Source organism: Mustelus asterias, unplaced genomic scaffold, assembly GCF_964213995.1.
Source record: "Mustelus asterias unplaced genomic scaffold, sMusAst1.hap1.1 HAP1_SCAFFOLD_1808, whole genome shotgun sequence".
Taxonomy (NCBI): domain Eukaryota; kingdom Metazoa; phylum Chordata; class Chondrichthyes; order Carcharhiniformes; family Triakidae; genus Mustelus; species Mustelus asterias.
Window position 1 is genome coordinate 199 of NW_027591753.1, and position 70,833 is coordinate 71,031.

Genomic DNA, 70,833 nt, shown 5'->3' on the forward strand with positions numbered 1-70,833 from the left:
TTTCACACTCATTATCTTGGAAAACTCTCTCAATCTCAGTTGTGCCGTGTGTCTGGAGTCACGTGTAGGCCAGGCCGGGTGAGGGGGGCAGATTTCCTTCCCGAAAGCACATCAGTGAACCAGGTGGGTTTTTCCCGACAATCGTTTCACGGTCACCAATAGACTTAATTCCAGGTTTTTATTGAATTCGAATCTCACCTACTGCCGTGGTGGGATTCGAACCCGGGTCCCCAGAGAATTACCCTGGGTCTCTGGATTTTACGAGTCCAGTGACAATACCACTATGCCACTGCCTCCCCGATTTCTCTCTATCTGCCCAATCGAATCCTTTAACCATCTCAAACCCCCTCGATCTTCCACACTCGAGGGAACACACGCCCCGTTTGTGTGGCCTGTCCTCCGAATTTAACCCTTCCAGCTCCAGGATGGTTCTGGTGAATCAGCGCAGTCGCCACAAGGCCAACATCTCCCTCCTGAGGTGACGGCCTCAGAACCTCGCTCTGGCCGGCCGGGGGGGTGGGGGGTTTGTGATTTCAGCCGTACCCCATCCTGCTGATTTCCCTACGGTGACCTGCTGCCCCGGTTGCAGAGGAGAGTGGTGAAAGGGGTTCCGAAGGGGGTGCTGTCTAACTGAGGCTTACCCCACGGTTCCCCAGCCGTGTCAGAGTTGCTGCAGGAGGATAAGAAAGCAGCAGCCAAAGGGTAATTACCATCGCGGACGTCACGGAGCTTCTGGAACATGTACTTGAACCGTTTGGTGATGCAGTCCTCGGGAGCCAGCAGCAGTTGAACACTGGCAGTCCTGCCCCCCATGCCACGCCAGCTGGCTCCTTGCGCTGTGCCAAAGGAGGCAACAACTTCACCCCGGTTACCTCTGGAACTGTACTTCTGAGAGGGGGTAGCACTGAGGAGAGCAAGAGGGAAAAATAATAACTCACCCAACCACCAACAGCCACAAGGGCATTGATAAAAGCAGCATTAACATGCCAGGAGAATAAAGATCAAAGATTATTTATTAGTGTCACCAGTAGGCTTACATTAACACTGCAATGAAGTTACTGTGAAAATCCCCTAGTCGCCACACTCCAGCGCCTGTTCGGGTACACTGAGGGAGGATTTAGCACAGACAACGCACACTAACCTGCACGTCTTTCAGACTGTGGGAGGAAACCGGAGCACCCGGAGGAAACCCACGCAGACACGTGGAGAACATGCAGACTCCACACAGACAGTGACCCGAGCTGGGAATCGAATCTGGGTGCCTGGCGCTGTGAGGCAGCAGTGCGAACCCACTGTCTGTGCCACCACAGACAGTAAATCAGACAGAATATCACTCTGAGCCACGCAAGGTGATACTGGGGACAAGCGACCAAAAGCACCATCCAAGAGGCACCTGGAGGGGGCGGGAGGGGAAGAGGGATTGATTATGGGAACAAAATCCAGAGCTTCGGGCCCCCCAGGCAGCTGAAGGCACGGCCGCCAATGGCAGAGCGACGGGAATCGAGGGACATTGAAGAGGCTGGAATTGGAGGAGCGCAGGGATCTCGGAAGGTTGCCCTCGAGAAGGTGGAAGTGAGCTGCCTCGTTGAACCTGTGCAGCTGATGTAGAGCCGGTCGGTTCACTCACAGCGCTGCCAGAATGGGGAGAAATGAATCACTCCCACCGGGGGGGCCACTCCCACCGGGGGGGCCACTCCCACCGGGGGGGCCACTCCCACCGGGGGGGCCACTCCCACCGGGGGGGCCACTCCCACCGGGGGGGCCACTCCCACCGGGGGGGCCACTCCCACCGGGGGGGCCACTCCCACCGGGGGGGCCACTCCCACCGGGGGGGCCACTTACAGAAATAAAAAGCAGGGGGTGGGGAAAAAAAAAGAAAATTTGGATTTTATTTCCTGTCTGAGGCATAACAGCCACCATATCACATTGATACGGTCAAGATACACAGCAGAAAGATTCTAAAATAAACCTGAAAAGGTGAAAATAAAACATAGGAGCAGAATGAGGCCACTCGGCCCATCGAGTCTGCTCCACCATTCAATCATGGCTGATATTTTTCCCATCCCCATTCTCCTGCCTTTTCCCCATAACCCCTGATCCCCTTATTAATCCAGAACCTATCTATCTCTGTCTTAAAGACACTCAATGACCTGGCCTCCACAGCCTTCTGCGGCAAAGAGTTCCACACATTCACCACTCTCTGGCTGAAGAAATTCTTCCTCATCTCTGTTTTAAAGGATCGTCCCTTTGGCCTGAGGTTGTGCCCTCTGGTTCTAATCTCTCCGACTAATCAAAACATCCTCTCCACGTCCACTCTCTCCAGGCCTCGCAGTATCCTGTAAGTTTCAATAAGATCCCCCCCTAAACTCCAACGAGTACAGACCCAGAGTCCCTCAACCGTTCCTCATACGACAAGCTCTTCATTCCAGGGATCATTCTTGTGAACCTCCTCTGGACCCTTTCCAAGGCCGGCACATCCTTCCTTAGATACGGGGGCCCAAAACTTCTCACAATACTCCCAATGGGGTCTGACCAGAGCCTTATACAGCCTCAGAAGTACATCCTTGCTCTTGTATTCTAGCCCTCTCGGCATGAATGCTAACATTGCATTTGCCTTCCTGACTGCCAACTAAAACCTGCACGTTAACCTTCAGAGAATCCTGAACTGGGACTCCCAAGTCCCTTTGTGTTTCTGACTTCCCTCCCCATTTAGAAAATAGTCCGAGCCTGAATCCTTCTGACAAAGTGCAAAACCTCATGTTTTCCCACGTTGTATTCCAGCTGCCGCAGCAGGTCACTCAGCACGTGAGAATGGGAAAAATACAACTTAACATTCCCAAGATAATGCACGTCCTTACTTGGAGCAGTGCAACCCCTATAAACTGCAGGACAAAATGACGAGAGGTAGAAAAGCACAGGTACAGGGCGGGAGTATAACGATTAGCACACAGACAGTGGGTATAGGGGAGTATAACGGTTAGCACACAGACAGTGGGTATAGGGGAGTATAACGGTTAGCACACAGACAGTGGGTATAGGGGAGTATAACGGTTAGCACACAGACAGTGGGTATAGGGGAGTATAACGGTTAGCACACAGTCAGTCAGTGGGTTTAATAGCCTGTTGGACCGATGTCTCTCCAGACGCTGCTGTGCCTGTCCTGGATCTCCCCCTGGCCGTTACCTTGGAGAAAAGGAAGCTGGAGAGAAGAGGAGACGTGGGCTGTGGGAGAGAGACACCTTCTTCGACTGTGGCTGTTCCGGGGTGGTCAGCACTCGCTTCTGTGACCCCGCCTACGGAGCAAAAATAATCATTCAATTCAAAGTGTGAACTGGAAGCAAACACCCCAAAAATACACCCACAACCCCCCCCCCCCCCCAAAACACAGCCAGCCCTGCCCCCCAAATTACACCCAAACCACCCCCCCCCTCCACAAATATTACCAGACCCTCCCTGAAAAATGCAGCCAGCCCTCTCCCCACCCCCCCCCAAAAAGTACAGCCAGCCCCCGCCACAAAAATACAGCCAGCCCGCCCCCCCCAAAACCGTACCCAAAATACAATCTCCCCTCCCGACAGCGAGCTACGTGGTCGCCATGGTAAAGCACGGGGACAGAACTGGGACTTCACAGTGGAGAAATGTCACTAAACCCACAGCTCAGGGAGGAGAGAGGCAGGGAGTTGCATTTGGACCTTCCAGAGGATCCGGGTCCGTTGCGTCAGGTACCTTAGCTGGCGTGGCGTAGGAATCCAGTAGGTTCTCTTCCTCTGTCTCTGCTTGGACACTGCCTGGAGTTAAGGGAATGTACTGGCCACACAGTAAATCTTACTGCTGCTTCAATCCCTTTCCCAGCGATTCTTTACATCGAACTGACAGCACACATATCAGAATTAATACCGTGTGTATTAATCAGAATTAATACCGTGTGTATTAATACTGTGTATTAATCAGTATTAATACTGTGTATTAATCAGTATTAATAGTGTATTAATCAGTATTAATACTGTGTATTAATCAGTATTAATACTGTGTATTAATCAGTATTAATACTGTGTATTAATAGTATTAATACTGTGTATTAATAGTATTAATACTGTGTGTATTAATCAGTATTAATACTGTGCATTAATCAGTATTAATACTGTGCATTAATCAGTATTAATACTGTGCATTAATCAGTATTAATACTGTGCATTAATCAGTATTAATACTGTGTGTATTAATCAGTATTAATACGGTGTGTATTAATCAGTATTAATATTGTGTATTAATCAGTATTAATACTGTGTGTATTATTATACTGAGCCCTCACCCAGCCCCTGCAGCAGAGACCAGGGTCTTGCTCTACATTTTGTTCCACCTGCCCACGTCCTCAACGCGTTTCAATAACCGTCCTCGAATCAAACTGCCTCAATTCCCTGCTTGAAATCTGCGCCACCAAGTTATCTGGTCTCACCTCGGAGCTTCACATCCCACTCCAGGATTTGAGCCCAGAATCTGCCCGGGGCTTCAGGACTGCTGCAGAGTCAAAGGGGCGTCAATATTCAGGAGGGAACAAGATCCCACAGCTGTGTCTGGAGCGCTCTCCTGCTGTCGGAGCAGCATTAATCCCTCAGCAGCAGCACACAGAATAACCAGGCAGTTTGAGAGATGTGTAAACAGGCTGCCAGCATGTGAGAACACCACAGTTAATAAATACCAAACTGTGGTGCTCTTCAGGTCCACCGGAGGTGGTGAAAGAAGAATTGTTTTTATTGCTCAGAAGGCCATTCGGCCCATCGTAACCATCAATCACTGGCAACGAGTATGATTGTCCACCTAAGAAACTCCCATGTGAGTTTTAAGGGGCGTCTGGACAAATACATGAATAGGATGGGAATAGAGGGATATGGTCCCCGGAAGGGTAGGGGGCTTTAGTTCAGTCGGGCAGCATGGTCGGTGCAGGATTGGAGGGCCAAAGGGCCTGTTCCTGTGCTGGAATTTTCTTTGTTCTTTGAGGCCATTCAGCCCATCGAGTCTGCACCAACCACAATCCCACCCAGGCCCTATCCCCATAACCCCATGCATTTACCCTAGCTAGTCCCCCTGACACTAAGGGGCAATCTAGCACGGCCAATCCACCTAACCCGCACATCTCTGTAGTATGGTGGCACACTGGTTAGCACTGCTGCCTCACAGCGCCAGGGACCCGGGTTCGATTCCCGGCTTGGGTCACTGTCTGTGTGGAGTCTGCACGTTCTCCCCCGTGTCTGCGTGGGTTTCCTCCGGGGGCTCCGGTTTCCTCCCAGTCAAAAGGATGCGCTGGTTGAGTGCATTGGCCGTGCTAAATTCTCCCTCAGCGTCCAAAGATGTGTGGGTCAGGTGGATTGGCCATGCTAAATTCTCCCTCAGCGTCCAAAGGTGTGCTGGTTAGGTAAAGTTAAAAGGTTTATTTATTAGTGACAAGGCTTACATTAACACTGCAATGAAGTTACTGTGAAATTCCCCTAGTCGCCACACTCCGGCACCTATTCAGGTACACGGACAGTGACCCAAGCCGGGAACCGAACCCGGGTCCCTGCCGCTGAGAGGCAGCAGTGCTAACCCACTGTGCCGTCCCATGTCGCTGGTCATGGGTTCTGTGGGTCCTTGCGTGGCTGATGAACCCAATCCTGGAACCATATCTTCGACCGCACACTTGGCGGGTGTTTCCGGGACGTGGGTTCGATCCTTGGTGCCTCTAGATGGCCGGTATCCCTTTCTCAGGCTCCTTTTCCAGCCTCCTGTTGCCATCGGGTATCCTGGAAGAATTGTGTCCCTTCAATCAGGAGGCTGCCCCAAGTAGGTTTCTCCTGAGGAAAGCTCTCCCTGGCGTTGACGTCTATGTTGTATTTCATAAGGTCAGCCTTTCGGTGAGTGATAAAGTTCTTCCTCTTTTTACCAATTGCTTTAAATCTGCGCCCCCCCTCGTTCTCGATGTATCTGCCAATGGGAACAGTTCCTCCCTCTCTACTCCGTCCAGACCCCTCAGGATTTTGAAGACTTGTATCAAACCCCTCCTCGCCCTCAGCTGCCTTGTCTCTGAGGAAAACAGTGCTAACCTCTCCAAGCTATCTTCGTATCTGAAGTTCCTCATCCCAGGGACCATTCCCGTGAACCTTTCCTACACTCTCACTAAAGATTCCACATCCTTCCTAAAGCGTGGTGCCCAGAGCGGGGCGCAGCACCCCCGCTGCCGCTGAACTTGTGACTCATACAAGTTCAATGTAACCTCCTTGCCGTTGTACTCAGTGCTCCAATTAATAAAGTCCAGGAAAATGCCTGTTCTATTAACCACACTCTCAGCCTGCCCTGCCTCCTGCAATGACGGACGTACATCTACACTCCGCTCCCGCATTCCCTTTCGAGTTTAACCCCTCATTTTGTACTGTCCCGCCAAGTTCTTTCTGTCGAAGTGAATCACTTCACAATTCTCAGCCTTGAACTTCACCTGCCGCCTGTCCGCCCATCCCACCAACTTGTTCATGTCCAATAGAAGTTCTACACTGGCCCCCTCAGCTCACAACGCTTCCAAGGCCGATACTGTCCGCAGGCCTTGAAACTGTTCCCTGGGCACCAAGCTCCGGGTCATTAACATACATCTCAAATATCACGGGTTCCAACACTGACCTCTGGGGAACTCCGCCCTATCCCCAGCGCAAAGAAAATACCCCCTGACCGTTACTCCCCGTTTCCCGTCACTCAGCCAATAGGGCGGCACAGTGGGTTAGCGCCGCTGCCTCACAGCGCCAGGGACCCGGGTTCAATTCCCGGCCTCGGGTCACTGTCTGTGTGGAGTCTGCACATTCTCCCCGTGTGTCTGCGTGGGTTTCCTCCGGGTGCTCCGGTTTCCTCCCACAGTCCGAAAGCCATGCTGATAAGGTGCATTAGCCGTGCTAAATTCTCCCTCAGTGTAACCCGAACAGGCGCCGGAGTGTGGCTACTAGGGGATTTTCACAGTAACTTCATTGCAGTGTTAATGTAAACCTACTTGTGACACTAATAAATAAATTTTACTGCCCCTTTTATTCCACGAGTGATAATTTTGCTGACAAGTTTGTTGTGTGGCGCCGTACTGAACACCTTTTGGAAGTCCCTGTCCACCACATCAATATCCCCATCGACACTCACTGCTACCAATTCCAAAAAACTCCAGCAACTCAATTCGATGTGAATTTCCACGATGAAATCCTTGCCGGTTTTCCTCAATTATCCATGTGACTATGTACCGAATTGCAGCTTCTGGAAGCTTCCCCGCCACTGAAGTTAAGAAGGGTGTTTTTGGAAATTATTACAGTAACTGACCCTCCCAAAGCCGTCTCCCGAGAACACCACACGCATGTTGGACTTGTTTCAAAGGATACAGCTCTTCAAGTGTGTTCAGGTCCTGCATGGGCGCCCGGTTGTTCTGTCTGACTGTTGCCGGGCGGGTCTTATTGGTTCTTTTGCTAAGGATCTGCCAAAAAAAAACACATTTCTCGGGTAAGGTGGAGGCAGGGGTGAGAACGTTCAGTTGGCTGTCTTAATGGATGAAATTCTGAGCAGAATTACTTTGATTCACTACTCTTCATTCTGGGGATGGAGATCTGTGACCCCCTGTGTGCTACCTCCCTTCGTACATCAATTTGATAACATTTATAACAAAGAATAAAGAACAGTACAGCACAGGAACAGGCCCTTTGGCCCTCCAAGCCTGCCCCGATCACGTTTACCTATCTAGACCAACCGCTTATATCCCTCTATTCCCCGTCTGTTCTTAGGCCTATCAAGATAAGTCTTAAATGTGACTAACGTAACTGCCTCAACCACCTCCTCTGGCAGGGCGTTCCAGGCACCCACCACCCTCTGCGTGAAAAACTTTCCCCCTCTCACCTTGAACCTGTGCCCACCCCCCTCCCCCGTGTAATTGACACGTCCACCCTGGGGAAAAAGCCTCTGACTATCCACCCTGTCGATGCCTCTCATCATTTTGTAGACCAGGTCTCCCCTCAGCCTCTGTCTTTCCAGTGGAAACAATCCTAGTTTATCCAACCTCCCCTCATAGCCGACACCCTCGAGACCCGGCAACATCCTGGTGAACCTTCTCTGTACTCTCTCCAAAGCTTCCACATCCTTCTGATAGTGTGGCGACCAGAACTGCACACAATATTCCAAATGTGACCTAAATAAAGCTTTATACAGCTGTAATATAACTTGCCAACTTGTATACTCGATGGCCCGGCTGTATGCCTTCTCGACCACTTTATCTACCCGTGTTGCCAGTTTTAGGGAACTGTGGACCTGTACGCCCAGATCCCTCTGTATGTTGATGCTTCTAAGGGCTCAGCCATTTACTGTATAATTTGCACCTGAATGTGACCCTCCAAAAGGCATCACCTCGCATTTATCTGGATTAAACTCCATTATCAGTCACTATCTTATACTGACGGCCCTACGTCTGGTCTCTCTCTCTCTCTCTCTCTCCCCCTCCCTCCCCGCCCGCAAACGGTGGAAACACCTTCTCTCCATCCACCCTATCAAAACCCCCTTCATCATTTTAAAAACCTCGATCGGGGTCCCCCCCCCCCTCAGCCTTCTCTTTTAGAAATCATACAACCCCTACAGTGCAGGAGGAGGCCATTCGGCCCATCGAGTCTGCACCGACCACAATCCCACCCAGGCCCTATCCCCGTCACCCAACATATTTATCCTGCTAATCCCTCTGACCTACGCATCCCAGGTCACTAAGGGGCAATTTATCACGGCCAATCAACCTAACCTGCACATCTTTGGACTGTGGGAGATGTGCAGGAGGAAACGTGCAAACTCCACACAGACAGTGACCCAAGCCGGGAATCGAACCCGGGACCCTGGAGCTGTGAGGCAGCAGAGCTAACCCACTGGGCCACCCCATGCCCCTTTCTGGAGAAGAAATTTTTGCAGTTCTGGTAGACCTGTTTTGCCCTCTCTCCTGTGCTGCTATGACCTTTTTGTAAAGTGGTGCTCAGGGCTGCTCACAGCACTCGGAGCGCGCGAGACTTTCTGAATCCGTTACCTCATGTTCAAAGATTTCCACATTGTCCGTGTTGAGGGCAATGCCACGCCGTGTTGTGCTGAATGCAAACCATTCGTTCACAATGTCTTCCTCCTTCAAACGATACGTGATGCAGTGCTCCAACACTACAGAGGAAAGACAACAGGCTGTTTAAGTCCCTCTGACCCCCTTCACGCACGCACGTACACACACACACACACACAGAATCATAGAATCCTACAGTGCAGAAGGAGGCAAGTTTTTTTTACACAGAGGGTGGTGGGTGTCTGGAACTCGCTGCCGGGGGAGGTAGTGGAAGCGGATACGATAGTGAGTTTTAAGGGGCGTCTGGACAAATACATGAATAGGATGGGAATAGAGGGATATGGTCCCCGGAAGGGTAGGGGTTTTAGTTCAGTCGGGCAGCATGGTCGGTGCAGGCTTGGAGGGGCCGAAGGGCCTGTTCCTGTGCTGCAATTTTCTTTGAGGCCATTCAGCCCATCGAGTCTGCACCGACCACAATCCCACCTCAGGCCCTTTGCCCATAACCCCAGGCATTTACCCTAGCTAGTCCCCCTGGCACGAAGGGGCAATCTAGCACGGCCAATCCACCGAACCTGCACATCTCTGTAGTATGGTGGCACAGTGGGGTTAGCGCTGCTGCCTCACAGAGCGAGGGACCCGGGGTTCGATCCCTGGCTTGGGTCACTGTCTGTGTGGAGTCTGCACGTTCTCCCCGTGTCTGCGTGGGTTTCCTCCGGGTGCTCCGGTTTCCTCCCACAGTCCGAAAGACGTGCAGGTTAGGGTGCATTGGCTGTGCTAAATTCTCCCTCAGTGTACCCGAACAGGCGCCAGAGTGTGGCGACTAGGGGATTTTCACAGTAACTTCATTGCAGTGTTAATGTAAGCCTTACTTGTGACACTAATAAATAAACTTAAACTTACTTTGAAGTACGGGAGGATGGGAAAACTGCCCTTATTCAGAAAGAGAGGCAAAAAGCCAGTATAAGATGTTGAGAGGCATAGATCGGGTGGACTCTCAGAGGCTTTTTCCCAGGGTGGAAATGTCTGCTACAAGAGGACACAGGTTTAAGGTGCTGGGGGGTAGGTACAGGGGAAATGTTAGGGGGAAGTTTTTCACACAGAGGGTGGTGGGCGAGTGGAATCGGCTGCCGTCAGTGGTGGTGGAGGCAAACTCAATAGGGTCTTTTAAGAGACTCCTGGTTGAGTACATGGAGCGTAATAGGATGGAGGGTTATAGGTAGGTCTAGAAGGTAGGGATGTGTTCGGCACAACTTGTGGGGCCGAAGGGCCCGTTTGTGCTGTAGTTTTTCTGTTTCTAACTATCGGCCGATTAGCCTAACAGCTATCGTTGGAATCAATTACTAAAGAAGCAGCACATTTGGAAAATCAGAATCTATCGGGAGGATGTGATAGCACTGGAGGGGGTGCAGAGGAGATTCACCAGGGTGCTGCCTGGGACGGAGCGTTTCAGTTATGAAGAGAGGTTGGATAGGCTTGGGTTGTTTTCTCTGGAGCAGAGAAGACTGAGGGGGCGACCCGATCGAGGTGTTCAAGATTATGAGGGGCACGGACAGAGTGGATAGGGAGCAGCTCTTCCCCTTTGCTGAAGGGTCACTCACGAGGGGACACAAGTTAAAAGTGGGGGGGTGGGAGGTTTAGGGGGGGAATGTGCGGAAAAATATTTTTACCCAGAGGGTGGTGAGGGTCTGGAATGTGCTGCCTGGGAGGGTGGGGGAGGCGGGATGCCTCACATCCTTTACAAAGTACCTGGATGAGCACTTGGCACATCATAACATTCAGGGCTATGGGCCAAGTGCTGACAAGTGGTGATTAGGGGGGGAGTTCAGGTGTTTCTAACGTGTCAGTGCGGACTCGAAGGGCCTCTTCTGCACTGTGGGGATTCTATGATTCTACTCAAGCAGAGTCAGCATGGCTTCGTGAAAGGGAAATCGTGTCTGGCTAATTCATCAGAGTTTTTGAGCAAGTCTTAACCGGAGTGATTAGAGGGGAACCAGTAGATGTGCTGTATTTGGACTTCCAGAAGGTATTCGACAAGGTACCACACAAAAGGTTAAATCGTAAGATAAAAGCCCGTGGTGTTGGAGGTAGTGTATTGGCACGGATAAGGAATTGACTAATGGGCAGGAAACAGTGAGTGGGGATAAGGTTGGCGATCTGTAACCAGTGGGGTAAACACAGTAAGAGTTTTAACAACACCAAGTTTACCCCAGTCCAACGCCGACATCTCCACATCATGACCAGTGGGGTCCCACAGGGATCAGTGCTGGGACCGCAACTATTTACAATACATTTTAATGACTTGAAGGATGAAAGTGAATGTACTGTACCCAAATTTGCAGACAAGACAAAAATAGGTGGAAAGGAAAGTTAGCGCTGCTGCCTCACAGCGCCAGGGACCTGGGTTTGATTCCCGGCTCGGGTCACTGTCTGTGTGCAGTTTGCACGTTCTCCTCGTGTCTGCATGGGTTTCCTCCGGGTGCTCCGGTTTCCTCCCACACTCCAAACATGTATCCATTTAGGTGGATTGGCCAAGCTAGATTGCCCCTTAGTGTCAGGGAGACTAGCTAGGGTAAACACATGGGGTTATGGGGATAGGGCCTGGGTAGGATTGTGGTCGGTGCAGACTCGATGGGCCGAATGGTCTCCTACTGCACTGTAGGGTTCTGTGATCTGGGAGAGGGATACAAACAGTTTACAAAGAGATATTGATAGGTTAAGTAAGTCGACAAAAAGTTGGCAGAGTATAATGTGGAAAAATGTGGAGTTGTTCATTTTGGAAGGACGAACAGAGTATTATTTAAATGTAGAAAAAATGCAGAAAGCTGCAACACAAAGGGACTTGGGGGAACCTGTATGCAAAACACAGAAAGTTAGAGTGTTATAAACTTTATTTATTAGTGTCACAAGTAGGCTTACATTAACACTGCAATGAAGTTACTGTGAAAATCCCCTAGTCGCCACACTCCGGCGCCTGTTCGGGGTACACTGAGGGAGAATTTAGCACAGCCAATCCATAGGATGGCACAGCGGTTAGCACTGCTGTCTCAGCGCCAGGGACCCGGGTTCGATTCTGCTTGGGTCACTGTCTGTGTGGAGTCTGCACGTTCTCCCCGTGTCTGCGTGGGTTTCCTCCGGGTGCCCCGGTTTCCTCCCGCAGTCCAAAAGATGTGCAGGTTAGGGTGCATTGGCCGCGCTAAATTCTCCCTCGGTGTACCCGAACAGTCGCCAGAGTGTGGCGGCTAGGGGATTTTCACAGTAACTTCATTGCAGTGTTAATGTAATGTACTTGTGACTAATAAACTTTAACTTGACCTAACCAGCACGTCTTTCAGACTGTGGGAGGAAACCGACGCAGACACGGGGAGAACGTGCAGACTCCACACAGACAGTGACCCGAGGCTGGAAATGAACCCGGGTCCCTGGCGCTGTGAGGCAGCAGTGCTAACCCGCTGTGCCTCCCCATTGTAAAGGGGTTTGACAGGGTAAATGCTGGGGGATGTTTCTCTGATGGGAGAGTCTGGGACCAGAGGGCACAGGGTCAGAATGAAGGAGCAACAACCGAGATAGGGAAGAATTCCTTCCCTCAGAGGGTTCTGAGTATTCGGGTCACTGTGTCCCAGGGAGGCTGCTGGAGGGTCAGTGCTGAGGGAGCGCCGCACTGTGGGGGGGTCAGTGCTGAGGGAGCGCCGCACTGTGGGGGGGTCAGTGCTGAGGGAGCGCCGCACTGTGGGGGGGTCAGTGCTGAGGGAGCGCCGCACTGTGGGAGGGTCAGTGCTGAGGGAGCACCGCACTGTCAGAGGGTCAGTGCTGAGGGAGTGCCGCACTGTGGGAGGGTCAGTGCTGAGGGAGCGCCGCACTGTCAGAGGGTCAGTGCTGAGGGAGCGCCGCACTGTGGGAGGGTCAGTGCTGAGGGAGCGCCGCACTGTGGGAGGGTCAGTGCTGAGGGAGCGCCGCACTGTGGGAGGGTCAGTGCTGAGGGAGCGCCGCACTGTGGGAGGGTCAGTGCTGAGGGAGCGCCGCACTGTGGGAGGGTCAGTGCTGAGGGAGCGCCGCACTGTGGGAGGGTCAGTGCTGAGGGAGCGCCGCACTGTCAGAGGGTCAGTGCTGAGGGAACGCCGCACTGTGGGAGGGTCAGTGCTGAGGGAGCGCCGCACTGTGGGAGGGTCAGTGCTGAGGGAGCGCCGCACTGCGGGAGGGTCAGTGCTGAGGGAGCGCCGCACTGTCAGAGGGTCAGTGCTGAGGGAACGCCGCACTGTGGGAGGGTCAGTGCTGAGGGAGCGCCGCACTGTGGGAGGGTCGGTGCTGAGGGAGCGCCGCACTGTGGGAGGGTCGGTGCTGAGGGAGCGCCGCACTGTGGGAGGGTCAGTGCTGAGGGAGCGCCGCACTGTGTGGGAGGGTCAGTGCTGGGGGAGCGCCGCACTGTGGGAGGGTCAGTGCTGAGGGAGCGCCGCACTGTGGGAGGGTCAGTGCTGAGGGAGCGCCGCACTGTGGGAGGGTCGGCGCTGAGGGAGCGCCGCACTGTGGGAGGGTCAGTGCTGAGGGAGCGCCGCACTGTGGGAGGGTCGGTGCTGAGGGAGCGCCGCACTGTGGGAGGGTCGGTGCTGAGGGAGTGCCGCACTGTGGGAGGGTCAGTGCTGAGGGAGTGCCGCACTGTGGAAGGGTCAGTGCTGAGGGAGCGCCGCACTGTGGGAGGGTCAGTGCTGAGGGAGCCCCGCACTGTGGGAGGGTCAGTGCTGAGGGAGCGCCGCACTGTGGGAGGGTCAGTGCTGAAGGAGCGCCGCACTGTGGGAGGGTCAGTGCTGAGGGAGCGCCGCACTGTGGGAGGGTCAGTGCTGAGGGAGCGCCGCACTGTGGGAGGGTCAGTGCTGAGGGAGCACCGCACTGTGGGAAGGTCAGTGCTGAGGGAGCACCGCACTGTGGGAGGGTCAGTGCTGAGGGAGCGCCGCACTGTGGGAGGGTCAGTGCTGAGGGAGCGCCGCACTGTGGGAGGGTCAGTGCTGAGGGAGCGCCCGCACTGTGGGAGGGTCGGTGCTGAGGGAGCGCCGCACTGTGGGAAGGTCAGTGCTGAGGGAGCGCCGCACTGTGGGAGGGTCAGTGCTGAGGGAGCGCCGCACTGTGGGAGGGTCAGTGCTGAGGGAGTGCCGCACTGTGGGAGGGTCAGTGCTGAGGGAGCGCCGCACTGTGGGAGGGTCAGTGCTGAGGGAGCGCCGCACTGTGGGAGGGTCAGTGCTGAGGGAGCGCCCGCACTGTGGGAGGGTCGGTGCTGAGGGAGCGCCGCACTGTGGGAAGGTCAGTGCTGAGGGAGCGCCGCACTGTGGGAGGGTCAGTGCTGAGGGAGCGCCGCACTGTGGGAGGGTCGGTGCTGAGGGAGCGTCGCACTGTGCGAGGGTCAGTGCTGAGGGAGCGCCGCACTGTGGGAGGGTCAGTGCTGAGGGAGCGCCGCACTGTGGGAGGGTCAGTGCTGAGGGAGCGCCGCACTGTGGGAGGGTCGGTGCTGAGGGAGCGCCGCACTGTGGGAGGGTCGGTGCTGAGGGAGCGCCGCACTGTGGGAGGGTCGGTGCTGAGGGAGCGCCGCACTGTGGGAGGGTCAGTGCTGAGGGAGCGCCGCACTGTGGGAGGGTCGGTGCTGAGGGAGCGCCGCACTGTGGGAGGGTCGGTGCTGAGGGAGCGCCGCACTGTGGGAGGGTCAGTGCTGAGGGAGCGCCGCACTGTGTGGGAGGGTCAGTGCTGGGGGAGCGCCGCACTGTGGGAGGGTCAGTGCTGAGGGAGCGCCGCACTGTGGGAGGGTCAGTGCTGAGGGAGCGCCGCACTGTGGGAGGGTCGGCGCTGAGGGAGCGCCGCACTGTGGGAGGGTCAGTGCTGAGGGAGCGCTGCACTGTGGGAGGGTCAGTGCTGAGGGAGTGCCGCACTGTGGGAGGGTCGGTGCTGAGGGAGCGCCGCACTGTGTGGGAGGGTCAGTGCTGGGGGAGCGCCGCACTGTGGGAGGGTCAGTGCTGAGGGAGCGCCGCACTGTGGGAGGGTCAGTGCTGAGGGAGCGCCGCACTGTGGGAGGGTCAGTGCTGAGGGAGCGCCGCACTGTGGGAGGGTCAGTGCTGAGGGAGCGCCGCACTGTGGGAGGGTCAGTGCTGAGGGAGTGCCGCACTGTGGGAGGGTCAGTGCTGAGGGAGCGCCGCACTGTGGGAGGGTCAGTGCTGAGGGAGTGCCGCACTGTGGGAGGGTCGGTGCTGAGGGAGCGCCGCACTGTGGGAGGGTCGGTGCTGAGGGAGCGCCGCACTGTGGGAGGGTCGGTGCTGAGGGAGCGCCGCACTGTGGGAGGGTCAGTGCTGAGGGAGTGCCGCACTGTGGGAGGGTCGGTGCTGAGGGAGCGCCGCACTGTGTGGGAGGGTCAGTGCTGAGGGAGTGCCGCACTGTGGGAGGGTCGGTGCTGAGGGAGTGCCGCACTGTGGGAGGGTCGGTGCTGAGGGAGCGCCGCACTGTGGGAGGGTCAGTGCTGGGGGAGCGCCGCACTGTGGGAGGGTCAGTGCTGAGGGAGCGCCGCACTGTGGGAGGGTCAGTGCTGAGGGAGCGCCGCACTGTGGGAGGGTCGGTGCTGAGGGAGCGCCGCACTGTGGGGGGGTCAGTGCTGAGGGAGGGTCAGTGCTGTGCCGGGTTAGCGAGTCTGGTTAATAAGTTACTAGTTAAGTTAATGGGTTAAGGAGCCGCTGCCGCTCACGTTTCTCCGGGACTCCCTCATCCTCAACTCGCAGGTCGAAAGTTTCCAGCTCGGAAAGGATGTTCTCCACATTGACCGGCATCTCCGGAGCCGGGTTCCCCCTCAGGGAGCTGCTCCACCGGCCCGGGCCGCAGGCCGCAGCCTCGCCGCTCAGTCTCTCACCCACCGGGAGGGCGATCCGATTCTCCCGCGCGAACAACCTCCCGCCCAGCGCTCCTCCAGCATCCCGGCAGCCACCGCGCTGCGTGTCCGCCAATATCCCGGCATCCACTGCGCTGCTGGCCCTCCAGCATCCCGGCAGCCACCGCGCTGCGTGTCCGCCAATATCCCGGCAGCCATCGCGCTGCTGGCCCTCCAATATCCCGCCGTCCACCGCGGCTCTCGCTCCTCCAGCCAATCGGGCTTGGTCGGGCAGCCGGCGCACAGCGCCCCCCCGCGGCTGGGAGGAGCTCCTGACATGATCAATTCTTTCCAATGCAAACTCCCAGAGATGAATTAAAAGAGCTTTGATTCCAAACCTGACAATCAACCAAGAACAAATAAGATTCCCTTCATTAACTGATGAGCAATGATCTAATCCAGTCAAGCTGAGGGGCTGAATGGCCTCTTCCTAGAATCATAGAATCCCCATGGTGCAGAAGGAGGCCATTCAGCCCATCCAGCCCGCACCGACCACAATCCCACCCAGAACCTTTCCTGGGAAACAGTGAAAAGTATTGTTTTTGCACGCTAGGGAAATTTGGCGTGTCCGCTACGACTCTCACCAACTTTTACAGATGCCCCATAGAAAGCATTCTTTCTGGTTGTATCACAGCTTGGTATGGGCTCCTGCTCTGCCCAAGACCGCAAGGAACTACAAAAGGGTCATGAATGTAGCCCAATCCATCACGCAAACCAGCCTCCCATCCATTGACTCTGTCTACACTTCCCGCTGCCTCGGGAAAAAGCAGCCAGTGTAATTAAGGACGTCATGCACCCCGGACATTCTCTCTTCCACCTTCTTCCGTCAGGAAAAAGATACAGAAGTCTGAGGTCACGTACCAACCGACTCAAGAACAGCTTCTTCCCTGCTGCTGCCATCAGACTTTTGAATGGACCTACCTCGCATTAAGTTGATCTTTCTCCACACCCTAGCTATAACTGCAACACTACATTCTGCTCTCTCTCCTTCTCTATGAACGGTATGCTTTGTCTGTATAGCGCGCAAGAAACAATACTTTTCCCTGTATGCTAATACATGTGACAATAATAAATCAAATCAAAGTTATACAAAGCAAAGCAAGCAGACCAGCTGCGAAACTCTGCCAAGCAGACGAGACAAAGGAACATGCACACCAAGAACAGGAAACTTGAGAAACTCGGCATCACCACCAGCAGCAACCAAGCCTCCCCCGGTACCACAGTAGAAAACAGTACCACTGCAGGGAAGTCCATTGTCAACTTGTTGGACTGCACACTTCAACCAGATGAAATCGAAGTTCTCAGCCGAGGGCTCAATTTCTGCCCCACCACCAAAATAGACCCCATCAGTCTCGCAGCCGACACAGAGGAATTCATCAGGCGAATGAGGCTGAGGGAGTTCTTCCACAAACCCCAAGAGGCCAACAGCGAACACAATGAGACAGCCAATGAACCAGAACAGCCGACAGAGAGATCCGCAGTGCAACCGAAGAGGAAAGAGTCGAATTGGACTCCTCCGGAAGGCCGCTGCCCTCGACTTGACATGTATGCCCAAGCCGTCAGGAGGTGCGTCAATGCCAGATTCATCAGCCGCACTCACAAGACAGCCCCGAACATCACCCAAGCACAACGCAATGCCATCCGCGCTCTCGAGACCAACCGCAACATTGTCATCAAACCAGCAGACAAAGGAGGGGCCATCGTCATACTGAACAGAACGGATTACTGCAAAGAAGTGTACCGACAACTGAACAACGAGGAACACTACAGACAGTTACCCGCAGATCCGACCAAAGAACACACCCGTCAACTCAACAGACTGATCAAGACCTTTGATCTGGACCTTCAGAGCACCCTTCGTGCTCTCATCCCACGTACTCCCCGCGTTGGAGAACTCTACTGCCTCCCAAAAATACACAAGGCAAACACACCCGGCCGTCCCATCGTATCAGGCAATGGGACCCTATGTGAGAATCTCTCCGGCTACGTCGAGGGCATCCTGAAACCCACTGTACAAAGAACCCCCAGCTTTTGTCACGACACTATGGACTTCCTACAGAAACTCAACACACATGGAGCAGTTGAACCAGGAGCACTCCTCGTCACAATGGATGTCTCGGCACTCTACACCAGCATCCCCCACGATGATGGCATTGCTGCAACTGCCTCAGTACTCAATGCCAACGACTGCCAGTTTCCAGATGCAATTTTACAACTCATCCACTTCATCCTGGACCACAATGTCTTCACCTTCAACAACCAGTTCTTCATCCAGACACACGGAACTGCCATGGGGACCAAATTCGCACCTCAATATGCCAACATCTTCATGCACAGGTTCGGACGAGACCTCTTCACCGCACAGGACCTTCAACCAATGCTATACACTAGATACATTGATGACATTTTCTTCCTTTGGACTCATGGTGAACAATCACTGAAACAACTCTATGATGACATCAACAAGTTCCATCCCACCATCAGACTCACCATGGACTACTCTCCGGAATCGGTTGCATTCTTGGACACACGCATCTCCATTAAGGACGGTCACCTCAGCACCTCACTGTACCGCAAGCCCACGGATAACCTCACGATGCTCCACTTCTCCAGCTTCCACCCTAAACACGTTAAAGAAGCCATTCCCTACGGACAAGCCCTCCGTATACACAGGATCTGCTCGGATGAGGAGGATCGCAACAGACAGCTTCAGACACTGAAAGATGCCCTCATAAGAACAGGATATGGCGCTCGACTCATCGATCGACAGTCCCGACGCGCCACAGTGAAAAACCGCACCGACCTCCTCAGAAGACAAACACGGGACACGGCGGACAGAGTACCCTTCGTCGTCCAGTACTTCCCCGGAGCGGAGAAGCTACGACATCTTCTCCGGAGCCTTCAACATGTCATTGATGAAGACGAACATCTCGCCAAGGCCATCCCCACACCCCCACTTCTTGCCTTCAAACAACCGCACAACCTCAAACAGACCATTGTCCGCAGCAAACTACCCAGCCTTCAGGAAAACAGTGACCATGACACCAGACAACCCTGCCACAGCAACCTTTGCAAGACGTGCCGGATCATCGACACGGATGCCATCATCTCACGTGAGAACACCATCCACCAGGTACACGGTACCTACTCTTGCAACGCGGCCAACGTTGTCTACCTGATACGCTGCAGGAAAGGATGTCCCGAGGCATGGTACATTGGGGAAACCATGCAGACGCTACGACAACGGATGAATGAACACTGCTCGACAATCGCCAGGCAAGACTGTTCTCTTCCTGTTGGGGAACACATCAGCGGTCACGGGCATTCAGCCTCTGATCTTCGGGTAAGCGTTCTCCAAGGCGGCCTTCACGACGCACGACAGCGCAGAGTCGCTGAGCAGAAACTGATAGCCAAGTTCCGCACACAAGGACGGCCTAAACCGGGATCTTGGGTTCATGTCACACTATCTGTAACCCCCACAACTTGCCTGGACTTGCAAAATCTCACCAACTGTCCTGGCTGGAGACAATTCACATCTCTTTAACCTGTGCTTAACCCTCTCTCCATTCACATTGTCTGTACCTTTAAGACTTGATTAGCTGTAAAGACTCGCATTCCAACCATTATTTTGTACATTGAGTTTGTGTCTTTATATGCTCTGTTTGTGAACAGAATTCCCACTCACCTGAAGAAGGAGCATAAGGCTCCAAAAGCTTGTGGCTTTTGCTACCAAATAAACCTGTTGGACTTTAACCTGGTGTTAAACTTCTTACTGTGTCCTTGTTCTGGGCAGAGGGATCTGGGTGTCTGTGTTCTGGGCAGAGGGATCTGGGTGTCTGTGTTCCGGGCAGAGGGATCAGGGTGCCTGTGTTCTGGGCAGAGGGATCTGGGTGTCTGTGTTCTGGGCAGAGGGATCTGGGTGTGTGTGTTCTGGGCAGAGGGATCTGGGTGCCTATGTTCTGGGCAGAGGGATCTGGGTGTGTGTGTTCTGGGCAGAGGGATCTGGGTGCCTATGTTCTGGGCAGAGGGATCTGGGTGTCTGTGTTCTGGGCAGAGGGATCTGGGTGTCTGTGTTCTGGGCAGAGGGATCTGGGTGTCTGTGTTCTGGGCAGAGGGATCTGGGTGTGTGTGTTCTGGGCAGAGGGATCTGGGTGTGTGTGTTCTGGGCAGAGGGATCTGGGTGTGTGTGTTCTGGGCAGAGGGATCTGGGTGTCTGTGTTCTGGGCAGAGGGATCTGGGTGTCGTTGTTCTGGGCAGAGGGATCTGGGTGTCGTTGTTCTGGGCAGAGGGATCTGGGTGTGTGTGTTCTGGGCAGAGGGATCTGGGTGTGTGTGTTCTGGGCAGAGGGATCTGGGTGTCTGTGTTCTGGGCAGATGGATCTGGGTGTCCTTGTTCTGGGCAGAGGGATCTGGGTGTCCTTGTCCTGGGCAGAGGGATCTGGGTGTCTGTGTTCTGGGCAGAGGGATCTGGGTGTCCTTGTTCTGGGCAGAGGGATCTGGGTGTGTGTGTTCTGGGCAGAGGGATCTTGGTGTCTGTGTTCTGGGCAGAGGGATCTGGGTGTCCTTGTTCTGGGCAGAGGGATCTGGGTGTGTGTGTTCTGGGCAGGGGGATCTGGGTGTCCGTGTTCTGGGCAGAGGGATCTGGGTGTGTGTGTTCTGGGCAGAGGGATCTGGGTGTGTGTGTTCTGGGCAGAGGGATCTGGGTGTCTCTGTTCTGGGCAGAGGGATCTGGGTGTGTGTGTTCTGGGCAGAGGGATCTGGGTGTCTGTGTTCTGGGCAGAGGGATCTGGGTGTCTGTGTTCTGGGCAGAGGGATCTGGGTGTGTGTGTTCTGGGCAGAGGGATCTGGGTGTCCTTGTTCTGGGCAGAGGGATCTGGGTGTGTGTGTTCTGGGCAGAGGGATCTGGGTGTCCTTGTTCTGGGCAGAGGGATCTGGGTGTCTGTGTTCTGGGCAGAGGGATCTGGGTGTCTGTGTTCTGGGCAGAGGGAACTGGGTGTCCTTGTTCTGGGCAGAGGGATCTGGGTGTCTGTGTTCTGGGCAGAGGGATCTGGGTGTCCTTGTTCTGGGCAGAGGGATCTGGGTGTCTGTGTTCTGGGCAGAGGGATCTGGGTGTGTGTGTTCTGGGCAGAGGGATCTGGGTGTGTGTGTTCTGGGCAAAGGGATCTGGGTGTGTGTGTTCTGGGCAAAGGGATCTGGGTGTGTGTGTTCTGGACAGAGGGATCTGGGTGTCAGTGTTCTGGGCAGGGGGATCTGGGTGTCAGTGTTCTGGGCAGGGGGATCTGGGTGTCAGTGTTCTGGGCAGAGGGATCTGGGTGTGTGTGTTCGGGGCAGAGGGATCTGGGTGTCTGTGTTCTGGACAGAGGGATCTGGGTGTCGGTGTTCTGGGCAGAGGGATCTGGGTGTCTGTGTTCTGGGCAGAGGGATCTGGGTGTGTGTGTTCTGGGCAGAGGGATCTGGGTGTCTGTGTTCCGGGCAGAGGGATCTGGGTGTGTGTGTTCTGGGCAGAGGGATCTGGGTGTCTGTGTTCTGAGCAGAGGGATCTGGGTGTGTGTGTTCTGGGCAGTGGGATCTGGGTGTGTGTGTTCTGGGCAGATGGATCTGGGTGTCCTTGTTCTGGGCAGAGGGATCTGGGTGTCTGTGTTCTGGGCAGATGGATCTGGGTGTCCTTGTTCTGGGCAGAGGGATCTGGGTGTCTGTGTTCTCGGCAGAGGGATCTGGGTGTCCTTGTTCTGGGCAGAGGGATCCGGGTGTCTGTGTTCTGGGCAGAGGGATCTGGGTGTCCTTGTTCTGGGCAGAGGGATCTGGGTGTCTGTGTTCTGGGCAGAGGGATCTGGGTGTCTGTGTTCTGGGCAGAGGGATCTGGGTGTCCTTGTTCTGGGCAGAGGGATCTGGGTGTCCTTGTTCTGGGCAGAGGGATCTGGGTGTCTGTGTTCTGGGCAGAGGGATCTGGGTGTCTGTGTTCTGGGCAGAGGGATCTGGGTGTGTGTGTTCTGGGCAGAGGGATCTGGGTGTCTGTGTTCTGGGCAGAGGGATCTGGGTGTCTGTGTTCTGGGCAGAGGGATCTGGGTGTCTGTGTTCTGGGCAGAGGGATCTGGGTGTCTGTGTTCTGGGCAGAGGGATCTGGGTGTGTGTGTTCTGGGCAGAGGGATCTGGGTGTGTGTGTTCTGGGCAGAGGGATCTGGGTGTGTGTGTTCTGGGCAGAGGGATCTGGGTGTGTGTGTTCTGGGCAGAGGGATCTGGGTGTGTGTGTTCTGGGCAGAGGGATCTGGGTGTCCTTGTTCTGGGCAGAGGGATCTGGGTGTGTGTGTTCTGGGCAGAGGGATCTGGGTGTCCTTGTTCTGGGCAGAGGGATCTGGGTGTCTGTGTTCTGGGCAGAAGGATCTGGGTGTCTGTGTTCTGGGCAGAGGGATCTGGGCGTCTGTGTTCTGGGCAGAGGGATCTGGGTGTGTGTGTTCTGGACAGAGGGATCTGGGTGTGTGTGTTCTGGGCAGAGGGATCTGGGTGTCTGTGTTTTGGGCAGAGGGATCTGGGTGTCGTTGTTCTGGGCAGAGGGATCTGGGTGTCGTTGTTCTGGGCAGAGGGATCTGGGTGTGTGTGTTCTGGGCAGAGGGATCTGGGTGTGTGTGTTCTGGGCAGAGGGATCTGGGTGTCTGTGTTCTGGGCAGATGGATCTGGGTGTCCTTGTTCTGGGCAGAGGGATCTGGGTGTCCTTGTCCTGGGCAGAGGGATCTGGGTGTCTGTGTTCTGGGCAGAGGGATCTGGGTGTCCTTGTTCTGGGCAGAGGGATCTGGGTGTGTGTGTTCTGGGCAGAGGGATCTTGGTGTCTGTGTTCTGGGCAGAGGGATCTGGGTGTCCTTGTTCTGGGCAGAGGGATCTGGGTGTGTGTGTTCTGGGCAGGGGGATCTGGGTGTCCGTGTTCTGGGCAGAGGGATCTGGGTGTGTGTGTTCTGGGCAGAGGGATCTGGGTGTGTGTGTTCTGGGCAGAGGGATCTGGGTGTCTCTGTTCTGGGCAGAGGGATCTGGGTGTGTGTGTTCTGGGCAGAGGGATCTGGGTGTCTGTGTTCTGGGCAGAGGGATCTGGGTGTCTGTGTTCTGGGCAGAGGGATCTGGGTGTGTGTGTTCTGGGCAGAGGGATCTGGGTGTCCTTGTTCTGGGCAGAGGGATCTGGGTGTGTGTGTTCTGGGCAGAGGGATCTGGGTGTCCTTGTTCTGGGCAGAGGGATCTGGGTGTCTGTGTTCTGGGCAGAGGGATCTGGGTGTCTGTGTTCTGGGCAGAGGGAACTGGGTGTCCTTGTTCTGGGCAGAGGGATCTGGGTGTCTGTGTTCTGGGCAGAGGGATCTGGGTGTCCTTGTTCTGGGCAGAGGGATCTGGGTGTCTGTGTTCTGGGCAGAGGGATCTGGGTGTGTGTGTTCTGGGCAGAGGGATCTGGGTGTGTGTGTTCTGGGCAAAGGGATCTGGGTGTGTGTGTTCTGGGCAAAGGGATCTGGGTGTGTGTGTTCTGGACAGAGGGATCTGGGTGTCAGTGTTCTGGGCAGGGGGATCTGGGTGTCAGTGTTCTGGGCAGGGGGATCTGGGTGTCAGTGTTCTGGGCAGAGGGATCTGGGTGTGTGTGTTCGGGGCAGAGGGATCTGGGTGTCTGTGTTCTGGACAGAGGGATCTGGGTGTCCTTGTTCTGGGCAGAGGGATCTGGGTGTCTGTGTTCTGGGCAGAGGGATCTGGGTGTGTGTGTTCTGGGCAGAGGGATCTGGGTGTCTGTGTTCCGGGCAGAGGGATCTGGGTGTGTGTGTTCTGGGCAGAGGGATCTGGGTGTCTGTGTTCTGAGCAGAGGGATCTGGGTGTGTGTGTTCTGGGCAGTGGGATCTGGGTGTGTGTGTTCTGGGCAGATGGATCTGGGTGTCCTTGTTCTGGGCAGAGGGATCTGGGTGTCTGTGTTCTGGGCAGATGGATCTGGGTGTCCTTGTTCTGGGCAGAGGGATCTGGGTGTCTGTGTTCTCGGCAGAGGGATCTGGGTGTCCTTGTTCTGGGCAGAGGGATCCGGGTGTCTGTGTTCTGGGCAGAGGGATCTGGGTGTCCTTGTTCTGGGCAGAGGGATCTGGGTGTCTGTGTTCTGGGCAGAGGGATCTGGGTGTCTGTGTTCTGGGCAGAGGGATCTGGGTGTCCTTGTTCTGGGCAGAGGGATCTGGGTGTCCTTGTTCTGGGCAGAGGGATCTGGGTGTCTGTGTTCTGGGCAGAGGGATCTGGGTGTCTGTGTTCTGGGCAGAGGGATCTGGGTGTGTGTGTTCTGGGCAGAGGGATCTGGGTGTCTGTGTTCTGGGCAGAGGGATCTGGGTGTCTGTGTTCTGGGCAGAGGGATCTGGGTGTCTGTGTTCTGGGCAGAGGGATCTGGGTGTCTGTGTTCTGGGCAGAGGGATCTGGGTGTGTGTGTTCTGGGCAGAGGGATCTGGGTGTGTGTGTTCTGGGCAGAGGGATCTGGGTGTGTGTGTTCTGGGCAGAGGGATCTGGGTGTGTGTGTTCTGGGCAGAGGGATCTGGGTGTGTGTGTTCTGGGCAGAGGGATCTGGGTGTCCTTGTTCTGGGCAGAGGGATCTGGGTGTGTGTGTTCTGGGCAGAGGGATCTGGGTGTCCTTGTTCTGGGCAGAGGGATCTGGGTGTCTGTGTTCTGGGCAGAAGGATCTGGGTGTCTGTGTTCTGGGCAGAGGGATCTGGGCGTCTGTGTTCTGGGCAGAGGGATCTGGGTGTGTGTGTTCTGGACAGAGGGATCTGGGTGTCTGTGTTCTGGGCAGAGGGATCTGGGTGTCTGTGTTCTGGGCAGAGGGATCTGGGTGTGTGTGTTCTGGACAGAGGGATCTGGGTGTCTGTGTTCTGGGCAGAGGGATCTGGGTGTCAGTGTTCTGGGCAGAGGGATCTGGGTGTCAGTGTTCTGGGCAGAGGGATCTGGGTGTCTGTGTTCTGGGCAGAGGGATCTGGGTGTCTGTGTTCTGGGCAGAGGGATCTGGGTGTGTGTGTTCTGGGCAGAGGGATCTGGGTGTGTGTGTTCTGGGCAGAGGGATCTGGGTGTCTGTGTTCATGAGTCGGAGGAAGTCGGTATGCAGGTGCAGCCTGTAATAAAAAAGGCCAGTGGGATGTTGGTATTTATTGCAAAGGGGCTGGAGTATAAAAGTAGAGAAGTGTTGCTGCAATTCTAAAGAATCATAGAAACCCTACACTGCAGAAAGAGGCCATTTGGACCATCGACCCTGCACTGACCACAATCCCACCCAGGCCCTATCCCCATATCCCTACACATTTAACCGCTAATCCGTCTAACCTCGGCATCTCAGGACACTAAGGGGCAATTTAGCATGGCCAATCAACCTAACCCGCACATCTTTGGACTGTGGGAGGAAACCGGAGCACCCGGAGGAAACCCACGCAGACACGAGGAGAATGTGCAAACTCCACACAGACAGTGACCCGAGCCGGGAATCGAACCCGGGTCCCTGGAGCTGTGAAGCAGCAGTGCTAACCCACTGTGCTACCGTGCTGCCCATAGGGTGTTGGTGAGACCACATCTGGAGTATTGCTTGAGGAAGGATGTTGTGGCATTGGAGGCAGTTCAGAGGGGGTTGATGTATGAGGAGAGATTAAACAGTTTGGGTTTGTACCTGCTGGAGTTTAGAAGGATGAGGGGGGATCTGATCGAGGTATATAAAATTTTAAAAGGGATCGATAAAGTAAATGTAGACCAAATGTTTTCTCTTATGGGGCAATCTCGAATACAAGGTCACAGGTGTAGCTTGCGAGATGGTAGATTTAACACTGAGATGAGGAGGAACTACTTCTCGGTGTATTTATGGAACTCGCTGCCCCAGAGCGCAGTGGGGTCTGAATCATTGAATGGTTTCAAGAGGGAGATGGATATATTTCTGATAAAAAGAGGGATATGGGGAACAGATGGGGAGGTGGATTTGAGACCAGGGAGAGATCAGCCGTGATCTGATTGAGTGTCGGAGCAGGTTCGAAGGGCTGAATTGCCAACTTCTGCTCCTAATCCCTATGTCCCTATTCCTGTGGTGGGTGTCCTCAGACTTTTGTATCTTTTTCCTAACGGACAGGAGGTTCTGTGGTCGGGACAGAGACTCCCGCATGGTTTGTTGCCTCCCGGGTGCCAAGGTCAGGGATGTCTCTGATCGCGTGCACAGCGTTCTAAAGTGGGAAGGTGATCAGCCAGATGTCGTGGTACACATCGGTACCAATGACGTGGGAAGGAAGAGTGAGGAGGTCCTAAAGAGTGAGTACAAAGAGCTTGGAAGGAAGTTAAAAAGCAGGACCCCGAGGGTAGTAATCTCAGGATTGCTACCTGAGCCACATGCCAGTGAGGGCAGGAGTAGGATGCTTGGGCGGATGAACACGTGGCTGAGGAACTGGTGCAGGGGGCAGGGTTTCCAATTTTTGGATCATTGGGACCTCTTCTGGGGCAGGTGGGACCTGTACAAGAGAGACGGGTTACACCTAAACTACAAGGGGACCAATATACTTGCAGGGAGGTTTGCTAGTGTTATTGGGGAGCGTTTAAACTAGATTTGCAGGGGGATGGGAACCAGAGTGCCAGAGCAGATAGTGGAGCAGGGGTAAAAAGACAGGTTAGTTCAAGCAAAATCACAAATGGAAGGGTAGAGTGTGGTGGAAATAATCTTTTGAGGTGTGTCTATTTCAATGCCAGGAGTATTGTGGGGAAGGCAGATGAGCTGAAGGCGTGGATAGACACATGGAAATATGACATTATAGCCATTAGTGAAACTTGGCTACAGGAGGGGCAGGACTGGCAGCTCAATGTTCCAGGGTTCCAATGTTTCAGGCGGGATAGAGGCAGAGGGATAAAAGGTGGGGGGGGGGTGGCATTGTTGGTCAGGGAAAATGTTACAGCGGTACTCAGGCAGGATAGATTAGGGAGCTTGTCTACAGAGGCCCTATGGGTGGAGCTGAGAAACAGGAAAGGTATGACCACATTAATGGGGTTGTATTATAGACCACCCAATAGTCAGCGAGAATTGGATGAGCAAATCAGCGGAGAGATAGCTGACAAGTGCAAGAAACACAAAGTTGTGATAGTAGGGGATTTTAATTTTCCACATATAGATTGGGACTCGCATACTGTTAAAGGTTTAGACGGGGTAGAGTTTGTAAAATGTGTTCAGGAGAATTTTCTACATCAGTATATAGAGGTGCCAACTAGAGAGGATGCGATATTGGATCTCCTATTGGGAAATGAGTTAGGGCAGGTGATGGATGTGAGTATGAGGGAACACTTTGGATCCAGTGATCATAATGCCATTAGTTTCAACCTGATCATGGATAAGGATAGATCTGGTCCTCGGGTTGAAGTTCTGAACTGGAAAAAGGCCAAATTTGATGAAATGAGAAGGGATCTGGAAAGTGTGGATTGGCACAGGCTGTTCTCTGGTAAGGATGTAAATGGAAAGTGGGAGGCCTTCAAAGGAGAAATTTTGAGAGTGCAGAGTTTGTATGTTCCTGTCAGGATTAAAGGCAAAGTAAATCGGAATAAGGAACCTTGGTTCTCGAGGGAGATTGTAACACTGATTAAGAGGAAGAGAGAGTTGTACGAAATGTACAGGCAGCAAGGAACAGGTCAGATGCTCGAGGAGTATAAAAAGTGCAATATTGCACATATTGCACATTGGAAGGACAAACCAAAGTAGAACGTACAGGGTAAATGGTAGGACTCTGAAGGATGCAGTTGAACAGAGGGATCTGGGAATACAGGTACAGAATTCCCTAAAAGTGACGTCACAGGTGGATAGGGTTGTAAAGAGTGCCTTTGGTACATTGGCCTTTATAAATCGGAGTATCGAGTATAAAAGTTGGAGTGTTATGGTAAGGTTGTATAAGGCATTGGTGAGGCCGAATTTGGAGTATTGTTTACAGTTTTGGTCACCTAGTTACAGGAAGGATATAAATAAGGTTGAAAGAGTGCAGAGAAAGTTCACAAGGATGTTGCCGGGACTTGAGAAGCTGAGTTACAGAGACAGATTGAATAGGTTGGGACTTTATTCCCTGGAGCGTAGAAGATTGAGGGGAGATTTGATAGAGGTGTATAAGATTTTGATGGGTATAGATAGAGTGAATGCAAGCAGGCTTTTTCCGCTGAGGCTAGGGGAGAAAAAAACCAGAGGGCATGGGTTAAGGGTGAAAGGAGAAAGGTTTAAAGGGAATATTAGGGGGGGCTTCTTCACGCAGAGAGTGGTGGGAGTGTGGAATGAGCTGCCGGATAAAGTGGTAAATGCGGGGTCACTTTTAACATTTAAGAAAAACTTGGACGGGTTCATGGATGAGAGGGGTGTGGAGGGATATGGTCCAAGTGCAGGTCAGTGGGACTAGGCAAAAAATGGTTCGGCACAGACAAGAAGGGCCAAAAGGCCTGTTTCTGAGCTGTAATTTTCTATAGTTCTATGGAAGAAGGTGGAAGAGAGAATCTCAAGGCTGCGTGGAGTCCTTAATTATGCTGGCTGCTTTGCCGAGGCAGCGGGAAGTGTAGACAGAGTCAATGGATGGGAGGCTGGTTTGCGTGATGGATTGGGCTACATTCACGTCCCTTTTGTGGTTCCTTGCGGCCTTGGGCAGAGCAGGAGCCCCAGACCAAGCTGTGAGTCTGCAGGAGGATGAGGCATAGGTGGACTGGGAGGCACTTGGACAATCTGGGAGGTTGCAGTGAGTGTATAATGAGGTCCTCATACTCCCCCTTTATCCTTCAAGCCCTCCTCCACAGAAACCTTTCCTTAGGGAGTGTCTGATCCTTTTCCCCGTGTCCCTGCTGCCGGACCTGCCGAGAGTATCCGGTGTTTTTCTGCTTTAATCCCAGCCACCCCGTCCCAGTCGGTGAGCTGGGGCCCAGCAGCAGAGGGGATCCACATACTGGAGGGGTGGGGTGGTGGTGGTGAGGGATGGCATTGCGACGGGGAGCTGGCAGGGTCTGAAAGAGCAGTGTGCGAGGGAAGAGAGACTGGAAATGAAGATGAAACTATAGCCTGGAATGTGTGTTCCCATGGAGATCCCCAGGCGGACTCCCAGCGTCATGCTGGCGATTTCCTCTCGCTCGCTCCCTCTCTCAGCTCCACGGCGATGTGTGAGAGAGAGAGAGACAGAGGGGGAGAGGATTCAGCTCCAGGTAAGCTGGGGGTGGGGGGAAGAGAATGCGAAACAGGAACTCTGCGGGAGAAACAGTGGTGGTGTTACTGAGGAGGGGTTTGCAGCCAGTGTGTGTGTGAATGTCTGCGAGCAGCCTGTCTCCAGGTACAGATCCCTTTTCCAGTGAAGAAAGCCCCGCTTCCCCCCCCCCCCCCCACTGCAACCTCAACCCCATTCGCTAACACGCTCTCCCCTCCTGAGAGGCCATGTGTCAAAGGCTGCCCTCAAAATAAAACAAGCAGTGCAATTCGAAGCTTTGCCTCCATGTGTTTCCGGAGCCCCATTGCGGGTAAATCTCTCCCTCCCCCTTCTCCGAATAGGGGGGATTAATCGTCCTGTGTATCACTCCATGCTGCATTCGGTAAGACCTGGCTGGCTGTAGAGATTTGCATTCTAATCAGTATTCTGTAACTTGATTTCTGTGTCTCTGTGCACTGTTGGAGAACAGATTTTCACTCCATCTGACGAAGGGGCAGCGCTCCGAAAGCTTATGGTATTTGCTACCAAATAAACCTGTTGGACTTTAACCTGGTGTTGTGAGACTTCTTACTGTGCATTCGGTAAGGTCAGAGGTTCGCCGTTCACCTGCTCACACAGCTGGACACAGATGCAAATTCCTGATCTCCAATCTGATCATTTCCTATCACTGAGGGTGATCCTGGAATGTGGGTTTGGGAGAACTCTGAGTAACCTGCTAACTGGCCACTCGATCCGGTCTCTAACCCAGTCTAAATATCTTTCCATTTGGGGGACTTATTAATTGTGATGCAGGCTAACTGCCCTCCACATCAGTAAACAGCTTTATTTATCCAGCATCTTTAACATAACAACGCCTCCCCAACGGGCTTCACTGGGGCAGCAGTCAGACAGAATCTCACCCCCCAGCCACATTCGGAGATATCAGGGACAGGCGACCAAAAGCTCGGTCAAAGAGGTCGGATTTAAGGAGCGTCTTAAAGGAGAGAGAGACAGAGAGAGAGAGAGAGAGACAGAAGGAGAGAGAGACAGAGAGAATCAGAGAGAGACAGAGAGAGAGAGAGAGAGACAGAGAGAGTCAGAGAGAGACAGAGAAAGACAGACAGAGAGAGAGAGATAGAGAGTGAGACAGAGAAAGAGAGAGGCAGAGAGAGAGGCAAAAAGAGACGGGGAGAGACAGAGAGGCAGAAAAAGAGACAGAGAGAGGTGGAGAGGTTTTGGGGGGGAATTCCAGAGCTTGGGGCCCCCCCAGGCAGCTGAAGGCACGGCCGCCAATGGTGGAGCGATGGGAATCGGGGGATGCTCAAGAAGATGGAATTGGAGGAGCGCAGAGATCTCGGAGCGTTGTAGGGACTGGAGGAGGTTACAGCGATAGGGAGGGGGTGTAGGGACTGGAGGAGGTTACAGAGATAGGGAGGGGGTGTAGGGGCTGGAGGAGGTTACAGAGATAGGGAGGGGGTGTAGGTGCTGGAGGAGGTTACAGAGATAGGGAGGGGGTGTAGGGGCTGGAGGAGGTTACAGAGATAGGGAGGGGGTGTAGGGGCTGGAGGAGGTTACAGAGATAGGGAGGGGTGTAGGGGCTGGAGGAGGTTACAGAGATAGGGAGGGGGTGTAGGTGCTGGAGGAGGTTACAGAGATAGGGAGGGGGTGTAGGGGCTGGAGGAGGTTACAGAGATAGGGAGGGGGTGTAGGGGCTGGAGGAGGTTACAGAGATAGGGAGGGGTGTAGGGGCTGGAGGAGGTTACAGAGATAGGGAGGGGTGTAGGGACTGGAGGAGGTTACAGAGATAGGGAGGGGGTGTAGGTGCTGGAGGAGGTTACAGAGATAGGGATGGGGTGTAGGGGCTGGAGGAGGTTCCAGAAGAGATAGAGTGGGTTGGAGGAGCTTGAGGAGGTTACAGAAATAGGGAGGGGGTGTAGGGGCTGGAGTTTAGAGATAAGGAGGGGGTGTAGGGAGGAGGTTACAGAGATAGGGAGGGCGTGTAGGGGACTGAAGGAGGTTACAGAGATAGGGAGGGGGTGTAGTGGCTGGATGAGGTTACAGAGATAGGGAGGCGGAGTGCGGACTGGAGGAGGTTACAGAGATAGGGAGGAGGTTAATCATAGAAACCCGACAGTACAGAAAGAGGCCATTCGGCCCATCGAGTCGGGGTGTAGGGGCTTGAGGAGGTTACAGAGATAGGGAGGGGGTGTAGGGGCTGCAGGAGGTTACAGAGATAGGAAGGGGGTGTAGGGGCTGGAGGAGGTTACAGAGATAGGGAGGGTCATAGGCGCTGCAGGAGGTTAATGTGGTATATATGGCCACATGATATATAATGGATGATATAGCCAACACTCTATTGGCTAGAGTGGAGTTAATATCTGTCCACTCTGTATATAATGGGGTGATATATGTTTACTCTGTATATAATGGGGTGATATATGTACACTTTGTATATAATGGGGTGATATATGAACACTCTATATAATGGGGTGATATATGTTCACTCTGTATATAATGGGGTGATATATGAACACTTTGTAAATAATGGGATGATATATGAACACTCTGTATATAATGGGGTGATATATGAACACTCTGTATATAATGGGGTGATATATGAACACTTTGTATATAATGGGATGATATATGAACACTCTGTATATAATGGGGTGATATATGAACACTCCGTATATAATGGGGTGATATATGTTCACTCTGTATATAATGGGGTGATATATGTACACTTTGTATATAATGGGGTGATATATGAACACTCTATATAATGGGGTGATATATGTTCACTCTGTATATAATGGGGTGATATATGAACACTTTGTAAATAATGGGATGATATATGAACACTCTGTATATAATGGGGTGATATATGAACACTCTGTATATAATGGGGTGATATATGAACACTTTGTAAATAATGGGATGATATATGAACACTCTGTATATAATGGGGTGATATATGAACACTCTGTATATAATGGGGTGATATATGAACACTCTGTATATAATGGGGTGATATATGAACACTCTGTATATAATGGGGTGATATATGAACACTTTGTATATAATGGGATGATATATGAACACTCTGTATATAATGGGGTGATATATGAACACTCTGTATATAATGGGGTGATATATGAACACTTTGTATATAATGGGGTGATATATGAACACTCTGTATATAATGGGGTGATATATGTTCACTCTGTATATAATGGGGTGATATATGAACACTCTGTATATAATGGGGTGGTATATGTTCACTCTGTATATAATGGGGTGATATATGTTCACTCTGTATATAATGGGGTGATATATGTTCACTCTGTATATAATGGGATGATATATGTTCACTCTGTATATAATGGGGTGATATATGTTCACTCTGTATATAATGGGGATATATGAACACTCTGTATATAATGGGGTGATATATGAACACTCTGTATATAATGGGGTGGTATATGTTCACTCTGTATATAATGGGGTGATATATGTTCACTCTGTATATAATGGGATGATATATGTTCACTCTATATAATGGGATGATATATGTTCACTCTGTATATAATGGGGTGATATATGTTCACTCTGTATATAATGGGATGATATATGTTCACTCTGTATATAATGGGATGATATATGTTCACTCTGTATATAATGGGGTGGTATATGTTCACTCTGTATATAATGGGATGATATATGTTCACTCTGTATATAATGGGATGATATATGTTCACTTTGTATATAATGGGGTGGTATATGTTCGTTCTCTATATAATGGGGTGATATATGAACACTATATGATGGGGTGATATATGTTCACTCTGTATATAATGGGGTGATATATGTACACTTTGTATATAATGGGGTGATATATGATCACCCTGTATACCATGGGGTGATATATGAACACTCTGTATATAATGGGGTGATATATGTTCGTTCTCTATATAATGGGGTGATATATGAACACTCTGTATATGATGGGGTGATATATGTTCACTCTGTATATAATGAGGTGATATATGTTCACTCTGTATATAATGGGGTGATATATGAACACTCTGTATATAATGCGGTGATATATGTTCACTCTGTATATAATGAGGTGATATACGCACACTTTGTATATAATGGGGTGATATATGAACACTGTATATAATGGCGTTGATATATGTTCACTCTGTATATAATGGGGTGATACATGAACACTCTGTATATAATGGGGTGGTATATGTTCACTCTGTATATAATGGGGTGATATATGAACACTCTGTATATAATGGGGAGATATATGAACACTCTGTATATAATGGGGTGATATATGAACACTCTGTATATAATGGGGTGATATATGTTCACTCTGTATATAATGGGGTGATATATGAACACTCTGTATATAATGGGGTGATATGTGTACACTTTGTATATAATGGGGTGATATATGTTCACTCTGTATATAATGGGGTGATATATGTTCACTCTATATAATGGGGTGATATATGAACACTGTATATAATGGGGTGATATATGAACACTCTGTATATAATGCGGTGATAGATGTTCACTCTATATAATGGGGTGATATATGAACACTCTGTATATAATGGGGTGATATATGTTCACTCTGTATATAATGGGGTGATATATGTACACTTTGTATATAATGGGGTGATATATGTTCACTCTGTATATAATGGGGTGATATATGAACACTCTGTATATAATGGGGTGATATATGAACACTCTGTATATAATGGGGTGATATATGTTCACTCTGTATATAATGGGGTGATATATGAACACTCTGTATATAATGGGGTGATATGTGTACACTTTGTATATAATGGGGTGATATATGTTCACTCTGTATATAATGGGGTGATATATGTTCACTCTATATAATGGGGTGATATATGAACACTGTATATAATGGGGTGATATATGAACACTCTGTATATAATGCGGTGATAGATGTTCACTCTATATAATGGGGTGATATATGAACACTCTGTATATAATGGGGTGATATATGTTCACTCTGTATATAATGGGGTGATATATGTTCACTCTGTATATAATGGGGTGATATATGAACACTCTGTATATAATGGGGTGATATATGAACACTCTGTATATAATGGGGTGATATATGTTCACTCTGTATATAATGGGGTGATATACGTTCACTTTGTATATAATGGGGTGATATGTTCACTCTGTATATAATGGGGTGATATATGTTCACTCTATATAATGGGGTGATATATGTTCACTCTATATAATGGGGTGATATATGAACACGCTGTATATAATGGGGTGATATATGTTCACTCTATATAATGGGGTGATATATGTTCACTCTATATAATGGGGTGATATATGAACACGCTGTATATAATGGGGTGATATATGTTCACTCTATATAATGGGGTGATATATGTTCACTCTATATAATGGGGTGATATATGTTCACTCTATATAATGGGGTGATATATGAACACTCTGTATATAATGGGGTGATAGATGTTCACTCTATATAATGGGGTGATATATGAACACTCTGTATATAATAGGGTGATATACGAACACTATATAATGGGGTGATATATGAACACTGTATATAATGGGGTGATATATGTTCACTCCATATAATGGAGTGAAATATGAAGACTATGTATACCATGGGGTGATATATGTTCACTCTGTATGTAATGGGGTGATATGTGTACACTTTGTATATAATGGGGTGATATATGTACACCTTGTATATAATGGGGTGATATATGTTCACTCTATATAATGGGGTTGGTATATGAACACTCTGTATATAATGGCGTGATATATGAACACACTGTATATAATGGGGTGATATATGTTCACTCTATATAATGGGGTTGGTATATGAACACTCTGTATATAATGGGGTGATATATGTACACTTGGTATATAATGGGGTGATATATGTACACTTGGTATATAATGGGGTGATATATGTACACTTTGTATATAATGGGGTGATATATGTTCACTCTGTATATAATGGGGTGATATATGAACACTCTGTATATAATGGGGTGATATATGAACACTCTGTATATAATGGGGTGATATATGAACACTGTATATAATGGGGTGATATATGAACACTCTGTATATAACGGGGTGATATATGTTCACTCTGTATATAATGGGGTGATATATGAACACTATATAATGGGGTGATATATGAACACTGTATATAATGGGGTGATATATGAACACTATATAATGGGGTGATATATGAACACTATATAATGGGGTGAATGTTCTGGACTTTGCTGAATCTCAGTGCAATCTCGCTGTCTGTCCTTTAATCTGGTCCTGATTTGATTTGATTTATTATTGTCACTTGTATTAGTATACAGTGGAAAGTATTGTTTCTTGCGCGCTATACAGACAAAGCATACTGATCATAGAGAAGGAAAGGAGAGAGAGTGCAGAATGTAGTGTTACAGTCATAGCTAGGGTGTAGAGAAAGATCAACTTAATGCGAGGTAGGTCCATTCAAAAGTCCGACGGCAGCAGGGAAGAAGCTGTTCTTAGAACCAAAGAAACCCTCCAGTGCAGAAGGAATCCATTCGGCCCATCGAGTCTGCACTGACAATCCCACCCCAAGCCCTATTCCCACAACCAAACACATTTACCCCGCTAATCCCCCTAACCTACACATCCCAGGGCACTAAGAAGCAATTTAGCATGGCCACACATCTTTGAGTCGGTTGGTACCTCAGACTTTTGTATCTTTTTCCCGAAGGAAGAGGGTGGAAGAGAGAATGTCCGGGGTGCGTGGGGGTCCTTGATTATGCTGGCTGCTTTGCCGAGGCAGCGGGAAGTGTAGACAGAGTCAATGGATGGGAGGCTGGTTTGCTTGCTGGATTGGGCTACATTGACAACTCTTTGTAGTTCCTTGCGGTCTTGGGCAGAGCAGGAGCCCCATACCGAGCTGTGATACAACCAGAAAGAATGCTTTCTATGGGGCATCTGTAAAAGTTGGTGAGAGTCGTAGCTGACATGCCAAATTTCCTTAGTCTTCTGAGAAAGTCGAGGCGTTGGTGGGGCTTTCTTAACTATCGTGTCGGCATGGGGGGACCAGGACAGGTTGTTGGTGATCTGGACACCTAAAAACTTGAAGCTCTCGACCATTTCCACTTCGTCCCCATTGATGTAGACAGGGGCATGTCCTCCGCTACGCTTCCTGAAGTCGATGACTATCTCCTTCGTCTTGTTGCTGGTGGTTTTGGGGCTGTGCTCTCCCCACTCCAGGTTAAACTGTCTCTCCCTCCCAGTGACAGTGTGTCTGATAGGGACGAACGTGCTGTGTGATTCTGACCTCTGGGTTTAGAATGAGCAGTGTGCAGTGTTTAAATCTCTAATTAGTCAGTAATTCTGGGCTAGTCCTGGTGGCTTGGGGAATCCAGCTTCCACACAGACCCCGGGTGGTGCCATTATTTATACGGTGAGTGAGCTCCGTATGTTGCCTTGTGAGCTGTGATTCAGGAACAGGCGGCCTGGGCTCAGGGGAGGGGTTAAGTTACCAGCTATTGTCTCTTTGGCACTGGGCCGTGGGTCTGCCTCCGGGGCAAGCTGGAGGCTGGCTACACACAACTCAAAGCAGACAATACAGCCACCTGCTCCCATTCCAACTGTGGCGGATCCCAATGGGAGCAGCTGGAGGGTCACAGAGGGAATCCTTAAATCTCTCAATTATTCCAATAAAGTTGCAACAAATGGCCCTGATCATGGAATCCCTGCAGTGCAGAAAGAGATGATGTAGAGAAGCCGGCGTTGGACTGGGGTAAACACAGTAAGAAGTTTAACAACACCAGGTTAAAGTCCAACAGGTTTAGAACATAGAACATAGAACAGTACAGCACAGAACAGGCCCTTCGGCCCACGAGGTTTATTTGGTAGCAAAAGCCACACAAGCTTTCGGAGCTCTAAGCCCCTTCTTCAGGTGAGTGGGAATTCTGTTCACAAACAGAGCATATAAAGACACAAACTCAATTTACATGAATAATGGTTGGAATGCGAATACTTACAACTAATCAAGTCTTTAAGAAACAAAACAATGTGAGTGGAGAGAGCATCAAGAGAGGCTAAAAAGATGTGTATTGTCTCCAGACAAGACAGCCAGTGAAACTCTGCAGGTCCACGCAACTGTGGGGGTTACAGATAGTGTGACATGAACCCAATATCCCGGTTGAGGCCGTCCTCGTGTGTGCGGAACTTGGCTATCAGTTTCTGCTCAGCGACTCTGCGCTGTCGTGTGTCGCGAAGGCCGCCTTGGAGAACGCTTACCCGAATATCAGAGGCCGAATGCCCGTGACCGCTGAAGTGCTCCCCAACAGGAAGAGAACAGTCTTGCCTGGTGATTGTCGAGCGGTGTTCATTCATCCGTTGTCGCAGAGTCTGCATAGTTTCCCCAATGTACCATGCCTCGGGACATCCTTTCTTGCAGCGTATCAGGTAGACAACGTTGGCCGAATTGCAATAGTAGGTACCGTGTACCTGGTGGATGGTGTTCTCACGTGAGATGATGGCATCTGTGTCGATGACTGTGGGAGGAAACCGGTGCACCCGGAGGAAACCCACGCAAACACGGGGAGAATGTACAGACTCCGCACAAACAGTGACCCAAGGCTGAAAACGGTCCTTGGCGCTGTGAGGCAGCAGTGCTGACCACTGTGCCACCGTGCTGCCCCGGGTCCCTGGCGCTGTGAGGCAGCAGTGCTGACCACTGTGCCACCGTGCTGCCCCGGGTCCCTGGCGCTGTGAGGCAGCAGTGCTAACCCACTGTGCCACCGTGCTGCCCCGGGTCCCTGGCGCTGTGAGGCAGCAGTGCTGACCACTGTGTCACCGTGCTGCCCCGGGTACCTGGCGCTGTGAGGCAGCAGCGCTAACCACTGTGTCACCGTGCTGCCCCGGGTCCCTGGCGCTGTGAGGCAGCAGCGCTAACCCACTGTGTCACCGTGCTGCCCCGGGTCCCTGGCGCTGTGAGGCAGCAGCGCTAACCACTGTGTCACCGTGCTGCCCCGGGTCCCTGGCGCTGTGAGGCAGCAGTGCTAACCCACTGTGTCACCGTGCTGCCCCGGGTCCCTGGCGCTGTGAGGCAGCAGCGCTAACCCACTGTGCCACCGTGCTGCCCACATGTGGAGAGACTGGAGAAGCTGGGTTTTGTTCTCCTTGGAGCAGAGAAGGTTAAGAGGGAGACCCAGGCCTTGGCATCCTTCCTAAACCAACATCACTAAAAACAGCTGCTCTGGGTGATGATCACATTGCCGTGTGTGGGATCTTGCTGTGTGTAAATTGGCTGCTGCCTTTCCCACATTACAGCAGTGAGCAGACTTCAAAAAAAACTCCTTCATTGTGAGTGGAACACTTTGGGACTTCCTGAGGGAGGGAGCGGGGCTGGAGAGATTGGGAGGGGGGGTCTGCGTTTCACTTTGGGATGCCCTGTGTGGGGCAGAGGAGCTGGAGAGATGGGGAGGGGGTCTGCGTTTCACTCTGGGAGGTCCTGAGGGGACGGGCCGGGGGAGGGGGGGTGGTGGGCGCGGGGGTGCAAGAGGTGGTTTATGAATATGAGTCTCTTTCTTTTCTCCAGGGGGTAACTGATGAGCTGCAGCCACTCAGGCCGCTGACAGAACATGGAGAGAGGGTGGCTCCACCTGGGACAGAGGGCCAGCAGCCCTGCCCCCTGCCCGAGGGGTGACCCGGAGCCCAGCTGCTGTACCCGCGAGGCGAGGGAGGACCAGGAGCTGACCAACCTCAACTGGCTTCACGAGAGCAAGAACCTGCTGACGGCGTTGAGGCTGGCGGGGGAGGCCCCGGTGGCCCAGGAGATCCCAGCGTCCCCCTCACACACTCTCCAGCTACCCCAGGACATCTCCAGGCCCCCCTACCCCTTCAACTGCCTCATCTTCATGGCCATCGAAGGCTCTCCCAGCCGGTGTCTGCCGCTGAAGGAGATTTACCAGTGGATTCTGCAGAATTACCCCTACTTCCAGCGGGCGCCCCTGGGCTGGAGGAACGCAGTGAGGCACAACCTGTCCCTCAATAGCTGCTTCAGGAGAGTGCAGGACGATGGCAGGGAGGTGAGGGACTCGGAGGATGGGGGCAGCAAAGGAATGAGGGAGGATTGGGGGAGTGAGGGGGATTGGAGAGTGAGGGGGGAGTGGAGAGCGAGGGGGGATTGGAGAGTGAGGAGGGATTGGAGAGTGAGGGGGGAGTGGAGAGCGAGGGGGGATTGGAGAGCGAGGGCGGGTTGGAGAGTGAGGGGGGAGTGGAGAGCGAGGGGGGATTGGAGAGTGAGGAGGGATTGGAGAGTGAGGGGGGAGTGGAGAGCGAGGGGGGATTGGAGAGCGAGGGCGGGTTGGAGAGCGAGGGAGGATAGGAGAGCGAGGGGGGATTGGAACGTGAGGGGGGATTGGAGAGTGAGGGGGGATTGGAGAGTGAGGGGGGATTGGAAAGTGAGGGGGGATTGGAGAGTGAGGGGGGATTGGAGAGCGAGGGGGGATTGGAAAGTGAGGGGGGATTGGAAAGTGAGGGGGGATTGGAGAGTGAGGGGGGATTGGAGAGTGAGGGGGGATTGGAGAGTGAGGGAGGATTGGAGAGTGAGGGGGGATTGGAGAGTGAGGGGGGATTGGAGAGTGAGGGGGGATTGGAGTGTGAGGGGGGATTGGAGAGTGAGGGGGAGTGGAGTGTGAGGGGGGATTGGAGAGTGAGGGGGGGATTGGAGAGTGAGGGGGGATTGGAGAGAGAGAGGGGATTGGAGAGCGAGGGGGGATTGGAGAGTGAGGGTGGATTGGAGAGTGAGGGGGGATTGGAGAGTGAGGGGGGATTGGAGAGTGAGGGGGGATTGGAGAGTGAGGGAGGATTGGAGAGTGAGGGAGGATTGGAGAGCGAGGAGGGATTGGAGAGCGAGGAGGGATTGGAGAGCGAGGGGGGATTGGAGAGTGAGGGGGGATTGGAGAGTGAGGGGGATTGGAGAGTGAGGGGGGATTGGAGAGTGAGGGAGGATTGGAGAGTGAGGGGGGATTGGAGAGAGTGAGGGGGGGATTGGAGAGCGAGGGGGATTGGAGAGAGTGAGGGGGGATTGGAGAGTGAGGGGGGATTGGAGAGTGAGGGGGGATTGGAGAGCGAGGAGGGATTGGAGAGCGAGGGGGGATTGGAGAGCGAGGGGGGATTGGAGAGCGAGGGGGGATTGAAGAGCGAGGAGGGATTGGAGAGCGAGGAGGGATTGGAGAGTGAGGGGGGATTGGAGAGTGAGGGAGGATTGGAAAGGGAGGGAGGGTTGGAGAGTGAGGGGGGATTGGAGAGCGAGGAGGGATTGGAGAGTGAGGGGGGATTAGAGAGTGAGGGGGGATTGGAAAGGGAGGGAGGGTTGGAGAGTGAGGGAGGGTTGGAGAGTGAGGGGGGATTGGAGAGTGAGGAGGGATTGGAGAGCGAGGGGGGATTGGAGAGCGAGGAGGGATTGGAGAGAGTGAGGGGGGGTTGGAGAGAGTGAGGGGGGGTTGGAGAGAGTGAGGGGGGGTTGGAGAGAGAGAGGGGGGGTTGGAGAGTGAGGGGGGATTGGAGAGCGAGGGACGATTGGAGAGTGAGGGGGGATTGGAGAGCGAGGGGGGATTGGAGAGTGAGGGGGGATTGGAGAGTGAGGGGGGATTGGAGAGTGAGGGGGGATTGGAGAGTGAGGGAGGATTGGAGAGTGAGGGAGGATTGGAGAGCGAGGAGGGATTGGAGAGCGAGGAGGGATTGGAGAGCGAGGAGGGATTGGAGAGCGAGGGGGGATTGGAGTGCGAGGGGGGATTGGAGAGTGAGGGGGGATTGGAGAGTGAGGGGGGATTGGAGAGTGAGGGAGGATTGGAGAGTGAGGGAGGATTGGAGAGTGAGGGAGGATTGGAGAGCGAGGAGGGATTGGAGAGCGAGGGGGGATTGGAGAGCGAGGAGGGATTGGAGAGCGAGGGGGGATTGGAGAGCGAGGGGGGATTGGAGAGCGAGGGGGGATTGGAGAGCGAGGGGGGATTGGAGAGTGAGGGGGGATTGGAGAGTGAGGGGGGATTGGAGAGTGAGGGGGATTGGAGAGTGAGGGGGGATTGGAGAGTGAGGGGGGATTGGAGAGTGAGGGGGGATTGGAGAGCGAGGGGGGATTGGAGAGCGAGGGGGGATTGGAGAGCGAGGGGGGATTGGAGAGTGAGGGGGATTGGAGAGTGAGGGGGGATTGGAGAGTGAGGGGGGATTGGAGAGTGAGGGGGGATTGGAGAGTGAGGGGGGATTGGAGAGTGAGGGGGGATTGGAGAGTGAGGGGGGATTGGAGAGTGAGGGAGGATTGGAGAGTGAGGGAGGATTGGAGAGCGAGGAGGGATTGGAGAGCGAGGGGGGATTGGAGAGCGAGGAGGGATTGGAGAGCGAGGGGGGATTGGAGAGCGAGGGGGGATTGGAGAGCGAGGGGGGATTGGAGAGCGAGGGGGGATTGGAGAGCGAGGGGGGATTGGAGAGTGAGGGAGGATTGGAAAGGGAGGGAGGGTTGGAGAGTGAGGAGGGATTGGAGAGCGAGGAGGGATTGGAGAGCGAGGGGGGATTGGAGAGAGCGAGGGGGGATTGGAGAGAGTGAGGGGGGGTTGGAGAGAGTGAGGAGGGGTTGGAGAGAGTGAGGGGGGGTTGGAGAGAGTGAGGGGGGGTTGGAGAGTGAGGGGGGATTGGAGAGTGAGGGACGATTGGAGAGTGAGGGGGGATTGGAGAGCGAGGGGGGATTGGAGAGCGAGGGGGGATTGGAGAGTGAGGGGGGATTGGAGAGTGAGGGGGGATTGGAGAGTGAGGGAGGATTGGAGAGCGAGGGGGATTGGAGAGAGTGAGGGGGGATTGGAGAGTGAGGGGGGATTGGAGAGCGAGGAGGGATTGGAGAGCGAGGGGGGATTGGAGAGTGAGGGGGGATTGGAGAGTGAGGGAGGATTGGAAAGGGAGGGACGATTGGAGAGCGAGGGGGGATTGGAGAGCGAGAGGGGATTGGAGAGCGAGGGGGGATTGGAGAGTGAGGGAGGATTGGAAAGGGAGGGAGGGTTGGAGAGTGAGGGGGGATTGGAGAGTGAGGGAGGATTGGAAAGGGAGGGACGATTGGAGAGTGAGGGGGGATTGGAGAGAGTGAGGGGGGATTGGAGAGCGAGGGGGGATTGGAGAGCGAGGGAGGATTGGAAAGGGAGGGAGGGTTGGAGAGTGAGGGGGGATTGGAGAGTGAGGGGGGATTGGAAAGGGAGGGAGGATTGGAAAGGGAGGGACGATTGGAGAGTGAGGGGGGATTGGAGAGCGAGAGGGGATTGGAGAGCGAGGGGGGATTGGAGAGCGAGGGGGGATTGGAGAGCGAGGGACGATTGGAGAGCAAGGGAGGATAGGAGAGTGAGGGGGAGTGGAGAGAGTGAGGGAGGATTGGTAAGTGAGGTGGGGGTTGGGGAGTGAGGATTGGGGAGTGGGGATAGGGGACTGGGGGTTAGGTGCGTGTGTGTGGGGAATGTAAAGGATTGCAGGGTGTGTGTGTGTGTGTGTGTGGGGAATGTAAAGGATTGCAGGGTGTGTGTGTGTGTGTGTGTGGGGAATGTAAAGGATTGCAGGGTGTGTGTGTGTGTGGGGGGAGTGTAAAGGATTGCAGGGTGTGTGTGTGTGGGGAATGTAAAGGATTGCAGGGTGTGTGTGTGTGTGGGGGGAGTGTAAAGGATTGCAGGGTGTGTGTGTGTGTGGGGGGAATGTAAAGGATTGCAGGGTGTGTGTGTGTGTGTGGGGGAGTGTAAAGGATTGCAGGGTGTGTGTGTGTGTGTGTGGGGAGTGTAAAGGATTGCAGGGTGTGTGTGTGTGTGTGTGGGGAGTGTAAAGGATTGCAGGGTGTGTGTGTGTGGGGAGTGTAAAGGATTGCAGGGTGTGTGTGTGTGTGGGGGGAATGTAAAGGATTGCAGGGTGTGTGTGTGTGTGTGGGGAGTGTAAAGGATTGCAGGGTGTGTGTGTGTGTGTGTGGGGAGTGTAAAGGATTGCAGGGTGTGTGTGTGTGTGTGGGGAGTGTAAAGGATTGCAGGGTGTGTGTGTGTGGGGAGTGTAAAGGATTGCAGGGTGTGTGTGTGTGTGGGGGGAATGTAAAGGATTGCAGGGTGTGTGTGTGTGTGTGGGGAGTGTAAAGGATTGCAGGGTGTGTGTGTGTGTGTGGGGAGTGTAAAGGATTGCAGGGTGTGTGTGTGTGTGTGGGGGGAGTGTAAAGGATTGCAGGGTGTGTGTGTGTGTGTGGGGAGTGTAAAGGATTGCAGGGTGTGTGTGTGTGTGTGTGGGGAGTGTAAAGGATTGCAGGGTGTGTGTGTGTGTGTGTGGAGTGTAAAGGATTGCAGGGTGTGTGTGTGTGTGGGGGGGGGGGGGGGAGTGTAAAGGATTGCAGGGTGTGTGTGTGTGGGGAGTGTAAAGGATTGCAGGGTGTGTGTGTGTGTGTGGGGGGAGTGTAAAGGATTGCAGGGTGTGTGTGTGTGTGTGTGTGGGGGGAGTGTAGTGGGGAATGTTATGGATTGCAGGGTGTGTGTGTGTGTGGGGGGAGTGTAAAGGATTGCAGGGTGTGTGTGTGTGTGTGTGGGGGGAGTGTAAAGGATTGCAGGGTGTGTGTGTGTGTGTGGGGGGGGAGTGTAAAGGATTGCAGGGTGTGTGTGTGTGTGTGTGTGGGGGGAATGTAAAGGATTGCAGGGTGTGTGTGTGTGTGTGGGGGGAGTGTAAAGGATTGCAGGGTGTGTGTGTGTGTGTGTGGGGGGAATGTAAAGGATTGCAGGGTGTGTGTGTGTGTGTGTGTGGGGGGAGTGTAAAGGATTGCAGGGTGTGTGTGTGTGTGTGTGTGTGGGGAGTGTAAAGGATTGCAGGGTGTGTGTGTGTGTGTGTGTGTGGGGAGTGTAAAGGATTGCAGGGTGTGTGTGTGTGGGGAGTGTAAAGGATTGCAGGGTGTGTGTGTGTGTGTGTGGGGGGAGTGTAAAGGATTGCAGGGTGTGTGTGTGTGTGGGGGGAATGTAAAGGATTGCAGGGTGTGTGTGTGTGTGTGGGGAGTGTAAAGGATTGCAGGGTGTGTGTGTGTGTGGGGGGAATGTAAAGGATTGCAGGGTGTGTGTGTGTGTGTGGGGAGTGTAAAGGATTGCAGGGTGTTTGTGTGTGTGTGGGGAATGTAAAGGATTGCAGGGTGTGTGTGGGTGTGTGTGTGGGAGGAGTGTAAAGGATTGCAGGGTGTGTGTGTGTGTGGGGGGAGTGTAAAGGATTGCAGGGTGTGTGTGTGTGTGTGGGGAGTGTAAAGGATTGCAGGGTGTGTGTGGGTGTGTGTGGGGGGAGTGTAAAGGATTGCAGGGTGTGTGTGGGTGTGTGTGTGGGAGGAGTGTAAAGGATTGCAGGGTGTGTGTGTGTGTGTGGGGAGTGTAAAGGATTGCAGGGTGTGTGTGTGTGTGTGGGGAGTGTAAAGGATTGCAGGGTGTGTGTGTGTGTGTGTGGAGTGTAAAGGATTGCAGGGTGTGTGTGTGTGTGGGGGGGGGGGGGAGTGTAAAGGATTGCAGGGTGTGTGTGTGTGGGGAGTGTAAAGGATTGCAGGGTGTGTGTGTGTGTGTGTGGGGAGTGTAAAGGATTGCAGGGTGTGTGTGTGTGTGTGGGGGGAGTGTAAAGGATTGCAGGGTGTGTGTGTGTGTGTGGGGGGAATGTAAAGGATTGCAGGGTGTGTGTGTGTGTGGGGGGAGTGTAAAGGATTGCAGGGTGTGTGTGTGTGTGTGGGGGGAATGTAAAGGATTGCAGGGTGTGTGTGTGTGTGTGTATGGGGGGAGTGTAAAGGATTGCAGGGTGTGTGTGTGTGGGGAGTGTAAAGGATTGCAGGGTGTGTGTGGGTGTGTGTGGGGGGAGTGTAAAGGATTGCAGGGTGTGTGTGGGTGTGTGTGTGGGAGGAGTGTAAAGGATTGCAGGGTGTGTGTGTGTGTGTGGGGAGTGTAAAGGATTGCAGGGTGTGTGTGGGTGTGTGTGTGGGGGGAGTGTAAAGGATTGCAGGGTGTGTGTGTGTGTGTGTGTGTGGGGAGTGTAAAGGATTGCAGGGTGTGTGTGTGTGTGTGTGTGGGGAGTGTAAAGGATTGCAGAGTGTGTGTGTGTGTGTGTGTGGGGAGTGTAAAGGATTGCAGGGTGTGTGTGTGTGGGGAGTGTAAAGGAGACATGCCCCAGTTAGTTGTAAGTATTCGCATTCCAACCATTATTCATGTAAATTGAGTCTGTGTCTTATAAGTTCTGTTTGTGAACAGAATTCCCACTCACCTGAAGAAGGGGCTCAGAGCCTCGAAAGCTTGTGTGGCTTTTGCTACCAAATAAACCTGTTGGACTTTAACCTGGTGTTGTTAAACTTCTTACAGTGTAAAGGATTGCAGGGTGTGTGTGTGTGTGTGGGGGGGGGGGGGGAGTGTAAAGGATTGCAGGGTGTGTGTGTGTGTGTGTGTGGGGGGAGTGTAAAGGATTGCAGGGTGTGTGTGTGTGTGTGTGTGGGGGGAGTGTAGTGGGGAATGTTATGGATTGCAGGGTGTGTGTGTGTGGGGGGGGAGTGTAAAGGATTGCAGGGTGTGTGTGTGTGTGTGTGTGGGGGGAATGTAAAGGATTGCAGGGTGTGTGTGTGTGTGTTTGGGGCATGTCTCCTGATCGGAGGGTGTGAGGGTGATATTCTGTCTCACACAGTTCCTCAAGACTGTTTCCGTTCACAGGCTGTGGGTAAAGGTTCCTATTGGTGTGTCGATGAACGATCGCGGCCAAACCTTCTTCAGGCCATCAGGAAGAGAACCCTGAACATCCACAGTTCCCCTCTCGGGTAAGTAGATCAGTGACACAGTGTGTGTACGGGTCCTCACTGCAGCACAGCGGTGGGGCTAGGGAGGGAAGATTCGGGTGAGGATTGAAGCTGAGGTTGGGAATAGGGTTAGAGTTAGGGATAGTATTGTGGAGAATATGGGACTAGCTCCCACAGGGAGTGGGGGAGAATGTGGGAGTCGCTCCCACGGGAGGGAGTGGGGGAGAATGTGGGGCTTGCTCCCTCGGGGAGTGAGGCAGAATGTGGGACTCACTCCCATGTGGGAGAGGGGGAGAATGTGGGACTCGCTCCCACGGGGAGTGGGGGAGAATGTGGGACTCGCTCTCACGGGGGAGAGGGGGAGAATGTGGAACTCGCTCCCACGGGGGAGAGGGGGAGAATGTGGGACTCGCTCCCATGGGGAGTGGGGGAGAATGTGGGACTCGCTCCCTCGGGGAGTGGGGGAGAATGTGGGACTCGCTCCCTCGGGGAGTGGGGAGAATGGGGGATTCGCTCCCACGGGGAGTGGGGGAGAATGTGGGACTCGCTCCCACGGGGAGTGGGGGAGAATGTGGGACTCGCTCCCACGGGGGAGTGGGGGAGAATGTGGGACTCGCTCCCACGGGGGAGTGGGGGAGAATGTGGGACTCGCTCCCACGGGGGAGTGGGGGAGAATGTGGGACTCGCTCCCACGGTGGAGTGGGGGAGAATGTGGGACTCGCTCCCACGGGGAGTGGGGGAGAATGTGGTACTCGCTCCCACGGGGAGTGGGGGAGAATGTGGGACTCGCTCCCTCGGGGAGTGGGGGAGAATGTGGGACTTTCTCCCACGGGGAGTGGGGGAGAATGTGGGACACGCTCCCACGGGGGAGTGGGGGGGAATGGGGGATTCGCTCCCACGGGGGGGTGGGGGAGAATGTGGGATTCGCTCCCACGGGGGAGTGGGGGAGAATGTGGGACTCGCTCCCACGGGGGAGTGGGGGAGAATGTGGGATTCACTCCCACGGGGGAGTGGGGGAGAATGTGGGACTCGCTCCCACGGGGGAGTGGGGGAGAATGTGGGACTCGCTCCCACGGGGAGTGGGGGAGAATGTGGGACTCGCTCCCACGGGAGAGTGGGGGAGAATGTGGGACTCGCTCCCACGGGGAGTGGGGGAGAATGTGGGACTCGCTCCCACGGGGAGTGAGGCAGAATGTGGGACTCGCTCCCACGGGGAGTGGGGGGAGAATGTGGGGCTCGCTCCCACGGGGGAGTGGGGGAGAATGTGGGCCTCGGTCCCATGGGCGAGTGGGGGAGAATGTGAGATTCACTCCCACGGGGAATGAGGATAATGTGGGACTCGCTCCCACGGGGAGTGGGGGAGAATGTGGGACTCGCTCCCACGGGGGAGTGGGGGAGAATGTGGGATTCGCACCCACGGGGGGCGAATGTGGGACTCGCTCCCACGGGGGAGTGGGGAGAATGTGGGACTCGCTCCCACGGGGGGAGTGGGGGAGAATGTGGGACTCGCTCCCTCGGGGAGTGGGGAGAATGGGGGATTCGCTCCCACGGGGAGTGGGGGAGAATGTGGGACTCGCTCCCTCGGGGAGTGAGGGAGTATGTGGGACTCGCTCCCTCGGGGAGCGGGGGAGAATGTGGGATTTGCTCCCACGGGGGAAAGGGGGAGAATGTGGGATTCGCTCCCACGGGGGAAAGGGGGAGAATGTGGGATTCGCTCCCACGGGGGGAGTGGGGGAGAATGTGGGACTCGCTCCCACGGGGAGTGGGGGAGAATTTGGGACTCGCTCCCACGGGGAGTGGGGGAGAATGTGGGACACGCTCCCACGGGGAATGAGGAGAATGTGGGACTCGCTCCCACGGGGAGTGGGGGAGAATGTGGGATTTGCTCCCATGGGGAGTGGGGGAGAATGTGGGACTCGCTCCCACAGGGGAGTGGGGGAGAATGTGGGACTCACTCCCACGGGGGAGTGGGGGAGAATGTGGGACTTGCTCCCACGGGGGAGAATGTGGGATTCGCTCCCACGGGGGGAGTGGGGGAGAATGTGGGACTCGCTCCCACGGGGAGTGGGGGAGAATTTGGGACTCGCTCCCACGGGGAGTGGGGGAGAATGTGGGACACGCTCCCACGGGGGGAGTGGGAGAGAATTTGGGACTCGCTCCCACGGGGAATGAGGAGAATGTGGGACTCGCTCCCACGGGGAGTGGGGGAGAATGTGGGATTTGCTCCCATGTGGAGTGGGGGAGAATGTGGGACTCGCTCCCACAGGGGAGTGGGGGAGAATGTGGGACTCACTCCCACGGGGGAGTGGGGGAGAATGTGGGACTTGCTCCCACGGGGGAGAATGTGGGATTCGCTCCCACGGGGGAGTGGGGGAGAATGTGGGACTCGCTCCCACGGGTGAGTGGGGGAGAATGTGGGATTCGCTCCCACGGGGGAGTGGGGGAGAATGTGGGACTCGCTCCCACGGGGAGTGTGGGAGAATGTGGGACTCGCTCCCACGGGGGGAGTGGGGGAGAATGTGGGACTCGCTCCCACGGGGGGAGTGGGGGAGAATGTGGGACTCGCTCCCACGGGGGGAGTGGGGGAGAATGTGGGACTCGCTCCCACGGGGAATGAGGAGAATGTGGGACTCGCTTCCATGGGGGGAGTGGGGGAGAATGTGGGACTCGCACCCACGGGGAATGAGGAGAATGTGGGACTCGCTCCCACGGGGGGAGTGGGGGAGAATGTGGGACTCGCACCCACGGGGAATGAGGAGAATGTGGGACTCGCTTCCATGGGGGGAGTGGGGGAGAATGTGGGACTCGCTCCCATGGGGAGTGGGCAGAATGTGGGACTCGCTCCCACGGGGGAGAATGTGGGACTCGCTCCCACGGGGGAGTGGGGGAGAATGTGGGACACGCTCCCACGGGGGAGTGGGGGAGAATGTGGGACACGCTCCCACGGGGGGAGTGGGAGAGAATTTGGGACTCGCTCCCACGGGGAATGAGGAGAATGTGGGACTCGCTCCCACGGGGAGTGGGGGAGAATGTGGGATTTGCTCCCATGTGGAGTGGGGGAGAATGTGGGACACGCTCCCACGGGGGAGTGGGGGAGAATGTGGGACACGCTCCCACGGGGGAGTGGGGGAGAATGTGGGATTTGCTCCCACGGGGAGTGAGGCAGAATGCGGGACTCGCTCCCACGGGGGAGTGGGGGAGAATGGGGGATTTGCTCCCACGGGGGAGAGGGGGAGAATGTGGGACTCGCTCCCATGGGGGGAAGGGGGAGAGTGTGGAACTCGCTCCCACGGGGGAGTGGGGGAGAATGTGGAACTCGCTCCCACGAGGGAGTGGGGGAGAATGTGGGACTCGCTCCCACGGGGAGTGTTGTGCGAATTCTTACTGTGCCCACCACAGTCGAACGCCGGCATCTCCACATCATGTGGGAAAGTGAGATTTGCGCAGTCTCTGACAATAACCCTCTCTCTGTTTATCTGTCAGCTCCAGTGACACAGGTGTGCCAGACACACCCTACACACAGGACACAGGTGAGCCAGTTGGAGCAAGCAGCCACCTCTCAAATGCCACCTGCCCCTGCGGATCCAGCAATGGGGCAGACTCCCAGTCCTGAGGAACCAGGGTCTATCTCCAACCTACAGGCGCTGAACCTGTCCAGCAGCGTTATGGTTAGGGTCAGAGTTACCGTCAGTGTTGCGGCTCAGATTAAGTTTGGAATTTGGAGTAAGGTGAAGATTAGGGTTTGGATTTTTTCTTTATTCATTCATGGGACACGGGCATCGCTGACTGGCCAGCATTTAGTGCCCATTCCTAGTTGCCCTTGAGAAGGTGGTGGTGAACTGCCTGTCCAGCAGGGTTAGGGTCAGGGGTCAGGGTTAGGGGTCAGGGTCAGTGTTGGGGTCGGGGTCAGGGTTAGAGTTAGAATTAGAGTCGGGGTTAGGGTTAGGGTCAGGGTTAGGGTCAGGGGTCAGGGTTAGGGGTCAGGGGTCAGGGTTAGGGGTCAGGGTCAGTGTTGGGGTCGGAGGGTTAGAGTTAGAATTAGAGTCGGGGTTAGGGTTAGGATTAGATTTTAGGTTATGGGTTAGGGTTCGGGTCGGGGTGAGGGTCAGGGTGAGGGTCGAGGTCAGGGTGAGGGTCAGGGTGAGGGTCAGGGTGAGGGTTGGGGTCAGGGTCAGGGTGAGGGTGAGGGTCGAGGTCAGGGTTCGGGTCAGGGTGAGGGTGAGGGTCAGGGTGAGGGTCGAGGTCAGGGTGAGGGTCAGGGTGAGGGTGAGGGTCAGGGTGAGGGTCGAGGTCAGGGTGAGGGTCAGGGTGAGGGTCAGGGTGAGGGTCAGGGTGAGGGTTGGGGTCAGGGTCAGGGTGAGGGTCAGGGTCAGAGTCGGAGTCAGGGTCATGGTGCAGGTTGGGGTTCGAGGTCAGGGTTAAGGTTAAGGTTAGGGTTAGATTTAGCGTCAGATTTAGGATTAGGGTTAAGGTCAGATTGTGGGTTAGATTTAGGCTTTGGGATTGTCCTGCCCACTGTACAACTCCCCTTCCTGATAATTCATGAAAGAAGTTTATCATCAGAAAGGAGTGAGTAAGGAAATGGCTGACAATAAGATGGGGTCTGTGAAACCAGTCTGCCTGTCACACACTAACCATAAGAACATAAGAACTCGGAGCAGGAGTGGGCCATCTGGCCCCTCGAGCCTGCTCCACCATTCAATAAGATCATGGCTGATCTTTTTGTGGACTCAGCTCCACTTACCCGCCCGCTCACCATAACCCTTAATTCCTTTACTGTTCAAAAATCTATCTATCCTTGCCTTAAAAACATTCAATGAGGTAGCCTCAACTGCTTCACTGGGCAGGGAATTCCACAGATTCACAACCCTTTGTGTGAAGAAGTTCCTCCTCAACTCAGTCCTAAATCTGCTCCCCCTTATTTTGAGGCCATGCCCCCTAGTTCTAGCTTCACCTGCCAGTGGAAACAACTTCCCTGCTTCTATCTTATCTATTCCCTTCATAATCTTATATGTTTCTATAAGATCTCCCCTCATTCTTCTGAATTCCAATGAGTATCACCCCAGTCTACTCAGTCTCTCCTCATAAGCCAACCCCCTCAACTCCAGAATCAACCTAGTGAATCTCCTCTGCACCCCCTCCAGTGCCAGTATATCCTTTCTCAAGTAAGGAGACCAAAACTGTACACAGTACTCCAGGTGTGGCCTCACCAGCACCTTATACAGCTGCAACATAACCTCGCTGTTTTTAAACTCCATCCCTCTCGCAATGAAGGACAAAATTCCATTTGCCTTCTTAATTACCTGCTGCACCTGCAAACCAACTCCTTGAGATTCCTGCACAAGGACACCCAGGTCCCTCTGCACAGCAGCATGCTGCAATTTTTTACCATTTAAATAATAGTCCATTTTGCTGTTATTCCTACCAAAATGGATGACCTCACATTTACCAACATTGTACTCCATCTGCCAGACCCTCGCCCGCTCACTTAGACTATCTATATCCCTTTGCAGACTTTCAGCGTCCTCTGCACACTTTGATCTTCCACCCATCTTAGTAACATCTGCGAATTTTGACACACTACACTTGATCCCCAGCTCCAAATCATCTATGTAAATCGTAAACAATTGCAGTCCCAACACTGATCCCTGAGGCACACCCCTAGTCACTGATCGCCAACCAGAAAAACACCCATTTACCCCCACTCTGTAACCGTGTATCCGGGAACACCGCTCTAACTCTGGCTCTGTGTCCACTCTCTGCAGATGGAGAGCTTGAGGAGCAGCTATCCATAGCGAATGAGGAACCGGGTGTAACTGTCGCGCTCTCTGATGAGGGGATCAGTGGAACAGATAATAAAGAACCCACCCTGATAAACAGGTATTATCCTTAACGCTGGCGAGATACAGGCTGGGGGAGGCTGGAGCTGGTGTGAGAGGCTCAGGCCGACAGCGGGGAGATAGACTGGGGGGAAGGGGAAGCAGACTGGGGGGAGGGGGAAGCAGACTGGGGGGAGGGGGAAGCAGACTGGGGGGAGGGGGAAGCAGACTGGGGGGAGGGGGAAGCAGACTGGGGGGAGGGGGAAGCAGACTGGGGGGAGGGGGAAGCAGACTGGGGGGAGGGGGAAGCAGACTGGGGGAGGGGGAAGCAGACTGGGGGGAGGGGGAAGCAGACTGGGGGGAGGGGGAAGCAGACTGGGGGGAGGGGGAAGCAGACTGGGGGGAGGGGGAAGCAGACTGGGGGGAGGGGGAAGCAGACTGGGGGAGGGGGAAGCAGACTGGGGGGAGGGGGAAGCAGACTGGGGGGAGGGGGAAGCAGACTGGGGGGAGGGGGAAGCAGACTGGGGGAGGGGAAAGCAGACTGGGGGAGGGGAAAGCAGACTGGGGGAGGGGGAAGCAGACTGGGGGAGGGGGAAGCAGACTGGGGGGAGGGGATGGACTGGGAGGAGGGGACGGACTGGGAGGAGGGGACAGACTGGTGGGAGGGCGGGGGACAGACTGGTGGGAGGGCGGGGGACAGACTGGTGGGAGGGCGGGGGACAGACTGGGGGGCTGGTGGGAGACAGACTTGGGGGAGGGTAGGGGACAGACTGGGGAGAGGATGGGGACAGATTGGCGGGGGGGGGTAGACAGACTGTCAGGCAAGGAGGAATTGGTAGGGCTAGGGAACCGTGGTGCACCAAAAAAGTTTCTTTGTTGGTTAAAAAGAAAAAGGAGGCTTATGTTCGGATGAGACGTGAGCACTCGGGTAGTGCACTAGAAAGCTTTAGATTGGCTAAGAGGGAGTTGAAGAGCGAGCTTAGAAGGGCTAAAAGGGGACATGAGAAGACTTTGGCGGATAGGGTTAAAGAGAATCCTAAGGCGTTCTATAGGTATGTCAAGAACAGAAGGTTGGTTAGGGCAAGTTTAGGGCCAGTTATAGATGGCAGAGGGAAGTTATGTGTGGAACCGGAGGAGATTGGTGAAGCATTGAACCAATATTTCTCTTCGGTGTTCACGCAAGGGGACATGAATATAGCTGAGGAGGACACTGGGTTGCAAGGGAGTAGAATAGACAGTATTACAGTTGATAAGGAGGATGTGCAGGATATTCTGGAGGGTCTGAAAATAGATAAATCCCCTGGTCCGGATGGGATTTATCCAAGGATTCTCTGGGAGACAAGAGAAGTGATTGCAGAGCCTCTGGCTCTGATCTTCAGGTCGTCGTTGGCCTCTGGTATAGTACCAGAAGATTGGAGGTTAGCGAATGTTGTCCCATTGTTTAAGAAGGGGAACAGAGACTTCCCCGGGAATTATAGACCGGTGAGTCTCACTTCTGTTGTCGGCAAGATGTTGGAAAAAATTATAAGGGATAGGATTTATAGTTATTTGGAGAGTAATGAATTGATAGGTGATAGTCAGCATGGTTTTGTGGCAGGTAGGTCGTGCCTTACTAACCTTATTGAGTTTTTTGAGAAAGTGACCAAGGAGGTGGATGGGGGCAAGGCAGTGGACGTGGTATATATGGATTTTAGTAAGGCGTTTGATAAGGTTCACCATGGTAGGCTTCTGCAGAAAATGCAGATGTATGGGATTGGGGGTGATCTAGGAAATTGGATCAGGAATTGGCTAGCGGATAGGAAACAGAGGGTGGTGGTTGATAGTAAATATTCATCATGGAGTGCGGTTACAAGTGGTGTACCTCAGGGATCTGTTTTGGGGCCACTGCTGTTTGTAATATTTATTAATGATCTGGATGAGGGTATAGTTGGGTGGATTAGCAAATTTGCTGATGACACCAAAGTCGGTGGTGTGGTAGACAGTGAGGAAGGGTGTCGTAGTTTGCAGGAAGACTTAGACAGGTTGCAAAGTTGGGCCGAGAGGTGGCGGATGGAGTTTAATGCGGAGAAGTGTGAGGTAATTCACTTTGGTAGGAATAACAGATGTGTTGAGTATAGGGCTAACGGGAGGACTTTGAATAGTGTGGAGGAGCAGAGGGATCTAGGTGTATGTGTGCATAGATCCCTGAAAGTTGGGAATCAAGTAGATAAGGTTGTTAAGAAGGCATATGGTGTCTTGGCGTTTATTGGTAGGGGGATTGAATTTAGGAGTCGTAGCGTTATGTTGCAACTGTACACAACTCTGGTGCGGCCGCACTTGGAGTACTGTGTGCAGTTCTGGTCCCCACATTACAGGAAGGATGTGGAGGCTTTGGAGAGGGTGCAGAGGAGGTTTACCAGGATGTTGCCTGGTATGGAGGGGAGATCCTATGAGGAGAGGCTGAGGGATTTGGGATTGTTTTCGCTGGAAAGGCGGCGGCTAAGAGGGGATCTTATTGAAACATATAAGATGATTAGAGGTTTAGATAGGGTGGATAGTGATAGCCTTTTTCCTCTGATGGAGAAATCCAGCACGAGGGGGCATGGCTTTAAATTGAGGGGGGGTAGTTATAGAACCGATGTCAGGGGTAGGTTCTTTACCCAGAGGGTGGTGAGGGATTGGAATGCCCTGCCAGCATCAGTAGTAAATGCGCCTAGTTTGGGGGCGTTTAAGAGATCCGTAGATAGGTTCATGGACGAAAAGAAATTGGTTTAGGTTGGAGGGTCACAGTTTTTTTTTTAACTGGTCGGTGCAACATCGTGGGCCGAAGGGCCTGTTCTGCGCTGTAATGTTCTATGTTCTATGACTGGGGAGAGGATAGGGGACAGACTGAGGGGAAGGTGGGAGACAGACTGGGTGGGGGGGGGTAGCGGACAGACTGGGGGGCTGGGGGTGGGGTGGGGGAGGGTTCGGGAGTGCTTGGCTTCTCTTCCTCATGTTTTGCTTCCTCCTCTCCAGTTGGCAGCTGCCGTTCATCCCGCTCCGGGTGGATTCCTGTCTTTCCCACCGGACACCAGCTCCTGGCGCTGTGCCCAGCGGGGATCATAACTACAGCCTGGCATGGGCAGAGGGCTGGGAGCTGTGCCCAGCTGTACCCAGTGACCGGGAGAGACCCGGCACCCTCTCGGTGAAGGCCGCCTCTGATCAGGGGGGCGAGGACAGCGAGGGATTCCTCAGTGCTGATGAGTGGGAGATGGAGGACAGTTTGGAGGAGGAGGGAGAGGAGGATTCACTGGCAGACAGCGGCTACGTCCCCCTGAGCCGCCGGGATGCCCCATGTGCAGAGGGGTCAGAGGGCAGGCTGCGGAGCCGGAGCTGGGAGCAGTTGGGATTCTCGGACATTGATGAAGAGCTGAAAGAGGTGGCGGGATCCTTGCTGCACCTGGCTGGAGTCTGCAGCTGAGGAGAGTGTGACTGACTGTCAGAGACAGGGGGGGGCAGTCGCCGTAACGCCCCTCCTCCCATCCCCAGCATTCCCAATTCCCCCAGGAATAACTCTCCCCCCACCCAGCGAGGGCTCACTCTCCCCCCCCCACCCAGCGAGGGCTCACTCTCCCCCCCCACCCAGCGAGGGCTCACTCTCCCCCCCCACCCAGCGAGGGCTCACTCTCCCCCCCCACCCAGCGAGGGCTCACTCTCCCCCCACCCAGCGAGGGCTCACTCTCCCCCGGGGGCTTAGCCTACCAGCCACACACTCATCCACCCACCCTATAACCGTTCTGCCTGGGGCCTCACAGTGACCCCCCCTCCCCCTCCCCACTCCATTCCCCTCTCTGTCTCTGTCTCTGTCTCCAGTGTCCACTGTAACTGGATCCGGAACATTCTGAACAAGGCCATGCATTCACACACTGAGCCACCCAGCTCACACTGCTCCGTGGCATCTCAGTGTGAACTGAATCCCAGACACCTTCACCCAGGAACACATCCTAACCTGGGAGAACTCAATGCTTTCTCTGCCTTCCCAACATCCCCTCTTTCCTTCTCATTGTGGTCTCTTGTCTGAGGAGCACAGGCAGGAGCAGAAAAAACCACTGACAACACACACCTGACCACACTGCCATGTGCCGATACATATATATATATATATATACACACATTCGTGATAACGTGTCTGCGTGGGTTTCTGAAGGACATTGATAGGATGCAGAGCTGGGCCGAAAAATGGCGGATGGAGTTTAACCCTGATAAATGTGAGGTGATTCATTTTGGTAGGACAAATTTGAATGCGGATTACAGGGTCAACGGCAGGGTTCTGAGGAATGTGGAGGAACAGAGAGATCTTGGGGTCCATATCCACAGATCTCTAAAGGTTGCCACGCAAGTGGATAGAGCCGTGAAGAAGGCCTATAGTGTGTTAGCTTTTATTAACGGGGGGTTGGAGTTTAAGAGCCGTGGGGTTATGCTGCAACTGTACAGGACCTTGGTGAGACCACATTTGGAATATTGTGTGTAGTTCTGGTCACCTCACTATAAGAAGGATGTGGAAGCGCTGGAAAGAGTGCAGAGGAGATTTACCAGGATGCTGCCTGGTTTGGAGGGTAGGTCTTATGAGGAAGGGTTGAGGGAGCTAGGGCTGTTCTGTCTGGAGCGGAGGAGGCTGAGGGGAGACTTAATAGAGGTTTATAAGATGATGAGGGGGATAGTTAGAGTGGACATTCAGAGACTATTTCCTCGGGTGGATGGAGCTATTACAAGGGGGCATAACTATAGGGTTCATGGTGGGAGATATAGGAAGGATATCTGAGGTAGGTTCTTTACGCAGAGAGTGGTTGGGGTGTGGAATGGACTGCCTGCAGTGATAGTGGAGTCAGACACTTTAGGAACATTTAAGCGGTTATTGGATAGGCACATGGAGCACACCAGGATGATAGGGAGTGGGATAGCTTGATCTTGGTTTCAGATAAAGCTCGGCACAACATCGTGGGCCGAAGGGCCTGTTCTGTGCTGTTATGTTCTATGTATGTACCTCGATTCCCCCAATGGGATGGATTGCCGGATGAGCCAGGTTCCTGAGGGAGAATCTCAACAATCCATTGCTGGGAGCGGGGAAGGACTCCCAATGGAGACCCTCTGATTGGCTGATTGATGGGAGGGAGAGCCTGTGATTGGCTGATTGATGGGAGGGAGAGCCTGTGATTGGCTGATTGATGGGAGGGAGACTCTGTGATTGGCTGATTGATAAACGAGGGAGCTGATCTGATTGGTTGTATCTGAGAGGGCCGCTGTGCTTGGCTGTCTCGATGTGGGCGGAGCCTGTGTCTCCAGTCACGTGCCCTGATGCCTGCCCTCCCGCCGCCATTCGGATCTCCCCCCCCGCACCCCCCGGAGAGCGAAAGGTTTTTCTCACCGGGGCACCGCCGGGTTTTCTCCGTCCGTCGATGGGCAGATGGTTGAGGCGGAGTTGCTGTGCGCTGGAGCGGGTGAGCGGAGGCTTGGGGGGGGGGGCGGTGGTTTTGCTGGGCGCCGGGCGGGATGAGCGGCGGGGACAGGGCGGCGGCTGAAGGGAGACGGTTGGTCCGACCACGCGGCCCCGGGGTGTGGGCGACGTGAGTGCGCGTGCGCGGCGCCGCGTGTCAGCCGATCCAAGTGCTGTCCCCGCCGCATTGTACCCGCGCGTGCGCAACGCGGCATTGTACTAGCGCGTCCGCAGCGCAGTATTGGATCCGCGCGTGCGCAGTGCGGCATTGTACCCGCGCGTCCGCAGCAGGGGACCCACGCGTGCGCAGCGCAGCATTGGACCCGCGCGTGCGCAGTTTTTTTGCCTCTCTAACCATTTGTCAGTTTATTTCCCGCGGGAATTTCAAACAGGAGAATCCACCCTGCACCCCCTCTGCTTTCTCCCCGTGCTCTGTGGTAAGGGTTGTCAAGTAGGTCTCACAAAGAGTAACTGAGGGTGCTGACTGCTAACACATTACTCAATACAATACTAAATTGCCCCTTAGTATCAGTGGGATTAGTGGGGTAAATACGTCAGTTACTGGGAAAGGCCTGGCTGGGATTGTTGTTGGTGCAGACACGATGGGCCGAAAGGCCTCCTTCTGCAATCTCGGCATTGTATGTATGTATAATGCAGGTGGCCATGCTAAATTGTCCCTTGGTGTCCAAAGATGTGTAGGTTAGGTGGATTGGCCGTGCTAAATTGCCCCTTAGTGTCCAAAGATGTGCAGGTTAGGTGGATTGGCCATGCTAAATTGTCACTTACTGTCCAAAGATGTGCAGGTTAGGTGGATTGGCCATGCTAAATTGCCCGTTAGTGTCCAAAGATGTGCAGGTTAGGTGGATTGGCCATGCTAAATTGTCACTTACTGTCCAAAGATGTGCAGGTTAGGTGGATTGGCCATGCTAAATTGCCCGTTAGTGTCCAAAGATGTGCAGGTTAGGTGGATTAGAGGGAAAGTATGTGGGGAGAGGGTGGGATGCTCTGTCGGAGTGTCAATGCAGATTCAATGGGCTGAATGACCTCCTGCACCGTCGGGATTCTATGTTCACAAAGTGTAGCCCAGTGGAGGAACCCTCCTCATGCTGACTTCTCACAGACATCTCACCATGCTCACTCCACCATCATTCCGGTTTCGTTGCTGGACTGGTAATCCAGAGACCCAGAGCAAGATCTGAGGACCCGCGTTCTAATCCCGCCACAACAGGTGGTGAAATTTGGATCCGATTAAAATAATCTGGAATTATGAAGGCTAATGGTGAGCGTGAAACCATCGTCATAAAATCACTCATATTCCTTTCGGGAAGGAAATCTGCCTTCCTTACTCGGTCTGGCCTACGTGTGACTCCAGAGCCACAGCGATGTAGTTGAGTGCCCTCTGGAATGGAAGGCAGTTCGGGATGGGCAATAAATGCCGACCCGGCCAGCGACGCTCATGCCCCATAAACTGAATAAGAAAATGACTCGACATCATACCATGGTCCCACTTTAACACTTATTATCCCAAACATCCTTGCACAACCTGTTCTAGTTGTTATATTGTGGGTTAGTAATTCCCCAGGATTCAGCTTTTCCATCTGTAGGGAAACAGGCAGTTGAAAGTAATTTATATTTGTGGGCATTCAAAATAAGGTTCAGCTTTAAGTTTCATTTTGTGCTTCTCTACTTGTACATTAACAGGGTTAACCTCAGTTTGGCTCAGATGCCTGCAGTGTAATGAAGGCGTTGCTACATGAAAGCAAATAAGGTTCAATGAAAAATAAACTGGGCTGTTGCTTGGCAACCAGGGGTCACACTGAGACAAGGAGAAACTTTTTCAGTTAGTTGTAAGCCAGTGTCAGAAGGAGCTAAGCACAGGGCAAGGGAACTGCAGAAAGCCCCAGAAACAAGAGAATGGGACAAGAGGGAGTTCCCGGAAGACTGGGAAGTCAAATGGAAACAAACAGGTATCTGAGCAAGATCTGATTCAGGGAAATTAAAGAGTAGAGAAGAGCTGGAGAGAAAGCAGCAGAAACCAGATTTAACGTTGGCCCTGTAAAAGTCAGATATCTGATGTGGTCAAAAGGTTGGTGACACTTTAAAAAACATTTATTGGTCACAAGTCAGGCTTACATTAACACTGCAATGAAGTTACTGTGAAATTCCCTCAGTCGCCACACTCCGGCGCCTGTTCGGGTCAATGCACCCTACCCAGCATGTCTTTCAGAATGTGGGAGGAAACCGGAGCACCCGGAGGAAACCCACGCAGACACGGGGAGAATGTGCAGACTCCACACAGACAGTGACCCAAGCCGGGAATCGAACCCGGATCCACAGTGAACATAAGAATTAGGAGCAGGAGTTGGCCATCTGGCCCATCGAGCCTGCTCCGCCATTCAATAAGATCATGGCTGATCTTTTCATGGACTCAGCTCCACTTACCCGCCCACTCACCATAACCCTTAATTCCTTTACTGTTCAAAAATGTATCTATCCTTGCCTTAAAAACATTCAATGAGGTAGCCTCAACTGCTTCACTGGGCAGGGAATTCCACAGATTCACAACCCTTTGTGTGAAGAAGTTCCTCCTCAACTCAGTCCTAAATCTGCTCCCCCTTATTTTGAGGCTATGCCCCTAGTTCTAGTTTCACCCGCCAGTGGAAACAACTTCCCTGCTTCTATCTTATCTATTCCCTTCATAATCTTATATGTTTCTATAAGATCTCCCCTCATTCTCCTGAATTCCCATGAGTATCGCCCCAGTCTACTCAGTCTCTCCTCATAAGCCAACCCTCTCAACTCTGGAATCAACCTAGTGAATCTCCTCTGCACCCCCTCCAGTGCCAGTATATCCTTTCTCAAGTAAGGAGACCAAAACTGTACACAGTACTCCTGGTGTGGCCTCACCAGCGCCTTATACAGCTGCAACATAACCTCGCTGTTTTTAAACTCCATCCCTCTCGCAATGAGGGATAAAATTCCATTTGCCTTCTTAATTACCTGCTGCACCTGCAAACCAACTCCTTGAGATTCCTGCACAAGGACACCCAGGTCCCTCTGCACAGCAGCATGCTGCAATTTTTTACCATTTAAATAATAGTCCATTTTGCTGTTATTCCTACCAAAATGGATGACCTCACATTTACCAACATTGTACTCCATCTGCCAGACCCTCGCCCACTCACTTAGACTATCTATATCCCTTTGCAGACTTTCAGCGTTGTTGTCAGTAAATAATACCTCTGAGACTAGTCGTGAGTCAAAGTACAGTGGCTTTAGTACATTTTGGGAGAAGCCTGATTCCTTAAAGCGGTTCACCAGACTTCTCACCAAATACAAGTTGAAGAAGGGAAAGGGTTAATTTTTTTTTGTACTCAATGTATTTTGTGCCTAAAAGGTTGAACTTTGTACCTGGAATGTATCACAAACATAACCCTTCCTTATGGCTAGTCTCCCCTTTGTTTATATTGCTCCTGGTAGTCGTATAAGCCAATTGTTCATGGTTCCCTCACTTGTTTCTATCATTCTGATAAAACAGACAGTTAAATATAGATGTTGGGTTGTAAGTCTTGCTTTTCCCGTAGGCTTGTGTATGATTTAAACAAAGGAAGCAGCTACCAAATGGTAGAGTGTGAGAATGGCCGTTTGAAGGAGGACTCCCACTGGGACAGCTGCAATCGTACACAGTCACTTCAAAGGAAAAGCCGCGGGAAGAGCAGGGGGACCAGAGGTTGCATCTTGGCTACAACTACCAGGAGAATTGTGCTTTATGACCCAAGGATACCAGTTACACTCTGGTTTATGATTAGAGACTATCAGAAGTTGTTAAAGGAACTATAATTTATGATCAAGGACTGTTAACTGGACTTTGCTTCATGACTTGTATTGGGAACCCTGATGTATAAATGTCCACGCTTCTTGTGTTCAGAGAGAACTTTGGCTTCCGCTTTCAAGGGGTCAGGTTCTCCCGCAAGCTTGTGAGGATAAAGCCTCACTGTATTTTGACTCAGACTAGCCTCAGAGGTATTTTTACCGACTTCACAAGTTAAGAGTAGATATTTATACACATATTTTTGCCCCTGGTCACGTCTGCAGTTTCCCATGATTACTGCTGCCTCAGCGATTTCGTCCTTTGCATAGCTCGTGTAATTGCGGCAATTTCAAGGCTGCGACTGTCTCAGTTCTGTTCCTCTGTGTGACGAACATCTGTGGTTTGTTTAGCCAGCATACAAGGTTACATGCTTGCAAAAACAAGTCTTGCAATGCTGTGCACAAATCTTTAAGTATTACAAAGTTCATTAACCCATTCCCTTCTTCAAGCGTCCTCTGCACAGTTTGCTCTGCCACTCATCTTAGTGTCACCTGCAAATTTTGACACACTACACTTGGTCCCCAACTCCAAATCATCGATGTAAATTGTAAACAATTGCAGTCCCAACACTGATCCCTGAGGCACACCACTAGTCACTGATCACCAACCAGAAAAACGCCCATTTACCCCCACTCTTTGCTTTCTGTTAGTTAACCAATCCTCTATCCATGCTGATACATTACCCGTAACACCGTGCACCTTTATCTTATGCAGCAGTCTTTCGGAGTGCTGCCCTGTTTGTGAACAGAACTCCCACTTACCTGATGAAGGAGCAGCGCTCCAAAAGCTAGTGGCTTGTGCTACCAAATAAACCTGTTGGACTTTAACCTGGTGTTCTGAGACTTCTTACTCTGCATTGAGCCAAAGTTGGTTCCTTGGCTTGGTAACTGTAGATTGGGTGATGTGCTGGGCCATGAGGTTATAAATATCAGCCATGATTGAATGGCGGAGCAGACTCGATGGGTCGAGTGGCCTAATTCTGCTCCTAGCTCTTATGGTCGAGCAGGTCCAGGCTATCAGGGAAAGAAGCTTGGTGATTTCAACACCAACCTGGTCCATTTGGGGGCCCCTAGAATCTGTTTGGCAAGCACACCCTGGGGGGGAGCAGCAGTTAAACAACCACTACCTGCAGGTCAAACCGTAGCTATATTTCCACCATTTTCTCTACTCTTGATGCTTTTTCACTTGTTGAATGGCGACATTTGTCTATCTTTTGAATTTGAATCAGCTTTTGATATCTTTATTGGCGTGTTAATTTAGTCATGAATTGGGCAGCATGGTGACCCAGTGGTTAGCACTGCTGCCTCACAGCGCCAGGGACCCGGGTTCGATTCCTGGCTCGGGTCACTGTCTGTGTGGAGTCTGCACGTTCTTCCCGTGTCTGCATGGGTTTCCTCCGGGTGCTCCGGTTTCCTCCCACTGTCCGAAAGACATGCAGATTAGGTGGATTGGCTGTGCTAAATTGCCCTTAGTGTCAGGGGGTTAGTAGGATAAATAAATAGGGTTATGGGGATAGGGCCTGGGTGGGATTGTGGTCGGTGCAGACTCAATGGGCTGAATGGCCTCCTTCTGCACTGCAGGGATTCTATGAACTAGGCTTATAAGTGGAAAGGTTAAGATCAATATTCTGAAATGTAATTTTTCTATCAAACTGCCAAATTCTAAAACTGGCACAACTGGGTTTAAGAAAATACAAGTTGTCCCAGTTTCCTGTAGTTATATTCTGAGTTCCTATTGTTCAGGATTCACCTTTCTAATTCCCCGCTCTGTCATTCTGTCCACCCCTGTGTCACATTGACCATACACCAATAGAATCAAAGAGAAATGATTCAACATCAAAAACTCTCCAACTGGAGCAGATCGTGAGTTATTATCTTTATTTCAATGCAATTTTTGAGAGATAGATTAGCACAGAATGTTTGGACATTTTAATGATGTGGTTCTGGTAAGTCCGACAGTGACAGTCAGAACATTGAGAGGAAGAGTAGAGGCTGCAGAGGAAGCCAGTAAAACAACAGCAACACCACAAGCAGCAAAGCCACAGCGCACGGGTGATCTGTGGAAAGAGATTGTATCAGTCAGAGACACAAACAGCAGTGAAAATGTTTGCAGAGACTCTGGACCCAGCTATATATAATCTCCCAAGTCACCGAGGGTGTGACTGCTAGTGACCTTCCCAGTCTGCCTCTTCCAGTTAACATGTCCTCACTCCCCATTCCTGTTCTCTGGAATAACCAGGGAATTGCGACCTTGCCCACGTCCCCTGTCGTGCACCTTATTTAAATAGATTACCATATTACTAAAGACTCCCCTCACCATATATTGAGCCCGAGGCGTGTTTCCATACCTCCGGCTGGCACCGTTTACAACCAGTTTGCCCAAACCTGTCGTGGGGCTTGCTCCTGGGGAATAACGGTGACTATAGCTCAGAGGAGAGGGGGATCACCTGGAAATGGCCCCGGCACTCCCCTGGCACAGGTTGACACCATGCCCATTGCCCCTGATAGTACCAGTCTTTGCCAGGGGCGGACCTCAGTGAGAGCCTCATGGAGCGATTCATTCATATGCAGTGGTGGGTGGGTGCGGATATGGGAGCTGTGGATGCAAGCGCTGGCTGTTTGGGTGGTTCAATTCTCGGGGTGGAGAGAGGGTTTCCTGGCACTGACTGTTGGGGTGGTAAGGGGTCCGATGTTCAGGAGGAAGGAGAGGTGCTGGCTCTGATCGCCGGTGTGAATGCTATCTCGGATTGAGGGCTGGAGGGGAACTCCTGAGAGCTCCGATGGGTGGTGGGGAAAGGTTTTGGTTTGATTGGGACACCCTTAAACATGGCACTTCGATCTCAGTGCAGCCAGGCTTTGCCAGTGTGTTGAGGCCACGCCCCTGTACCTGAGGGTGTGAAAAGTGCCAAGAGTGTGGGAAGATCGAGAGGGAAAAACCAGTGTTTTTCTTGCCAGAACCAACACGCTGCCGCTGTTCGGTAAGATTTCTCCCATTGAGTTTCAGAAGCAACTTCATACATACTGTTAATCATCAGCCAATGGTTCTGTTAACCTTAGGAGAACCTAAGTCCGTGACATAGACACTGCAGCCAAGATGGCTGTGAAAACTGCAGCAGCACCAATTGTATCAGCATCATCATCTTTCTGTGGGAAGAGATTGGATTAATTAGACACAGAAACACACAGCACAATCAACATGTTCTCAGAGATATGAGCTTTGGTGGCTGGACCAGCATTTATTACTCATCCCTAATTGCCCCTTGAGAAGGGGGTGGGTGAGCCGCCATCTTGAACCTGCTGCAGTCCATGTGGTGTAGGTACACCCACAGTGCTGTTAGGGAGGGAGTTCCAGGATTTTGACCCAGCGACAGTGAAGGAACGGCCGATATATTTCCAAGTCGGGATGGAGAGTGGCTCGGAGGGGGAACTTGCAGGTGGGGGTGTTCCCCATGTGTCTGCTGCCCCCCCTTGTTCTTTTAGATGGCAGTGGATTTGGAAGATGCTGTCGAAGGAACCTTGGTGTGTTCCTGCAGTGCATCTTGTAACAGACGTTAGAGGGGAGAGTGATGGCCTAGTGGTATTATCGCTCAACTATTCATCCAGAAACCCAGATAATGTTCTGGGACCCGGGTTCGAATCCCGCCACGGCAGATGGTGGAATATGAATTCAATAATAAAAAAATCTGGAATAAGAATCTACTGATGACCATGAAACTTGTCGATTGTCGGAAAAACCCATCTGGGTCACTGATGTCCTTTAGTGAAGGAAATCTGCCGTCCTGACCCGGTCCGGCCTACATGTGACTCCAGGACCACAGCAATGTGGTTGACTCTCAACTGCCCTCTGAAATGGCCGAGCCAGACACTCAGTTGCATAAATCGCTACAAAGTCTCAACAAAGAAATGAAACCGGACGGACCACCTGGCATCGACCGAGGCACCGGAAAAGACAACGGCAAAACAAACAGCCCTGTCGACCCTGCAAAGTCCTCCTCACTAACATCTGGGGGCTCGTGCCAAAATTGGGAGAGCGTCTCACAGACTAATCAAGGAACAGCCTGGCATCGTCATTCTCACGGAATCATACCTTACAGATAACACCCCAGACACCACCATTACCATCCCTGGACATGTCCTGTCCCACCGGCAGGAAGACCCAGCAGAGGTGGTGGCACAGTGGTATACAGTTGGGAGGGAGATGCCCTGGGAGTCCTTAACATCGACTCCAGACCCCATGAAGTCTCAGGTTAAACATGAGCAAGGAAACCTCTTGCTGGTTACCACGTACCGTCCTCTTTCGGCTGATGAATCAGTATTCCTCCATGTTGAACAACACTTGGAGGAAGCACTGAGGGTGGCAAGGGTACAAAATGTACTCTGGATGGGGGATTTCAATGTCCACCAACAAGAGTGGCTGGGCAGCAGCACGACTGGTCGAGCTGGTCAGATCCTAAAGGATATAACTGCGAGACTGGGTTTGCAGCAGGTGGTGAAGGAACCAACAAGGAAAAAACATACTTGACCTCATCCTTACCAATCTGCCAGCTACAGATGCATCTGACCATGACAGTATCGGTAAGAGTGACCTTCGCACAACCCTTGTGGAGACGAAATCCTGCCTTCACATTGAGAATAACCCCCATTGTGTTGTGTGACACCAACACTATGCTGAATGGGCCAAATTTCTAATCGATCGAGCAACTCAAGACTGGGCATCCATGAGGTGCAGTGGGCCATCAACAGCAGCGGAACTGGACTCCAGCACAACCTGCAACCTCTGGCCTGATACATCCTCCACTCAACCATTACCATCAAGCCAGGGGATCAACCCTAGTTCAATGGAGAGTGCAGGAGGGCATGTCAGGAGCAGCACCAGGCATATCTAAATATGAGATGTCAACCTGATGAAGCTACCAACAGGACTACTTACATGCCAAATGGCATAAACAGCAAGTGATAGATAGAGCTAAGTGATCCCACAACCAATGGATCAGACCCTAAGCACTGCAGTCCTTCCACATTCAGTAGTGAATGGTGGTGAACAATTAAACAACTCACTGGAGGAGGAGGTTCCACAAATATCCCCATCCTCAATGATGGAGGAGCCCAGCACATCAGTGCAAAAGATAAGGCTGGAGTATTCGCAGCAATCTTCAGCCAGAAGTGCCGGGTGGAAGATCCATCTCGGCCTCCTCCAGCGGTCCCCAGCTTCACAGATGATATTCTCCAACCAATTCGATTCACTCCACGTGATTTGAACAAACGGTGGGAGGCACCGGATGCTGCAAAGGCAATGGACCCTGATAACATTCTGGCAATAGTACTGAAGACTTGTGCTCCAGAACTTGCCGCTCCCCTAGCCAAGCTCTTCCAGTACAGTCACAACACTGGCATCTACCCAGCAATGTGGAAAATTACCCAGGTATGTCCTGTACACAAAAAGCAGGACAAATCCAACCCGGCCAATTACCATCCAATCAGTCTCCTCTCGATCATCAGTAAAGTGATGGAAGGGGTCATCGACAGTGCTATCAAGCAGCACCTTCTCAGCAATAACCTGCTCAGTGACGCCCAGTTTGGGTTTTGCCAGGGTCACTCAGCTCCTGACCTCATTACAGCCTTGATTCAAACAGGGACAAAAGAGCGGAATTCCAGAGGTGAGAGTGATAGCTCTTGACATCAAGGCTGCATTCGACCGAGTGCGGCATCAAGGAGCCCTAGGGAAACTGAAATCAATGGGCATCAGGGGGCAAACACTCCGTTGGTTGAAGTCATACCTGGTACATAGGAAGATGGTTGTGGTTGTGGAGCGTCCAGGACATCTCTGCAGGAGTCCCTCAGGGGAGTATCTGAGGCCCAACAATCTTCAGCTGCTTTATCAATGACCTTCCCTCTGTCATAAGGTCAGAAGTGGGGATGTTCGCCGATGATTGCACAATGTTCAACACCATCGGCGGCAACTCAGATATTGAATCAGTCCATGTTCAAATGCAGCAAGATCTGGACAATATCCAGGTTTGGGCTGACAAGTGGCAGTAACATTCACACCACACAAATGTCAGGCAATGATCATCTCCAATAAGAGACACTCGAACCACCGCCCCTTGACATTCAATGGGATTCACTGAATCCCCCACTGTCAACATCCTGGGAGTTACCATTGACCAGAAACTCAACTGGACTCCACATAAACACAGTGGCTACAAGAGCAGGTCTGAGGCTAGGAATACTGCGGTGAGTAACTCACCTCCTGCCTCCCCAAAGCCTGTCCACCATCTACAAGGCACAAGTCAGGAGTGTGATGGAATACTCCCCACTTGCCTGGATGAGTGCGGCTCCAACAACACTCAAGAAGCTCGACACCATCAATCAGACCTGCTTGATTGACACCACATCCACAATCCCTCCACCACTGGAGCTCAGTAGCAGCAGTGAGTTCTATCAACAAGATGCACTGCAGCAATTCACCAAAGATCCTTAGACAGCAGCTTCCAAATCCACGACTACGTCCATCTAGAAGGACAAGAGCAGCAGACACATGGGAACACCACCACCTGCAAGTTCCCCTCCAAGCCACTTACCGTCCTGGAAATATATCGCCGTTACTTCGCAATAGCTGGGTCAAAATTCTGGAATTCCCTCCCTAACGGCATTGTGGGTCAACCCATAGAACATGGACTGCAGCGATTCAAGAAGGCAGCTCACCACCACCTTCTCAAGGGTAACTAGGGATGGGCAATAAATGCTGGCCAGCCAGCGACGCCCATGTCCCACAGTTGAATTTTAAATCAGTACTGCTGCCACTGCGCGTTGGTGGCCAGATGCTGATAGAAGGAGGATTCAATGGTACTGCCATCGAATGTCAAACAGAGATTGTTGGTCATTGTTTAGCACTTGTGTGGCATGATGCTTCGAACCCAAGGGAATAGGGGAGATCCTAAATGAAGACTTTGCATCGGTATTCACGAAGGAGAGGGGCGAGTTAACCGGGAGTGTCTCGGAGGGAGGTGTTGACCCGTTAGAGAAAATCTCCATTACAAGAGAGGAAGTGTTAGATTTTTTAGGGAACATTAAAACTGACAAAGCCCCAGGGCCTGATGGGATCTATCCTCGACTGCTCAGGGAGACGAGAGATGAAATTGCTGGGCCTCTGACGGAAATCTTTGTCGCTTCTTTGGACACGGGTGAGGTCCCTGAGGATTGGAGGATAGCGAATGTGGTCCCGTTGTTTAAGAGGGGTAGCAGGGATAACCCAGGAAATTATAGGCCGGTGAGCTTGACGTCTGTGGTAGGGAAGTTGTTGGAGAGGATTCTTAGAGACAGGATGTATGTGCATTTAGAACGGAACAATCTCATTAGTGACAGACAGCATGGTTTTGTAAGAGGGAGGTCGTGCCTTACAAATTTGGTGGAGTTTTTTGAGGAAGTGACAAAAACGGTTGATGAAGGAAGGGCCGTGGATGTCGTCTATATGGATTTCAGTAAGGCATTTGACAAAGTCCCACATGGCAGGTTGGTTAAGAAGGTTAAGGCTCATGGGATACAAGGAGAAGTGGCTAGATGGGTGGAGAACTGGCTTGGCCATAGGAGACAGAGGGTAGTGGTCGAAGGGTCTTTTTCCGGCTGGAGGTCTGTGACCAGTGGTGTTCCGCAGGGCTCTGTACTGGGACCTCTGCTATTTGTGATATATATAAATGATTTGGAAGAAGGTGTAACTGGTGTAATCAGCAAGTTTGCGGATGACACGAAGATGGCTGGACTTGCGGATAGCGAAGAGCATTGTCGGGCAATACAGCAGGATATAGATAGGCTGGAAAATTGGGCGGAGAGGTGGCAGATGGAGTTTAATCTGGATAAATGAGAAGTGATGCATTTTGGAAGAAATAATGTAGGGAGGAGTTATACAATAAATGGCAGAGTCATCAGGAGTATAGAAACACAGAGGGACCTAGGTGTGCAAGTCCACAAATCCTTGAAGGTGGCAACACAGGTGGAGAAGGTGGTGAAGAAGGCATATGGTATGCTTGCCTTTATAGGACGGGGTATAGAGTATAAAAGCTGGAGTCTGATGATGCAGCTGTATAGAACGCTGGTTAGGCCACATTTGGAGTACTGCGACAGTTCTGGTCGCCGCACTACCAGAAGGACGTGGAGGCGTTAGAGAGAGTGCAGAGAAGGTTTACCAGGATGTTGCCTGGTCTTAGCGATGAGGAGAGATTGGGTAAACTGGGGTTGTTCTCCCTGGAAAGACGGAGAATGAGGGGAGATCTAATAGAGGTGTACAAGATTATGAAGGGTATAGATAGGGTGAACAGTGGGAAGCTTTTTCCCAGGTCGGAGGTGACGATCACGAGGGGTCACGGGCTCAAGGTGAGAGGGGCGAAGTATAACTCAGATATCAGAGGGACGTTTTTTACACAGAGGGTGGTGGGGGTCTGGAATGCGCTGCCAAGTAGGGTGGTGGAGGCAGGCACGCTGACATCATTGAAGACTTACCTGGATAGTCACATGAGCAGCCTGGGAATGGAGGGATACAAACAATTGGTCTAGTTGGACCATGGAGCGGCACAGGCTTGGAGGGCCGAAGGGCCTGTTTCCTGTGCTGTACTGTTCTTTGTAAGTGGAGCTGAGTCCATGAAAAGATCAGCCATGATCTTATTGAATGGCGGAGCAGGCTCGATGGGCCAGATGGCCAACTCCTGCTCCTAGTTCTTATGTTCACTGTGGATCCGGGTTCGATTCCCGGCTTGGGTCACTGTCTGTGTGGAGTCTGCACATTCTCCCCGTGTCTGCGTGGGTTTCCTCCGGGTGCTCCAGTTTCCTCCCACATTCTGAAAGACATGCTGGGTAGGGTGCATTGACCCGAACAGGCGCCGGAGTGTGGCGACTGAGGGAATTTCACAGTAACTTCATTGCAGTGTTAATGTAAGCCTTACTTGTGACCAATAAATGTTTTTTAAAGTGTCACCAACCTTTTGACCACCTCAGATACCTGACTTTTACAGGGCCAAAGTTAAATCTGGTTTCTGCTGCTTTCTCTCCAGCTCTTCTCTACTCTTTAATTTCCCTGAATCAGATCTTGCTCAGATACCTGTTTGTTTCCATTTGACTTCCCAGTCTTCCGGGAACTCCCTCTTGTCCCATTCTCTTGTTTCTGGGGCTTTCTGCAGTTCCCTTGCCCTGTGCTTAGCTCCTTCTGGCACTGGCTTACAACTAACTGAAAAAGTTTCTCCTTGTCTCAGTGTGACCCCTGGTTGCCAAGCAACAGCCCAGTTTATTTTTCATTGAACCTTATTTGCTTTCATGTAGCAACGCCTTCATTACACTGCAAGCATCTGAGCCAAACTGAGGTTAACCCTGTTAATGTACAAGTAGAGAAGCACAAAATGAAACTTAAAGCTGAACCTTATTTTGAACGCCCACAAATATAAATTACTTTCAACTGCCTCTTTCCCTACAGATGGAAAAGCTGAATCCTGGGGAATTACTAACCCACAATATAACAACTAGAACAGGTTGTGCAAGGATGTTTGGGATAATAAGTGTTAAAGTGGGACCATGGTATGATGTCGAGTCATTTTCTTATTCAGTTTATGGGGCATGAGCGTCGCTGGCCGGGTCAGCATTTATTGCCCATCCCGAACTGCCTTCCATTCCAGAGGGCACTCAACTACATCGCTGTGGCTCTGGAGTCACACGTAGGCCAGACCGAGTAA

General features: G+C 52.6%; 2 protein-coding genes across 2 annotated transcripts; one reads left to right on the forward strand and one right to left on the reverse strand.

Moving 5' to 3' along the window:
- Positions 1–641: 641 nt before the first annotated feature.
- LOC144488721 (uncharacterized) lies at positions 642–29,040 on the reverse strand (the record flags this gene model as incomplete). The annotated part of the gene is made up of 7 exons (XM_078206821.1): positions 28,880–29,040; positions 15,789–16,306; positions 9,053–9,177; positions 7,383–7,474; positions 3,727–3,784; positions 3,184–3,293; positions 642–904 (listed from the first exon to the last, which is right to left on the reverse strand). Coding segments are annotated over exons 1-7 (1,327 nt in total), but the record flags the coding sequence as incomplete, so codon positions are not given.
- Positions 29,018–55,932, forward strand: LOC144488722 (forkhead box protein N2-like). The gene is made up of 6 exons (XM_078206823.1): positions 29,018–29,131; positions 38,774–39,263; positions 45,891–45,994; positions 49,457–49,503; positions 51,739–51,853; positions 54,790–55,932. The coding sequence occupies exons 2-6, from the start codon at positions 38,817–38,819 to the stop codon at positions 55,232–55,234; spliced, it is 1,158 nt and encodes a 385-aa protein (XP_078062949.1). The 5' UTR covers positions 29,018–29,131; positions 38,774–38,816; the 3' UTR covers positions 55,235–55,932.
- Positions 55,933–70,833: the final 14,901 nt, after the last annotated feature.

Coding starts and splice junctions, on each gene's coding strand:
- LOC144488722 (XM_078206823.1), top strand. CDS start 38,817: ATGGAGAGAGGGTGGCTCCACCTGGGACAGAGGGCCAGCAGCCCTGCC. Junction 49,504..51,738: donor ACCCTACACACAGGACACAG/GTGAGCCAGTTG, acceptor CACTCTCTGCAG/ATGGAGAGCTTGAGGAGCAG. Junction 51,854..54,789: donor GAACCCACCCTGATAAACAG/GTATTATCCTTA, acceptor CCTCCTCTCCAG/TTGGCAGCTGCCGTTCATCC.